This window comes from Lynx rufus, unplaced genomic scaffold (assembly GCF_022079265.1).
Source record: "Lynx rufus isolate CCGP_SWC_20201006 ecotype Redwood Valley unplaced genomic scaffold, mLynRuf1.p SCAF_1, whole genome shotgun sequence".
Lineage (NCBI taxonomy): Eukaryota > Metazoa > Chordata > Mammalia > Carnivora > Felidae > Lynx > Lynx rufus.
This window is the reverse complement of record NW_025814823.1, coordinates 165,877,371-165,949,459: the sequence shown is the minus strand read 5'-3', so window position 1 is coordinate 165,949,459 and position 72,089 is coordinate 165,877,371. Positions and strand designations below refer to the sequence as shown.

At 35.6% G+C, this 72,089-nt stretch overlaps 1 pseudogene; it reads left to right on the top strand.

Annotated features, from left to right (window-relative positions):
* Positions 1 to 55,988: 55,988 nt before the first annotated feature.
* Positions 55,989 to 60,688, top strand: LOC124509974 (protein BTG4-like; annotated as a pseudogene).
* Positions 60,689 to 72,089: the final 11,401 nt, after the last annotated feature.

Here is a 72,089-nt window from a genome sequence, read left to right as displayed (position 1 = left end):
GTCAGATTTTGTATTTGGGATTTTTCTTGTTTCTTGAGATAGGCCTGGATTGCAATGTATTTTCCTCTCAGGACTGCCTTCGCTGCATCCGAAAGAGTTTGAATTGTCATATTTTCATTTTCGTTTGTGTCCATATATTTTTTAATTTCTTCTCGAATTGCCTGGTTGACCCATTCATTCTTTAGTAGGGTGTTCTTTAACCTCCATGCTTTTGGAGGTTTTCCAGACTTTTTCCTGTGGTTGATTTCAAGCTTCATAGCATTGTGTTCTGAAACTATGCATGGTATGATCTCAATTCTTGTATTCTTATGAAGGGCTCTTTTGCGACCCAGTATGTGACCTATCTTGGAGAAAGTTCCATGTGCACTCGAGAAGAAAGTATATTCTGTTGCTTTGGGATGCAGAGTTCTAAATATATCTGTCAAGTCCATCTGATCCAATGTATCATTCAGGGCCGTTGTTTCTCTATTGATCCTGTGTCTAGATGATCTATCCATTGTTGTAAGTGGAGTGTCAAAGTCCCCTGCAATTACCACATGTTATCAATAAGGTTGCTTATGTTTGTAATTGTTTTATATATTTGGGGGCACCCGTATTCAGTTCATAGACATTTATAATTGTTAGTTCTTCCTGATGGATGGACCCTGTGATTATTATATAATGCCCTTCTTCATCTCTTGTTACAGCCTTTAATTTAAAGTCTAGTTTGTCTGATATAAGTATGGCTACTCCAGCTTTCTTTTGACTTCCAGTAGCATGATAGATAGTTCTCCATCCCCTTACTTTCAATCTGAAGGTGTCCTCAGGTCTAAAATGAGTCTCCTGTGGACAGCAAATAGATGGGTCTTGTTTCTTTATCCATTATTATACCCTGTGTCTTTTGATTGGAGCATTTAGTCCATTTACATTCAGTGTTATTTTTGAAAAATATGGGTTTAGAATCATTGTGATGTCTGTAGATTTCATGCTTGTAGTGATGTCTCTGCTACTTTGTCTCAAAGGATCCCCCTTAGGATCTCTTGTAGGGCTGGTTTAGTGGTGATGAATTGCTTCAGTTTTTGTTTGTTTGGGAAGACCTTTATCTCTCCTTGTATTCTGAATGACAGACTTGCTGGATAAAGGATTCCCGGCTGCATATTTTTTCTGTTCATCACATTGGAGATTTCCTGCCAAAACTTTCTGGCCTGGCACGTTTCAGTAGATAGGTCTGCTAACACCCTTATGAGTCTATCTTTGTATGTTAAGACCTGTTTATCCCTAGCTGCTTTCATAATTCTTTTTTATCCTTGTATTTTGCCAGTTTCACTATGATATGGTGTGCAGGAGATCAATTCAAGTTACGTCTGAAGGGAGTTCTCTGTGCCTCTTGGATTTCAATGCCTGTTTCCTTCCCCAGATCAGGGAAGTTATCAACTAAGATTTGTTCAAGTACACCTTCAGCCCCTTTTTGTCTCTCTCTTCCTCCTCTGGAATCCGTATTATATGGATATTATTGTGTTTCATCGCATCACTTAGTTCTCTAATATCCCCTCATACTCCTGAATTTTTTTATCTCTGTTTTTCTCAGCTTCCTCTTTTTCCATAATTTTATCTTCTAATTCACCTATTCTCTCCTCTGCCTCTTCAACCCGAGCTGTGGTCGCCTCCATTTTATTTTGAACCTCATTTATCGCATTTTTTAGCTCCTCCTGACTGATCCTTTTTGATCTCTGTAGCAATAGATTCTCGGCTGTCCTCTATACTTTTTTCAAGCCCAGAGATTAATTTTATGACTATTAATTTAAATTCATTTTCTGTTATATTGTTAAATCGTTTTTGATCAATATGTTAGCTGTTGCTATTTCCTGGAGTTTCTTTTGAGGAGAAATCTTCCGTTTCATCATTTTGGGTAGTCCCTGAGGTGACTCCAAACTGCAGGCACTTCCCCTGTGCTGTCTGGAGTAACTTGTGTTGGTGGGTGGGGCCGCAGTCAGACCTGATGTCTGCCCCAAGCCCACCGCTGGGGCCACAGTCAGACTGGTGTGTACCTTCTCTTCCCCTCTCCCAGGGGCAGGACTCACTGTGGAGTATTGTGGCCCCTGTCTGGGCTACTTGCACACTGCCAGGCTTGTGGTGATGCTTCTATGGGATCTGGCGTATTAGCTGGTGTGGATCCGCAAGGTGCACAGGGGAAGGAGGGGCAGGCTCAGCTAGCTATGCCTTGGGTGGTCCACTGTAGGAAGGGCCCTGTGGCTCTGGGAGGGAGGCAGACCCCTCCGAGGGATGGATCCACAGAAGCACAGCGTTGGGTGTTTGCGTGGTGCAAGCAAATTCCCTGACAGGAACTGGTTTCCTTTGGGATTTTGGCTGGGGGATGGGCAGGGAGATGGCGCTTCCCAGTGCCTTTGTTCCCTGCCAAGCTTAGTTCTGTCCTCTGGGGCTCAACAACTCTCCCTCCCGCTGCTCTCTGAGTATAGCTGTTGACTTATAATATTCCAGATGTTAAGTCCTGCAGGCTGTCAGAACACACTCTGTCTGGGCCCTCTGTTTTTGCAAGCCAGACTCGGGGGCTCTGCCTTGCTGGGCAGGCTGTCTCTCCACCGCCCTGGCTCCCTCCCACCAGTCCATGTAGCTCGCACCACCTCTCTGCCCTTCCTACCAACTTCTGTGGACCTCTCATCTATGCTTGGCTCTGGAGAGTCCGTTCTGCTAGTCTTCTGGCGTTTTTCTGGGTTATTTAGGCCGATGTGGGTAGAATCTAAGTGATCAGCAGGACGCGGTGAGCCCAGTGTCCTCCTATGCCACCATCTTCCCTGCTCCACCTATTAAGGTATTTTCAAATACATTTTTTGATTAGATATACTCATTTAACTCTACTAAGCAATATTCTTAAAGATATTTTTATGTTATGATTTTCTGACTAGCTGTTTGTTTACATTTTACATTACATTTACATTACATTACATTACATTACTTAACATTTTGTTTTTGACTTTTTAATTTATTTTTATTTAGCTCTTTCTTGGGGTAAAATTATAAGAAAAAATATAAAATAAAATAATATAATATAAAATATAAAAAAAGTATAATAAGACTTGTGGATAAGTTAATTATATTTATCTCTTGGTGAAAAGTCTCTTATTATCCTCATGTTATATTTTCAATAAGCAAGACACTTAAAAAATTATTGGTTAGTTCTGTAATGTCAGACGCAATTTAAACTGAGAACATAGAAAAAGTAATATGCTAATTGTAAGTTCATATTTTCCACTTCTATTTTAATATGCCATCTGTTGTTTTACTCGTTTACTCAAGAACACATAAACAATACCATGCATTTATACTTATTGAAGATGATATTTTATTTAGCTGGATATCTGAAGGATTTCACTCTAAGAAGTTCTTACTGATATAGTTTGGAGCTTTAATCTTCAGTAAAAATTGTCATTTTTTTCATTACTAAAAAGAAAAATCAAAAGAAAACCTAAAGACAAATCACAACTGTCTAAATTTTAAAGTATTTTTCTCTTTTCAACAGTCAGCATCAAAATTGTGAAGTAAATTGCTTTTGAATACTTCTGTACCAGATGTCAGCCATCTTGCTTATCACTGAACAAGCCACATTTGAACTAAACAGCTCAGTATCGCATTGAGGGATGTGGTTGCTGATTGAACACAGGTGTAATGGTTGATATACTGTCACACAGTCTGACGTTAACCTAAGATCTCTGTTGAAATAGTTATTACTGATGGCACGAAATGTAATTGCTAATTTTCTGCCTGAGTGGTTACATATTTTCTCTAAATCTTAAGAGTTATTCATCCTTTTCCCACTGCCCATTCCTCAGAGTTTAAGGCAGATGTGTCAGTGGTCCATGGACCAGTAATTGAACCTGTCACTTGCAATCTACTGATTTCATTCTTCAGAAATGTGACTACTGCTTTATTCACTCTCCTGCGTATTTTTCTTTAGGTATCAAATGTCTTACTTGAACCTAAGCTAACCAATATTCATTGTTTACCTTTAAGAGCCTCTTTGGTCACTGAGCAAAGGAATTGTGGGTGACTCAAATCTGATTACTTTTTAGTATTTCTGGTTTTAGATTCTTGGCTTTCAAATGAATTGGTTCTTTATAAGCCTAATTATAATAAATCAATCAACTGTACTGTGAGCATAAAAAGTGTAGAGGTATAGTGGAGAAAGGAGTGGGAGACTGGGATAGATTAGCTAATCCTATATGAATGAATAGCTTCTTAGAATGACTTAGCATAACTCAAGCTGCTGTGTGCTAGAATTTTCCAGAACTTTACTGAGTGCTAATGCTTAGTGCCTGATGATCAGCCAGTGCTTAGTGGTTTTAACAATAAATATTCTGTCATAAATTCAGTTCCAATAAATTTTCTACTTTCATTTTGGTTTCTACTAAAACAATTCAGTTACATCATGGTCCATAGTAAAAGAAAAGGAGAGACAGTATATGTTGAATTTGTGCTTAGAGAATTTTCCATAAAGATTATTTGATGCCACAACTAAAGGAGAAATGGCATATTTTAAGTTTTATTCCATTTGAGCTTTTCAAAGTTGTATATTTATAAGATTTCTAAGTCAAAAACCATAATTAATTTGTGTGACTTAAGTTTTCTTTATATGTGACTTCTGAGACATTTTAACCTGGCCTCCAAATATCCATTTTCAGGTTATAGAAACAAAGCATGTACAATGAATGGGTAAACTTTGAAAAAGGATGGGCATTATGAAATTGAGTCTGAGGAATGGAATTTGGTTAAAATGGAAATTGAGAAGTAGAAGTCATGAAGAGCTGGAAAAGATAAGTCACAGAGCAGGCAGGGATGAAATATAGTTTGGGGGGAAATGTTGTCTTGACCCAGTTTTTTGACCCTGGCTAGAGGCTAGTCAGTTCCCATTCTTGAGTAAGTAAGTCCTCACCCCAGCCCCTTTCCTTATCAGACACATACTCCAGGACCACCGTGTTAACCATAATTGCCCTTAAGACCAAGTATCAGACAAAGAGGTAAAGCACCTTCTTAAACCCCAGACATTTAAACTAGCCATTCCACAGGAAACCTCCCCAAACCCATTAATCCCACCTGATTTGCCCCCAACAGCTCTAGCTTCCTTTTACTCTGTCCTCAAGTACAACCCTCTGTGTGATGCTGCCTGGCACCATCTCTGTTTTGGAGTTTTACCTTTCATCTATCTGAATGTCATTGTGATGTGCCCTGTCATCAAAAGAATCTTTAAATCTTATAAACTAAGGGATGTCTAGGAATAATATGAGAGATAATAGATATTAAAGGTCAAGATGTCAAGAATCCATCAGTTAGAAAAAGAGCAAAGGAAAATAGTTTCCAAAGTTTGATTTCAAGTGGAAGGTTATGGTCTTACTTAGGTAGGCCATGCCACAAGATGTTATTTCTATGCCTAGTAAAGTACCTTGTGATTCTCATTGCCAAACATTTTTCTATCTCAATTTAGAAACTGCCAACATAATCTACTCATTTGCTGAAGGCCAAATATAGGTATTGTTTCTTTTTCTTAAGAGCATACTTAATATACAATAAAGTCAGCATGTACAAAGTGTATCATTTGACTAGTTTTCACATTTGAATATATCTTCAAAAGCATCACCACAAACAAGATAATAAACACATACATCACTCAAAAGACTCCTCACTGCCCTTCATAATCTCTCTTTCTCATCCCTTCCCAACCATCTCTCCCAGCTCTCATCCCTGTCTCAAGGCACCTGATCTGCATCTGTCACTACAAACTGCTTTGCATTTTCTAGAATTTTATGTAAATGGAATCATACAGTATAAGCTCCTTTATGTCAGACTTCTCTCACACAACATTATTATTTCATAATTCACCCACATTGCACACATCAATGATTTGTATATTGCTTTAATGAGTCTTATCACACTACGTGAACATAGCGCAATTTGTTTATCCATTCATCTGTTGGTGAATATTTGAGTTATTTAACGTTTTGGATTATTACAAAAAAAAAGCTGCTGTGAACACCTGTGTATCCATTTTTGTATGAACATAAATTTTCATTTTTTCATTTTCTTGGGTAAATAGCTGAGAGTGAGAAAGTTAGATCATATGGAAGCTGCATGTTTTTCAATGTTTATTTATTTTTGAGAGACAGAGAGACAGAACATGGCGGGGAGCGGAGGAAGGGGCAGAGAAAAAGGGAGACACAGAATCTGAAGCAGGCTCCAGGCTCTGAGCTGTCAGCACAGAGCCCAACGTGGGGCTCAAACTCATGAGTCGTGAGACCTTGACCTGAGATGAAGTCAGACGCTTAACCGACTGAGCTGCCCAGGCACCCCTGAAAGCACCCCTGAATTTTTTTTTTTGTATTTTTAAGAAGGTATCAAACTGTTTTCCAGAGTGGCTCTAATATTTTGCATTCCTACCATGAGTCTTATGAAAGGTCCTTTTCCTCCACATCCTTGCAAGCACTTGATATGGTCAGGCTTTTTAATATAAGCCAATTTTATAGGTGATTGGTGGTATCTCATCATAGTTTTATTCTGCATTTTTCTAATGGCTAATGATGTTTAGATTTTTCATGTCCAGATTTGTGATCCATACATATTCTTTGAAGTTATTAAATTATTTAACAACTGAATTAATTTATGCCCAATTTTGGTTGTTGAGTTGTTTGTTTTGTTATTATTGAATTTTGATTGTGTTGTATTTCAATATAAGTTCCTTACAAGTATATCATTTTCAAGTAGTTTGTCCTTTCATTCTCTCAATAATGTCTACTGAAGAGCAGCAATTTTAAATATTAATAAAGTCTATGGCAATGTTCTTGATTCCCCTAATATTTCTACTTACAAGTTTATCTCAAAAATATTTACTTTTTACATTGGATAACCACTATCCCTCTCCTAGAAGCTCTCATCTCTTTTCTTTACAATCACAATAATCTCTTAAATCTATGCTTTCAAGTTTTACCCACCACCTTTCCACAGTACTTTATCCGGCACCTTTAAAAATACCTGATTAAAACTTTTCTGTAGTTTCCCACTGGGTTTGTTAAAGCAACAAGTCTTTTACATAGTCTGTAATGAATGTCCTTCATGGTCTGGCCCCTGTGTGATTCTCATACCTCACTTTATATACCACATTCTCTCCTGATCATTATAGTTCATCAATATCATCTTCCTTTCTATTCATCTTACAGGTCATTTTCTACATTAGGGCCTATGCCCATGCATTTTTTCTCTGCCTGGGTTGTTTGTTTGACTATTTGACTTGTCTGCTATCCCTGACTATAGAATGGAACCTTCCAGGTGGCTTATGTTTAAATCCTATGCCTTGTTATTCCTCCCTTCCTAATTTCAGGAATAGGATAAAGTAAACATACCTAAACAGTTGCTGAATAAATATATAAATGAGTAAATACATTTTAATAATTCTATACATTCATTAATACTGACTTGAATTTAATATAATTTAATTTTCTGTTTACTATCAGTAATCACCTAGGATGAGGTTATCATTACCACCAATAATGGGTACTTATGGAATAGATGAGACAGTGAGAATTATCACAGTTTAAACTAGCAAAGATTGATGTAGAATATAGATGTCTAGACACATAAAGATTAGCGATAATGCAACTAAAATATGAATCAGATTCTGATCCAAATTCTGTCTTCACTCTAGGCTATTTAGAGATTTCCTAAGACTTAACACTGATTTAAGCAAAAGGTGAGTAGCCTAGTCAGTGTTCCTAGAGCAAACAGAAACACAAAAGCATCAAAAGAAAACTCTAAAATGGTTGTTGAAGGAATGCCATAACATGTAGTTTATGCCTGAATGCTGTAATGTGGTTAGATACATATGCAGCAGCTTGTAGCCTTGTGTCTAAATTTTCTGATAGGTATTTGTCAATTCTTACCCTTGATTATCGAGTTGAAAATTTCTACGATAAGCTATGGAAAAACCAAGTTTTAAGATCTGAAAGACTCCTTTATACCCTTTTACTATGCTTTGTTCATTCTTTACTTTTAATGAGATATGCCATTAGCTGAAGGCAAAGAAACACCCTGTTTCTATGTAATAGAGGTTCTCAATATATTGTTTTCCTGCTAAATCATTTTTTTCAGAATGTTAATTAAGCTACAGGGTAAATTTTCCTCTAAAAGTGTATTTTTGCTAACTTTGCAACACACACTCTTATGTTCATTAGTGTGATTATCCAGCATCCTCAGGGGTCCAGGTGATGCTATTCTATGACAAAGCATGGAGCTGATTAGGCATCAGGAGATCCTTTTCTTCCCCCTACTTTCCTAAAATATCTCAATGATAGTAATGATCTGCTTACATTATTTTGGAATCCTGCTTTGAATTTACTACTCTGACTAAAGTAACAGTAAATATTCTAATGATATTAAAATTGTCTTATTAAAATGATAGGAGTTGCTAGGATATTTAGAGGCTCCTTCTATTCTACAAGGTACCTTGTTTCTTATGAGCAACCCTGAATATTTCTTGTTGTAGCAAGAATCCATATTTTCTATAGATTTCAAAGCTTATATGAAAGGAAAAAGACAAGTATCAGTAATTGTTTATTTTATTTTGTCATTGTAAATTATTATTTTCCTGTTCACAGTGATGATGGGAAATGAACAACTATCCTTGGATATCACTTTCTATCCTATACTTTGAGTCCAAATATTAATAGGTCTTAAATGTACATGTGTGCATGCATAAAAGCATAAATTTCTCAATGTTAATTCAAAATTCATCCTTAATCGTAGTTGCTTCAACCAATATTGTGGTCTTTTTCACTGTAATTTAACAAACACACTATCAGATATTACAAAATGCTTGGGTGCTTTTCTTGAATTATCATTATATTAGTTTTAATTTATATGATAATTTTTGTATGTTCAAAACTTATACAATAATATATGCTGTTTACAACAATTCCAAACAGTGCAATGTGTATGAAGAAAAATATTCTTCCCTCCTTCATTAATTTTTCCAGCCATAGTGTTTAAATAATGCTATAAAGAATATGAGTTTTCATTCTTTTCCTAATGTTGTATAAATGTACAAGCAGTTAATTTAGCTTTCTATCTTCCTCTCTTTTAATTTTTAATAAAAATCGAGATTACTTGCTACTTATTTTTCAATACTTCGTCTTGGATAATTTTTCAGCCAGTACATATAAATCTCACTTTTCTTTATTTCGCATAGTTTAGGAATCATGATTTAGTGAATCATTTCTTCACTTGTGGACTTTCAGGATGTTGTTAGTATTTTAATTTTGCAAATAATGCTGCAATAAACTGACTTGTGAATGAAATTACCTAGTTAAAATGTTACAAAAATGTATTATGTTCTTCTGAATTACACTTTTGCTATTGTCCTGAGACAAATAGGTTTTCTGAAGTCTAATGTAAAAACAAAAGCAACTCTAGCACTGGTTAGTCTTTCAAAATAAATCATAATTACACATAACTAAACTAACTTCATCAGGAATACATACCACTTTTTAGACAGTCATCTTTTTTTGCATGGCTTTTGTTGAGAGAAAATGAAAGCCAGGGAAAAAAAGTTTTTAAGACACAGATATTAGAAATATAAAATATCCCATCAATTAGTTGGCAGTTCTCTTCTATAATGAAATAAATCCTGCAGAAGTAAGTTGGTTTTATCCACGACAACTTTAAATATCTCTGAAAAATTAAATTCCTGTAGAAAATTATTTTATAGTTGAATTGTTCATTTTATTATTTCTCATGTATCAGTCATCAGAGCTTATTTTGCATTAGTTTTGATTTAAGACTTTAGTTAATTTAATAATAATTCTATACAGAAACAATGTTTATTAACTAGGTAGTAGAGATGGTAAGTTCTCATTTTACCAGATGAGGGAAATTGAGGCTGTACATGATGAAATGAGTGTGCACGTATCAAGATTAGTTAGTCATAGAGCTCTGCCTTTAAAACAGGATTTTGGATTCCTTGCTCTTCTTTCCACTAAGTCATTTGGCTTTCAATGTTCTTTATCATAAGCAATGGTTGCTTAAATAACATTTTCTTTCATATGTGACATGCACATGGAAAACAAATCATCTAACCAACTAATGCCATCTTCCAATAAATACAGAAGCTATCCAAATGAGAGAGGTCAATATATTGTTTGAAACCAGAAGTTCATACAAGCTTATTTCTACCAAAAAACATACACCAAGATTACCTATTTAACCATCCACCATACTGAGTTCAGATTTTGGGGCCTTCACACTTCTGCATAATATTGACTCACTAAATAAATAAGGCAGTTCAGTGAAATGGGTTATGCAACATATTCTCCATTTGTACTTCCTAATCTCCAATCCCCATTCTTGACAATATTCTGTTCTCTCAACTTGCATTAATTGGATTTCCTTGATCTTGGGCATTAAGGTTTTCAGGAAAATAGGAATTGGAAAGAAAGTTGTTTGGATTCTTGTTTCTCCCTTTAGCTCCATCTCTCCATGTTTCCTCCCCAAATGCCTCACGCCTAAAATTAGTAAAGGTTTGCTATTCCTAGCTCCATACCTTATTGGTTTCTCTTAATCCTGACTAGAACTCTAAATAGTCCCTTCATTAAACTCTCTCAGATTCGGGGCGCCTGGGTGGCGCAGTCGGTTAAGCGTCCGACTTCAGCCAGGTCACGATCTCGCGGTCCGGGAGTTCGAGCCCCGCGTCAGGCTCTGGGCTGATGGCTCAGAGCCTGGAGCCTGTTTCCGATTCTGTGTCTCCCTCTCTCTCTGCTCCTCCCCCGTTCATGCTCTGTCTCTCTCTGTCCCAAAAATAAATAAACGTTGAAAAAAAAATTAAAAAAAAAAAAACTCTCTCAGATTCTCCTTTTGAATGTATCATCTATTTTCTTTCAAACCTTGGCAGACATAAGATTATTAAATTACTAGAAATACAGTGATTCTTCATTTTAGTTCCATGTATGTAAAAGGCTAATTTTTAGACCACTCAATCAATACAAATCAGGGATTGAAAGAGCTATGCTAAATATTTCCATAGTTTTTAAAAGCATCCTTATATTTCTTTTACGACTTTTGCTTTATATATTATTCCAAATATATGACAGGAATTATAGACTACAAGGAAATAGTGAAACACATTTCACTAGTTACCTACTTTAGAAGGTGGGTCTGTATGTATGCTGTTTAAACTAAACTCATGATTTATACAAGATTAAATTACTCAGAATACTACTGAAGTTTCTGTGTGCTTGTTAGGAGTTATTGCTGACATAATGATGACTGAAGAAGACATAAAAGTATCCTACTAACTATCTAGGACATATTTTTATCCAAGATGAGGAAACTAAAATCGAAACGAAGGTGAAGAAAAAGATTATAGCATCTGTGAGAAATGTTCTAACCTGGCATATCTAAGCTTTCACGTCTACCACTTCATATATCTTTAGAACATCCTTTTCATAATAACTCGGAAAGAATAAAGGTAACACATCCAAATGGAACAATCTACATTAAAATATGATTAATAGGCAAAAGTGATCCAAACAAGATGCACAGAGATTATAAATCCCCTTCCACACACAAATACACAGAAAATAACAAAGTATGGGGAAGGATCAAAAGAAAATACATAATATATACAACCATGACCAAAGATATTTCAAAATATATCTGTGTTCTAAACACATTAAACACAAATGGACTCTAAAAAAGTCAATATTTCACAAGAAATCAAGAATTGAAGAACAGTAAGGTAAAGAGTTTAAAAGTTAAATTGAATATTATAATAAGCCCTTTTGTTTGGAAGCACGGGCATGTAAAATAAATCCTGTTGAAAATGAAATTAGTGACAAGCAGGCAGCTTGAGAAAAAAAATCAAGCAAATCAAGTATGAAGAAGCAAAGACAAGTAATTCTTTTTTTTAATCTTTATTTATTTTTGAGGGAGAGAGAGAGAGAGAGAGACACAGTGTGAGCAGGGGAGGGACAGAGAGAGAGGGAGACAGATAATCTGAAGCAGGCTCCAGGCTCTGAGCTGTCAGCACAGAGCCTGACGCAGGACTCGAACTCACAAAGGGTGATATCATACTTTTTAACTGTATAAAACTCTGAGTGGTTTAAATATTTTAAAATAATTATATGTAACTGTCATTAATTTGAAAATTGGGTCTCTGCCTGTGACCATGTTAAAGCAAATGATATCATATTTGTCCTCCCATTGGAAACAACTGTAAAAAATGGACAGAATATATAAGGGACCTTTATCTTTGGCATCATTCAAGTCCTCTGTCACCTGTAACAAAAAGCATCTTTCCTCCAGTTTTAATCACATTGTTCGTCATCTGCCTTAGATCTCAGCAGCAACACTTTTAATATTTATATTTCTAGCAATCTTATATCATTATGATGTATCTGTTAGAAGCGTCCCCTTTTTTTCTTTCTGAGACTTCTCTATTAACATCTTATTAACATCCATATTTCTATAAACAGTCTTTTCAAGGCAATGTAGGCCTTTTCTATAATGCGCCTCAAAACTCTTCCAGTCACCACCATTACCTAAATCCAATACCACTTCCCATTTCTAGGTATTTGTTGTAGTACCCTACTTCCCACTACCAAAACCTGTATTACTTTCTTAGGGATGCCATAACAAAGTACCATAAACAGAGTGGCCTAATAAAACAGGAGTATATTCTCTAACCCAATTCTAGAAACTAGAAGATATCAAGGAATTGTCAGGGCCATGCTCTCTTGAAGTCTGTCGGAAAAAATATGTTACATATCTTTCTCGTAGCTTCTGCTGTTGCCAGAAATCCTTGACATTTCTTGGCTTGTAACTGCCTAACTTCAGTCTGTGCCTCTGTTGTCACATGGCATTCTCTATGACTTCACATTGTCTGCTATAAAGGCCATCAATGATATTGGGCTAAGGGTCCACCCTACTCCAGTATAACCTTATTTTAACTGAATACATGTGCAATGACCCTATTTCAAATAAAGCCACTTCCTGATATACTAGACATGAAGATTTCAACATATCTTGTTTGAGAATACAACGAAACCCTTAAAAAGTATTGATACACGTGACAACATGGATGAATTCCAAAACATGATATTAAGTGAAGAAAACCAGAATAAAAGTCATACGTATTTTATATTATGTTAAATATCCAAAACGGATAAGTCTGTAGAGATAGCAGACTGGTGATTGGCACAGACTGGGAATAGCGAGTAATGGCTTAATGGGTATCAGTGCTTTTTTTAGGGTGTTGTAAATACTTTGGAACTTGTATTAGTCTGCTCAGGATGCTGTAAAAGATGCCATAAACTGGGTGACTTAAACAACAGGACTGTATTTCTCACAATTCTGGAGGCTACACATCCATGATCAATTTGTCCACAGAGTTGGTCTAGTAAGAACATTCTCTTTGGCTTGCAGACGACGGCCTTATAGGTGTGCCCTCATATGACCTTTCTTTCTGTGCATGCACACACCTGGTGTCTCTTCCTTTTCTTATAAGGACACCAGTCCTACTGGATTACTAAGCTATACCCTTATGACCACATTTAACCTTGATTACTTCCTTAAGCACTCTATCTCCAAATATAGTTACAGTGATATTAGAGCTCCAACATTTGAATCTGGGGAGCAATTCAGTCCATGACAAAAGTAGATAGAGGTGGTGGTTGCACACGTTGTGAATATATTATATGCCATTTTGTTGTTCACTGTAACATGCTCCATTTTAAAAATAAAAAAGCACATTTATTTATTTTTTTTATCTACAATCATATTAAATTTATTTTTTTTATGAATTTTATTGACAAATTGGTTTCCATACAACACCCAGTGCTCATCCCAAAAGGTGCCCTCCTCAATACCCATTACCCACCCTCCCCTCCCTCCCACCCCCCCATCAACCCTCAGTTTGTTCTCAGTTTTTAACAGTCTTTTATGCTTTGGCTCTCTCCCACTCTAACCTCTTTTTTTTTTTTTTCCTTCCCCTCCCCCATGGGTTCCTGTTAAGTTTCTCAGGATCCACATAAGAGTGAAACCATATGGTATCTGTCTTTCTCTGTATGGCTTATTTCACTTAGCATCACACTCTCCAGTTCCATCCACGTTGCTACAAAAGGCCATATTTAATTTTTTCTCATTGCCACGTAGTATTCCATTGTGTATATAAACCACAATTTCTTTATCCATTCATCAGTTGATGGACATTTAGGCTCTTTCCATAATTTGGCTATTGTTGAGATTGCTGCTATGAACATTGTGGTACAAGTGCCCCTATGCATCAGTACTCCTGTATCCCTTGGGTAGATTCCTAGCAGTGCTATTGCTGGGTCATAGGGTAGGTCTATTTTTAATTTTCTGAGGAACCTCCACACTGCTTTCCAGAGCGGCTGCACCAATTTGCATTCCCACCAACAGTGCAAGAGGGTTCCCGTTTCTCCACATCCTCTCCAGCATCTATAGTCTCCTGATTTGTTCATTTTGGCCACTCTGACTGGCGTGAGGTGATACCTGAGTGTGGTTTTGATTTGTATTTCCCTGATAAGGAGCGACGCTGAACATCTTTTCATGTGCCTGTTGGCCATCTGGATGTCTTCTTTAGAGAAGTGTCTATTCATGTTTTCTGCCCATTTCTTCACTGGGTTATTTGTTTTTCGGGTGTGGAGTTTGGTGAGCTCTTTATAGCTTTGGATACTAGCCCTTTGTCTGATATGTCATTTGCAAATATCTTTTCCCATTCCGTTGGTTGCCTTTTAGTTTTGTTGGTTGTTTCCTTTGCTGTGCAGAAGCTTTTTATCTTCATAAGGTCCCAGTAATTCACTTTTGCTTTTAATTCCCTTGCCTTTGGGGATGTGTCGAGTAAGAGATTGCTACGGCTGAGGTCAGAGAGGTCTTTTCCTGCTTTCTCCTCTAAGGTTTTGATGGTTTCCTGTCTTACATTTAGGTCCTTTATCCATTTTGAGTTTATTTTTGTAAATGGTGTGAGAAAGTGGTCTAGTTTCAACCTTCTGCATGTTGCTGTCCAGTTCTCCCAGCACCATTTGTTAAAGAGGCTGTCTTTTTTCCATTGGATGTTCTTTCCTGCTTTGTCAAAGATGAGTTGGCCATACGTTTGTGGGTCTAGTTCTGGGGTTTCTATTCTATTCCATTGGTCTGTGTGTCTGTTTTTGTGCCAATACCATGCTGTCTTGATGATGACAGCTTTGTAGTAGAGGCTGAAGTCTGGGATTGTGATGCCTCCTGCTTTGGTCTTCTTCTTCAGAATTCCTTTGGCTATTCGGGGCCTTTTGTGGTTCCATACAAATTTTAGGATTGCTTGTTCTAGTTTCGAGAAGAATGCTGGTGCAATTTTGATTGGGATTGCATTGAATGTGTAGATAGCTTTGGGTAGTATTGACATTTTGACAATATTTATTTTTCCAATCCATGAGCAGGGAATGTCTTTCCATTTCTTTAAATCTTCTTCAATTACCTTCATAAGCTTTCTATAGTTTTCAGCATACAGATCCTTTACATCTTTGGTTAGATTTATTCCTAGGTATTTTATGCTTCTTGGTGCAATTGTGAATGGGATCGGTTTCTTTATTTGTCTTTCTGTTGCTTCATTGTTAGTGTATAAGAATGCAACTGATTTCTGTACATTGATTTTGTATCCTGCAACTTTGCTGAATTCATGTATCAGTTCTAGCAGACTTTTGGTGGAGTCTATCGGATTTTCCATGTATAATATCATGTCATCTGCAAAAAGCGAAAGCTTGACTTCATCTTTGCCAATTTTGATGCCTTTGATTTCCTTTTGTTGTCTGATTGCTGATGCTAGAACTTCCAGCACTATGTTAAACAACAGCGGTGAGAGTGGGCATCCCTGTCGTGTTCCTGATCTCAGGGAAAAAGCTCTCAGTTTTTCCCCGTTGAGGATGATGTTAGCTGTGGGATTTCATAAATGGCTTTTATAATCTTTAAGTATGTTCCTTCTATCCCGACTTTCTCAAGGGTTTTTATTAAGAAAGGGTGCTGGATTTTGTCAAAGGCCTTTTCTGCATCGATTGACAGGATCATATGGTTCTTCTCTTTTTTTTTGTTAATGTGATGTATCACGTTGATTGATTTGCGGATGTTGAACCAGCCCTGCATCCCAGGAATGAATCCCACTTGATCATGGTGAATAATTCTTTTTATATGCTGTTGAATTCGATTTGCTAGTATCTTATTGAGAATTTTTGCATCCATATTCATCAGGGATATTGGCCTGTAGTTCTCTTTTTTTACTGGGTCTCTGGTTTAGGAATCAAAGTAATACTGGCTTCATAGAATGAGTCTGGAAGTTTTCCTTCCCTTTCTATTTCTTGGAATAGCTTGAGAAGGATAGGTATTATCTCTGCTTTAAATGTCTGGTAGAACTCCCCTGGGAAGCCATCTGGTCCTGGACTCTTATTTGTTGGGAGATTTTTGATAACCGATTCAATTTCTTCGCTGGTTATGGGTCTGTTCAAGCTTTCTCTTTCCACCTGATTGAGTTTTGGAAGCGTGTGGGTGTTCAGGAATTTGTCCATTTCTTCCAGGTTGTCCAATTTGTTGGCATATAATTTTTCATAGTATTCCCTGATAATTGTTTGTATCTCTGAGGGATTGGTTGTAATAATTCCATTTTCATTCCTGATTTTATCTATTTGGGTCATCTCCCTTTTCTTTTTGAGAAGCCTGGCTAGCAGTTTGTCAATTTTGTTTATTTTTTCAAAAAACCAACTCTTGGTTTCGTTGATCTGCTCTACAGTTTTTTTAGGTTCTGTATTGTTTATTTCTGCTCTGATCTTTATTATTTCTCTTCTTCTGCTGGGTTTAGGCTGCCTTTGCTGTTCTGCTTCTATTTCCTTTAGGTGTGCTGTTAGATTTTGTATTTGGGATTTTTCTTGTTTCTTGAGATAGGCCTGGATTGCAATGTATTTTCCTCTCAGGACTGCCTTCGCTGCGTCCAAAGCATTTGGATTGTTGTATTTTCATTTTTATTTGTTTCCATATATTTTTTAATTTCTTCTCTAATTGCCTGGTTGACCCACACATTCGTTAGTAGGGTGTTCTTTAACCTCCATGCTTTTGGAGGTTTTCCAGACTTTTTCCTGTGGTTGATTTCAAGCTTCATAGCATTGTGGTCTGAAAGTATGCATGGTATAATTTCAATTCTTGTAAACTTATGAAGGGCTGTTTTGTGACCCAGTATATGATCTATCTTGGAGAATGTTCCATGTGCACTCGAGAAGAAAGTATATTCTGTTGCTTTGGGATGCAGAGTTCTAAATATATCTGTCAAGTCCATCTGATCCAGTGTCTCATTCAGGGCCCTTGTTTCTTTATTGACTGTGTGTCTAGATGATCTATCCATTTCTGTAAGTGGGGTGTTAAAGTCCCCAGCGATTACCACATTCTTATCAATAAGGTTGCTTCTGTTTATGAGTAATTGTTTTATATATTTGGGGGCTCCGGTATTCGGCGCATAGACATTTATAATTGTTAGCTCTTCCTGATTGTTAGACCCTGTAACTATTATATAATGTCCTTCTTCATCTCTTGTTACAGCCTTTAATTTAAAGTCTAGTTTGTCTGATATAAGTATGGCTACTCCAGCTTTCTTCTGGCTTCCAGTAGCATGATAAATAGTTCTCCATCCCCTCACTCTGAATCTAAAGGTGTCCTCAGGTCTAAAATGAGTCTCTTGTAGACAGCAAATAGATGGGTCTTGTTTTTTTTATCCATTCTGATACCCTATGTCTTTTGGTTGGCGCATTTAATCCATTTACATTCAGTGTTATTATAGAAAGATACGGGTTTAGAGTCATTGTGATGTCTGTATGTTTTATGCTTGTAGTGATGTCTCTGGTACTTTGTCTCACAGGGTCCCCCTTAGGATCTCTTGTAGGGCTGGTTTAGTGGTGACAAATTCCTTCAGTTTTTGTTTGTTTGGGAAGACCTTTATCTCTCCTTCTATTCTAAATGACAGACTTGCTGGATAAAGGATTCTTGGCTGCATATTTTTGCTGTCTAGCACCCTGAAAATCTCGTGCCAATTCTTTCTGGCCTGCCAAGTTTCAAAAGAGAGATCAGTCACGAGTCTTATAGGTCTCCCTTTATATGTGAGGGCACGTTTACCCCTTGCTGCTTTCAGAATTTTCTCTTTATCCTTGTATTTTGCCAGTTTCACTATGATATGTCGTGCAGAAGATCGATTCAAGTTATGTCTGAAGGGAGTTCTCTGTGCCTCTTGGATTTCAATGCCTTTTTCCTTCCCCAGTTCAGGGAAGTTCTCAGCTATAATTTCTTCAAGTACCCCTTCAGCACCTTTCCCTCTCTCTTCCTCCTCTGGGATACCAATTATGCGTATATTACTTCTTTTTAGTGTATCACTTAGTTCTCTAATTTTCCCCTCATACTCCTGGATTTTTTTATCTCTCTTTTTCTCAGCTTCCTCTTTTTCCATAACTTTATCTTCTAGTTCACCTATACTCACCTCTGCCTCTTCCATCCGAGCCGTGGTGGTCTCCATTTTGTTTTGCATTTCATTTAAAGCGTTTTTCAGCTCCTCGTGACTGTTCCTTAGTCCCTTGATCTCTGTAGCAAGAGATTCTCTGCTGTCCTGTATACTGTTTTCCAGCCCAGCAATTAATTTTATGACTATTATTCTAAATTCACTTTCTGTTATATTATTTAAATCCTTTTTGATCAGCTCATTAGCTGTTGTTATTTCCTGGAGATTCTTCTGAGGGGAATTCTTCCGCTTGGTCATTTTGGATAGTCCCTGGTGTGGTGATGACCTGCAGGGCACTTCCCCTGTTCTGTGGTGTATAACTGGAGTTGGTGGGCGGGGCCGCAGTCAGTCCTGTTGTCAGCCCCCAGCCCACCGCTGGGGCCACAGTCAGACTGGTGTGTGCCTTCTCTTCCCCTCTCCTAGGGGCGGGATTCACTGTGGGGTGGCGTGGCCCATCTGGGCTACTTGCACACTGCCAGGCTTGTGATGCTGGGGATCTGGCGTATTAGCTGGGGTGGGTAGGCAAGGTGCACGGCAGCAGGGGGGGCAGGCTTAGCTCGCTTCTCTTTAGGTGATCCACTTCAGGAGGGGCCCTGTGGCAGCCGGAGGGAGTCAGATCCGCTGCCGGAGGTTTGGCTCAGCAGAAGCACAGAGTTGGGTGTTTGCGCGGAGAGAGCAATTTTCCTGGCCGGAACCGGTTCCCTTTGGGATTTTGGCTGGGGGATTCGCGGGGGAGATGGCGCTGGTGAGCGCCTTTGTTCCCCTCCAAACTGAGCTCTGTCTTCCGGGGGCTCCGCAGCTCTCCCTCCCTTTGTCCTCCAGCCTTCCCGCTTTCCGGGCAGAGCTGTTAACTTATGACCTCCCAGACGCTAAGTCGCGCTTGCTGTTGGAACACAGTCCGTCAGGCCCCTCCGCTTTTGCAAGCCGGACTCAGGGGCTCTGCTTGGCTGGCAAGCCGCCCCTCCGCCCCGGCTCCCTCCCGCCAGTCCGTGGAGCGCGCACCGCTTTGCCGCCCTTCCTACCCTCTTCCGTGGGCCTCTCGTCTGCGCTTGGGTCTGGTGACTCCGTTCTGCTAATCCTCTGGCGGTTTTCTGGGTTATTTAGGCAGGTGTAGGTGGAATCTAAGTGATCAGCAGGACGCGCGGTGAGCCCAGCATCCTCCTACGCCGCCATCTTCCAACCTAAAAAGCACATTTAAAACATGTCCTCTTCCATGAAGAGTGAATATCTATAACTGTATTCACAAATGATGTTCCAAGTATAACAAGGATTTTCTTGTATACCTTCAACTTCATTAAAGTTAAATATAATGAATTTTATTCCTTAAAGTATTTAATAATAGCTTGTAAGTTGAATTTTATGTATCATATGAAGTTTCATTTTATTTTTTAAGTATTTTTAAAGTTTATTTGTTGTATGAGAGAGAGAGAATTAGTGGGGAGGGAGAGAAAGAATCCCAAGTAGGCTGTGCACTGTCAGCACAGAGACCAATGTGCAGCTTGAACTCATGAACTGGGAGATCATGACCTGAGGCAAAACCAAAAGTTGGACTTAACTGAGACACCAGGCGCCTCAGTGAAATTTTGTTTTAGAGACAATAAGAAAGCTTAACCTCAAATTAAAATATTGATATATAATTGCTAAATCTAATGTTTTCTTGTTTCAAAAACCATTTGAATTATTTGAGTGTAATTAGATCCTAATTATATAGGTAGCAAACTACCATTACCACCTTGATTTCATCAATTATTTATATTTAAATATGCATCAATTCTTTATGTTACAGTAGGGTAAATTATAAAATTTCACACAACCCAAGTTGCTAGTTGTCTCTTAATATTTGGTGAAGTTTATGATCACTATTGGAAAATGAATCCAATTTTAAATAGCAATCATTTTTTACTCAGCCTTTAACTATTATTAAGTAGGGAGTGACAAATATAATTGATAGCATGTAGGTAATTAACCATCTCTATCATTCAGGTGTGTTCCCTCTACCCTCTCTTATTTTCTATAAGAGTGGATCATGCATAGTTATTGTTCATAACTATTCTTATATTTGAATACTTATAGAACTCAAATACTATATAACTCAAAGGTAAAATAGGGCTAATATTCTTTCTGTTTAAATGAATTTTTTTTCCTAAATTGATAGTCTAATGGTGATGAAGATAATAAACTCTTTCCAAAATTGACAATCAAGCAAAATTGTTGAATTTATTAACAGCACTACTTAAAAAAACTGTTATTGTTCCATTCCTAGAAATATTGAGGGCATGGCAAATTTCAGCCTCCTTTCTTTGCCCAGAACATTAATTCAAACTTATGAGAAGATATGTAATTAACTGATTAACATTATAGAAAGCATCAAGTTTCTGGGTCATTGATGGGCACTGGACATTCCCATGGGAATTTTCAGTCTTCAAAAACAATTCTGGTTCATTCATAACAGCCAAAGATAAAATCAAGAGACACAGTCCCTGGATTCTAACCAGAGGCCTTTCTGTATGTGCTAAATCCCAGATGAGATGTGCAGCAGTTGGTCTGCCTTGAATGTGCCATTTCTAATACTTCCTTAAATGCCTGCAAGGTACAATCTCACTGTCAGTGCCCCAAACCAGTTCTGGCATACAGGAAACATCTAGTCTTAACGTGTGTAAAGGAATAAAAGACAGGAAAGAAGGAGGGGAAAGAAGGAGGAAAACAAGGGGGAAGCAAAAAGGGAAGAAGGAGGGAGAGGACAAGAAAAACAAAGGCAGGAAAGGTGACAACTGTCAGACCAGTCTGTTAGATTTACTCCTGGAGTTTCTGACTGGTCCTTTGTTATCTTTTAGTCTGTTTTCTCCCATACCTCAGCTGCTGAACTATGAAAACTGTTTCCATAATTAGGGTAGTACTTGCAGCAACAGAGAACAAATTAATCCTGCAACACTTATCTGATGTTTAAGGAAGTTTAGTTGGGGTAAGAAAAGAGGATAATAACCAAATCACTTTGACTCACATCACTACATATTTTGATTTAAAAAGTGGTAATTATCTGTTCAGTTCTTTTGCATGCATACACTCATTTTTTTCACATTTCTTTATAATCTTAGCTAGGACATTTGTTTTAGTTTGTATATTTGAGATTCTCAAAGTCCCACATGACTGGATCACAAACAAGATGAAGATCCAACCTCCATGTGTGAGACCTCTAGACTCAACCTTAAGTAATACACACGGGTCTGGGTACCTGAGTCCATTTTCGTAATTTTCCACTGAAGTAAAGAGCAAAGTACTTATCTGAAGCAAGCAGAACTTCGTCAACAAAAAAGGCAGAGCAGTGTTGGGCAGCTACTCTGGGATTCACCCTGGACAGCATGTTTTATCTTGGCCTCCCTGCTTAATTTCATCCTTTTTGAATTTTCTCATAAAAAAATATTTCACTGTACTTACAAAGAGAAGATCTGTGGTCACAGATCTTCCATGCTTTAAGAAATCATGGGGATTATCTGCTCCATAGTTTCACAAATCAAGTACTATGAAATTGTATTATTTGATATTGTTAAATTATATGAATCACAAACACAACTGTCAGACAATATCATAAGTGAGTATGTCTGGAGAAATACCATATAATCAAGATTACTGAGAAGTCTGGGGGACATGAAAGTTTATTCTCCTTATTCTCTATATTCTCTTTCTAAAACAAGTGGCTAGTATTCAACCCTATGTGATTGTTGTCATGATGGATTTGTACTGAATATTGCCAGTCAACATTTTTTAAGAAAAAATGAATATTTTAAAAGTTTGTGGAATTTCATAATTCTCAAATATTAGCAAATCATTAGAAAGCACATCTCTGAGGCAGATCCCACCAATTGATTATCACGTTGTGATCTCTATTTATTAAATGCCCAAACAAAAAAATGATCCCACGATTAAATATACTCTGGAAATTTTAGCATAGATAATATAAAAATGATTTCTTTGTTCTAAGACTTCTGAGTCTATAATATTTAAATGGAATTGTGAATGCTATAGGAGAATAAGATTTGTGGAAGAATTCAGGAGGCTAACATTTGTGAGCTTATTTTAGAACCACCAAGTTTTGTTCAACATTTATTGTTTGGCTACTATATTAAAACCATTCATATTTTTCAATTTGACAGACATATTTTTAAAAGTTCCTGAGGAGCCTGCAGTCAAATAGAGGGAACATATTGTCTAATGGGAGACTTTTAATATAATGTAACAAATGTGACAAAAGAGTTATGTACCTTTCTAGGAAAATAGCGTTTTATTTTTTTGAGTTTATTTTTTTATTTTGAGAGAGAGAGAGAGAGAGGGAGAGAGAAAATCCTAAGGCTCTGCACCATGAGTGCATAGCCTGACATGGGGCTTGATCTCATGAACTGTAAATTAATGACTTGAGCAGAAATCAAGAGGTGGATGCTTAACCAGCTGAGCCACTCAGGCAATCCATAAGATAACATATTATTTTCTGTAGCTGGCTACCTTCTTGTAAGTATTAATCTATAAGTACCTAATGGCCTAATCCTATTGAACATTCAACTTATATAAAGATTTCTCCATATTTTGTTTTCAAGCTCATCAAGTATTATTTTCATGAAGTTTCTTTTCCAAGAGAGATAACCAGATTAACCAGTTTACTTAGCAGTTATAAATTATAAATTAATAAGTGGCTAAACTGGTTTTAAACATTAGTTTTTTGTGACTGTGGTGGCATATGTTAGCATAGCTAATTCTAATCAAATCTGTAATAATGACAAAATTAAATTTATGGGGAAATTCTGGGAACCAAAGCCTAAATTTAACACTATTAATTGATCACAGTAAATACCACTTTATAGGAAGCTACCTGTCTACCTTGACACTCAGCAATACCCAGATTTTTATGAGCTACTTGTATTAGTCACTTTTGAAATACACTTTACAACAATGTACTAGGAAAAAGTACAAATAGGAATTTAGGATATTCTGAATTCATAATAGTTATTTATCATCAGCATATATGAAAATGTATAAATTCTTGTAAGATTTGTAGTGATACCACATGTTAGAACTTACAAATAATAAATTGAAAATGATTGGAAAATGAAAAAAAACACATAACACATTTTGTTTTATTTTTAAAGTTTATTTATTTATTTTAAAAAAGAGAGAGAGCGAGAGAGAGCAAGGGAGAGGCGGAGAGAAGGAGATGGAAATCCCAAGCAGGCTACACATTATCAGCCTCAGCAGAACCCCAGCAGGGCTCAAAATCACAAACCATGAGATCATGACCTATTCTGATATCAAGAGTTGGATTTTTTTTAATTTTATTTATTTTTTATTTTATTTATTTATTTATTTATTTATTTATTTATTTATTTAACATATGAAATTTATTGTCATATTGGTTTCCATACAACACCCAGTGCTCATCTCAAAAGGTGCCCACCTCAATACCCATCACCCACCCTCCCCTCCCTCCTACCCCCCATCAACCCTCAGTTTGTTCTCAGTTTTTAAGAGTCTCTTATGCTTTGGCTCTCTCCCACTCTAACCTCTTTTTTTTTTCCTTCCCCTCCCCCATGGGTTTCTGTTAAGTTTCTCAGGATCCACATAAGAGTGAACACATATGGTATCTGTCTTTCTCTGTATGGCTTATTTCACTTAGCATCACACTCTGCAGTTCCATCCAAGTTGCTACAAAGGGCCATATTTCATTCTTTCTCATTGCCACTTAGTACTCCATTGTTTATATAAACCACAATTTCTTTATCCATTCATCAGTTGATGGACATTTAAGCTCTTTCCATAATTTGGCTATTATTGAGAGTGCTGCTATAAACATTGGGGTACAAGTGCCCCTATGCATCACTACTCCTGTATCCCTTGGATAAATTCCTAGCAGTGCTACTGCTGGGTCATAGGTAGGTCTATTTTTAATTTTCTGAGGAACTTCCACACTGTTTTCCAGAGTGGCTGCACCAATTTGCATTCCCACCAACAGTGCAAGAGGGTTCCCGTTTCTCCACATCCTCTCCAGCATCTATAGTCTCCTGATTTGTTCATTTTGGCCACTCTGACTGGCGTGAGGTGATATCTGAGTGTGGTTGTGATTTGTATTTCCCTGATGAGGAGAGACGTTGAGCATCTTTTCATGTGTCTGTTGGCCATCCAGATGTCTTCTTTAGAGAAATGTCTATTCATGTTTTCTGCCCATTTCTTCACTGGGTTATTTGTTTTTCATGTGTGGAGTTTGGTGAGCTCTTTATAGATTTTGGATACTAGCCCTTTGTCTGATATGTCATTTGCAAATATCTTTTCCCATTCCATTGGTTGCCTTTTAGTTTTGTTGGTTGTTTCCTTTGCTGTGCAGAAGCTTTTTATCTTCATGAGGTCCCAGTAGTTCATTTTTGCTCTTAATTCCCTTGCCTTTGGGGATGTGTCAAGTAAGAAATTGCTGAGGCTGAGGTCAGAAAGCTTTTTTCCTGCTTTCTGCTCTAGGGTTTTGATGGTTTCCTGTCTCACATTCAGGTCCTTTATCCATTTTGAGTTTGTTTTTGTGAATGGTGTGAGCAAGTGGTCTAGTTTCAATCTTCTGCATGTTGCTGTCCAGTTCTCCCAGCACCATTTGTTAAAGAGGCTGTCTTTTTTCCATTGGATGTTCTTTCCTGCTTTGTCAAAGATGAGTTGGCCATACGTTTGTGGGTCTAGTTCTGGGGTTTCTATTCTATTCCATTGGTCTGTGTGTCTGTTTTTGTGCCAATACCATGCTGTCTTGATGATGACAGCTTTGTAGTAGAGGCTAAAGTCTGGGATTGTGATGCCTCCTGCTTTGGTCTTCTTCACAATTCCTTTGCCTATTCGGGGCCTTTTGTGATTCCATATGAATTTTAGGATTGCTTGTTCTAGTTTCGAGAAGAATGCTGGTGCAATTTTGATTGGGATTGCATTGAATGTGTAGATAGCTTTGAGTATTATTGACATTTTGACAATATTTATTCTTCCAACCCATGAGCATGGAATGTTTTTACATTTCTTTATATCTTCTTCTATTTCCTTCCTAAGCTTTCTATAGTTTTCAGCATACAAATCTTTTACATCTTTGGTTAGATTTATCCCTAGGTATTTTATGCTTCCTGGTGCAATTGTGAATGGGATCAGTTTCTTTATTTGTCTTTCCGTTGCTTCATTTTTAGTGTATAAGAATGCAACTGATTTCTGTACATTGATTTTGTATCCTGCAGCTTTGCTGAATTCATGTATCAGTTCTAGCAGACTTTTGGTGGAGTCTATCAGGTTTTCCATGTATAGTATCATGTCATCTGCAAAAAGTGAAAGCTTAACTTCATCTTTGCCAATTTTGATGCCTTTGATTTCCTTTTGTTGTCTGATTGCTGATGCTAGCACTTCCAACACTACGTTAAACAACAGCGGTGAGAGTGGACATCCCTGTCGTGTTCCTGATCTTAGGGGGATAGCTTTCAGTTTTTCCTTATTGAGGATGATGTTAGCTGTGGGCTTTTCATAAATGGCTTTTATGATGTTTAAGTATGTTCCTTCTATCCCGACTTTCTTGAGGGCTTTTATTAAGAAAGGATGCTGAATTTTGTTAAATGCTTTTTCTGCATCGATTGACAGGATCATATGGTTCTTATCTTTTCTTTTATTAATGTGATGTATCATGTTGATTGATTTGCAAATGTGGAACCAGCCCTGCAGCCCAGGAATGAATCCCACTTGATCATGGTGAATAATTCTTTTTATATGCTGTTGAATTCGATTTGCTAATATCTTATAGAGAATTTTTGCATCCATATTCATCAGGGATATTGGTCTGTAAGTCTCTTTTTTGGCTGGGCCTCTGTCTGGTTTAGGAATCAAAGTAATACTGGCTTCATAGAATGAGTCTGGAAATTTTCCTTCCCTTTCTATTTTTGGGAACAGCTTGAGAAGGATAGGTATTATCTCTGCTTTAAATGTCTGGTATAATTCCCCAGGGAAGCCATCTGGTCCTGGACTCTTATTTGTTGGGAGATTTTTGATGACTGATTCAATTTCTTTGCTGGTTATGGGTCTGTTCAAGCTTTCTATTTCTTCCTGTTTGGGTTTTGGAAGCGTGTGTGTGCTTAGGAATTTGTCCATTTCTTCCAGGTTGTCCAGTTTGTTGGCATATAATTTTTCATAGTATTCCCTGATAATTGCTTGTATCTCTGAGGGATTGGTTGTAATCATTCCATTTTCATTCATGTTTTTATCTATTTGGGTCCTCTCCCTTTTCTTTTTGAGAAGCCTGGCTAGAGGTTTGTCAATTTTGTTTATTTTTTCAAAAAACCAACTCTTGGTTTCGTTGATCTGCTCTACAGTTTTTTTAGGTTCTATATTGTTTATTTCTGCTCTGATCTTTATTATTTCTCTTCTTCTGCTGGGTTTAGGCTGCCTTTGCTGTTCTGCTTCTATTTCCTTTAGGTGTGCTGTTAGATTTTGTATTTGGGATTTTTCTTGTTTCTTGAGATAGGCCTGGATTGCAATGTATTTTCCTCTCAGGACTGCCTTCGCTGCATCCCAGAGCATTTGGATTGTTGTATTTTCATTTCGTTTGTTTCCATATATTTTTTAATTTCTTCTCTAATTGCCTGGTTGACCCATTCATTCTTTAGTAGGGTGTTCTTTAACCTCCATGCTTTTGGAGGTTTTCTAGACTTTTTCCTGTGGTTGATTTCAAGCTTCATAGCATTGTGGTCTGAAAGTATGCACGGTATGATTTCAATTCTTGTATTCTTATGAAGGGCTGTTTTGTGACCCAGTATGTGATCTGTCTTGGAGAATAATCCAAGTGCACTCGAGAAGAAAGTATATTCTGTTGCTTTGGGATGCAGAGTTCTAAATATATCTGGCAAGTCCATCTGATCCCATGTATCATTCAGGGCCCTTGTTTCTTTATTGACCGTGTGTCTAGATGATGTATCCATTTCTGTAAGTGGAGTGTCAAAGTCCCCTGCAATTACCACATTCTTATCAATAAGGTTGCTTATGTTTGTAATTGTTATTTTATATTTGGGGACTCCTGTATTCGGCGCATAGACATTTATAATTGTTAGCTCTTCCTGATGGATAGACCCTGTGATTATTATATAATGCCCTTCTTCATCTCTTGGTACAGCTTTTAATTTAAAGTCTAGTTTGTCTGATATAAGTATGGCTACCCCAGCTTTCTTTTGACTTCCAGTGGCATGATAAATAGTTCTCCATCCCCTCACTCTCAATCTGAAGGTGTCCTCAGGTCTAAAATGAGTCTCTTGTAGACAGCAAATAGATGGGTCTTGTTTTTTTATCCATTGTGATACCCTATGTCTTTTGGTTGGCATATTTAGTCCATTTACATTCAGTGTTATTATAGAAAGATATGGGTTTAGAATCATTGTGATGTCTGTAGGTTTCATGCTTGTAGCGATGTCTCTGGTAGTTTGTCTCACAGGATCCCCCTTAGGATCTCTTGTAGGGCTGGTTTAGTGGTGACGAATTCCTTCAGTTTTTGTTTGTGTGGGAAGACCTTTATCTCTCCTTCTATTCTAAATGACAGACTTGCTGTATAAAGGATTCTCAGCTGCATATTTTTTTTCTGTTCCTCACATTGAAGATCTCCTGCCATTCCTTTTTGGCCTGCCAAGTTTCAGTAGAGAGATTAGTCACTAATCTTATCGGTCTCCCTTTATATATTAGAGCACGTTTATCTCTAGCTGCTTTCAGAATTTTCTCTTTATCCTTGTATTTTGCCAGTTGCACTATGAGATGTCGTGCAGAAGATCAATTCAATTTACGTCTGACGGGAGTTCTCTGTGCCTCTTGGATTTCAATGCCTTTTTCCTTCCCCAGATCCGGGAAGTTCTCAGCTATGATTTCTTCAAGTACACCTTCAGCACCCTTCCCTCTCTCTTCCTCCTCTAGAATACCAATTATGTGTAGATTATTTCTCTTTAGTGCATCATTTAGTTCTCTAATTTTCCCCTCATACTCCTGGATTTTTTTATCTCTCTTTTTCTCAGCTTCTTCTTTTTCCATAATTTTATCTTCTACTTCACCTATTCTCTCCTCTGCCTCTTCAGTCCGATCTGTGGTTGTCTCCATTTTTTTTGCAGCTCATTGATTGCATTTTTTAGCTCCTCCTGGCTGTTCCTTAGTCCCTTGATCTCTGTAGCAATAGATTCTCTGCTGTCCTTTATACTGTTTTCAAGCCCAGCGATTAATTTTATGACTATTATTCTAAGTTCACTTTCTGTTATATTGTTTAAATCATTTTTTGATCAGTTCATCAACTGTTGTTATTTCCTGGACGTTTTTCTGAGGGGAATTCTTCCGTTTCGTCATTTTGGATAGTCCCTGGAGTGGTGCGGGACTGCGGGGCACTTCCCCTGTGCTGTCTTGAATAACTTGTGTTGGTGGGCAGGGCCGTAGTCAGACCTGATGTCTGCCCCCAGCCCACTGCTGGGGCCAGAGTCAGACTGATGTGTGCCTTCTCTTCCCCTCTCCTAAGGGGCAGTATTCACTGTGGGGTGATGTGGCCTGTCTGGGCTACTTCCACACTGCCAGGCTTGTGGTGCTGGGGATCTGGCATATTACCTGGGGTGGATCGGCCAGGTGTCAGGGGCCGGAAGGTCAGGCTCAGCTCGCTTTTCCTTTAGCGATCCGCTTCAGGAGGGGCCCTGCAGCACAGAGAAGGAGTCATACACCCCCGGAGGGATGGATCCTCAGAAGCACAGTGTTTGGTGTTTGCCCAGTGCAAGCCAGTTCCCTGGCAGGAACAGGTTCCCTTTGGGATTTGGGCTGGGGAATGAGCAAAGGAGAGGGCGCTGGTGAGCGCCTTTGTTCCCCGCCAAGTTGTTCTTTGTTGTCTGGGGCTCAACAACTCTCCCTGCTGTTGTCCTCCAGCCCTCCCGCTCTCTGAGCAGAGCTGTTAATTCATAACCTTCCAGATGTTATGTCCCGGTTGGTGTCTGAACACACTCCGTCTGGCCCCTCCGCTTTTGCCAGCCAGACTCGGGGGCTCTGCTTTGCTGCGGGCCGCCACTCCGCCCTGGCTCCCTCCCCCCAGCCTATGTAGGGGGCACTGCCTCTCAGCCCTTCCTATCCTCTTCCCTGGGCCTCTCATCTGCACTTGGCTCCAGAGAATCTGCTCTGCTAGTCTTCCGGCGATTTTCTCAAGAGGTGGATTTTTAACCAACTGAGCACCCAGGTGCCCCCCCTCCCCCATTTTTTTAAGTTTATTTAACACATTTTATTTTATTGATCATTTAAGTAACTGTTTTTACACAAGACTAAGATGTTCTCAACAGAAATAAAAAAGAAAAATGTTTAACAGAAAATGCTATATTGGCTTTCCAGGTTGGCTGTATGAAAGTGGAAATAATTTTATTTAAATATAAATATGTTATATTACATAAATATATTACAAATTATATATATAATATACATATAATTTATATATAATTTATATATTAAATGTATAATATAGATATATATATGCCAAATTTCTTTTAACTATATTTTCCCAGGAAAAATTTCAGAAGTACTTAAGATGGGGGGTGCCTGAGTGGCTCAGTCAATTAAGTGTCCAACTGTTGATTTCAGCTCAGTTCAAGATCACGGTTTGTGGGCTTGAGCCCCACATCGGGCTCCATGCTGACATTGCAGAGCCTGCTTGGGATTCTGTCTCTTCCTCTCTCTGCCCCTCCTCTGTGGGCTTGCTCTCTCTCTCTCTTTCTCTCTGTCTCTCCACCTCAAAAATAAATAAATAAAGCTTTAAAAAAGAAATATTGCAAATGGTTTTAAATATTATGACTGAATTAACAATGACTTTAAATGTTATGACTGAACATATTTTTGCATAAAGAGGTGTAGTGTGATTGATATAGAGAAATGAAAAATTACATATGTGTCTCCTGCAAGTCCACCTTTCAGTGTCATCCTTAATGAATTACAAGTATTGCAGCTTAATCTTAATGTGTTTTGTGTGAGGTTATTAGATTTTATGGACTTCTAAATTTTCATTAATTTGATCAAATATATAACTAAACTATATTCATTTGCAAATAACTTGTTAAAATGGGTATTATATGGCAAGGTGGATATTAGAAATTAAGAAAGCAAAACAAAAAAATAAATTTAAGAGTAACAAATAAAGAAAAAATAATAAAAATTAAAAAAAATAAAACTGATGCTTCTTCAATGAAGACACACAGAAATTCGATGAATAGTCTGTGGACCAGAAATTTTTCCACTATTATTCTAGAGTATATTAAAATATAAAATTGGCAACAGGTTAGGTCTAAGGGAAGCAGTGACTCCTAGTTAAGGATCTTGTGAACCATGTTCAATGTTTGAGCAAATTGGGAGCTTTGGAAGTCTTTTAAGCAGGAAGAACTAAGAAGATCCCTACTTTCAGTGCATTGAATGAAATTGAAGATGCCAACTTGAGCCACATTGATCATATATTCAATTAGTTCACTAATTCAGTTCTGAAGCTCAGGAATTTTGTGAAGTACAATGTTATATTGCACTGGTGTGCAAACTACTACCTGTAAGGAAAATTTGGTCTGGCAGTTGTTTTGTAAATAAACTTTCATTTGAACACTGCTCAGCCATTTGTTTATGTATTGTCCATGGCTGCTTTCATACTACAAGAGTAGAGCTGAGTAAGTGAGACAGAGATCAGATGGCTCACAAATGTAAAATATTTATTATCTGGCTCTTTATATAAGATGTTTGTTGACTCTTGCTATGGTTGATAACTACAGCCATATATATAATTGATGAGGTTAATAGGGAGAATGTGTGAGATCTAAAAAGCACTTAGAATTGGTCTACAAAATGTTTCTAATTTAGTAGCAAAGAAAAAGGAAACTAGAAGATAGAATGAAAAAGGGGTCAGATATCTAGTAAGAAAATTAGGAGCATGTGGTATTATAGAAGGCAAGGTTCTATAGTGACTTATGGAAGAAGATTGGTCAATGATGCCAAACTCTGACAGAATTCAAATAAGGCGTAAACTGAGAACTAGTATAAAGTGCCTGGTGCCTTGGATAAGAGTAATTTCTATGGACTAAGAACCTAAGAAGAGAGTAGTGTATGAAGAATAAAAGAAGGGTTGGAAAACAAAAGATAAAGCCTGTAAAAATATCTTTATTTGAGGACTATGTAGGATGAGAGAAAGTTTTTGTAGAATTTCTTTTTATGCCAGAAACTAATGACAAAAAAAAAAAAATACTATGAAAGAGAAGAGAGAGAGGAATTGAAGATTTAATAAAGTTTGATAAAGCCTTTCAAATATGTGAAGGAATAGTATCCAGACAAAGTAAAGAAACACTACTTCTATTATAACAGAAAGGAAAGAAATATTGGGTGGAAATGTAGGCTATGGTTTGTGCAAGGCATTTGATAGTATCTTCTCTGACACTTTTTTTTCTCAGTATTAGAAGGAAGTGTTAAGAAGGAAATTTATCATTAAGATTGAGGAATGAGGTGGAAGGATTGAAATCTACAAGTGTGAGAAAATGTTTTCATATACTGATGCATAGAATGTGAACAAGAACAAACCATGAAAATAAAGACAAATTAATTAGCAGCCCTGAATACTCATTTAGAGTTGAAGATCCTGGATTCATAAAGACTTTGGTATGCTTGCTTCTACAATTCCTTCATTAGTTTTCCACAACCTGGTTATAGGCACGGTTATGGCAGAGTTGGATTAATCTATTGTCATTTAGCCATGACGCAGATTAAATCTCCAATGTCACATGGTCTGGTTTGAAATAGATATAATTGGGGAAAATCTCAAACTTTTAAGTTAAAAGTCAAAAAGAAAGAAACAAGGCATATTTCTCCTGATCATCCCATCAACCCAAATGTTCTGGGACTAGTAACCAGACAGACTGAGCAGGAGTCACTCCCAAATTTTCTCTCGTAATGATTTTACCACAAGCAGTCCTGACTAGAACATTTGTTAGGGCTTGACCAAGAGTACTAAGGGAGGCCTATATATATGTCAGATATTTAAAACTTTTAACTCAATCTAATAATTTTTTAGTGAAATACATGCTATTCTATTACTGTGGCAAAATACTTTTTTAATAGCAAATTGAAAATTATGTGCAAAATATTGTATGTATGACTCAAGTCCCCAGGATGTCAAAGCTGTCTGATAAAGTCAATGAATATGAAAAAAATATATATTTTCTGATAAAATCCACAACTCAAGAGTGTCAAGATAAATCCTGTTTTCATCAGTAATTTTTCCTGATCTTAAATGATTTTTAAACATATTAACAAATTTTATTAGGGAAATCTTTCAAAGATACTTGAGATTATTTCCAGTTTTTAAAAATGAAATCATACTATCTCCATGAAGAGTTATCTCTATTTTCTTCAGTTTTTATCTAGAATTCCATGTCTGCATATTTAATTTCTATTTATTTCTATATTCCATTTCTATATATTTATTTCTGTCATTTCAATGTGTAATTGTTTTCACTTATCATAAGGATTAGAAAATAAAATGTAACCAAATTAAATGTGCACAACCTTTGAGTATATTTTTGATAATGCAAATTATGTAAATGTAAAAATAAAAAAATAAAACTACTTTCACATATTTTCATGTAGTTCTTTTTTTCTAAATTATTCAAAATTATTTTGCTAAAAAGTGAGGCAGTTTTTTTAACAAATATAAAAAAATTCAAATAAAGATGATTAGATGTAGTTGAACTATTTAATTTTTGAAAATTGAATTACATTTTATTTCATATTTTTATTATTTATAGCTGTTCACAATATGCAATTTCTTATTCTTCTAGTTGATAATATAAAGAATCAGTATCATGCTTCATACATGTTTGACTAGACCTACACATAAACAAATCTTAGAAAAATATGAATTGCTTAACATTGCAAAATATTTATCACCTGTCATGTACAAGTGTTGCATATACTATCCAACTCATAAGTAACTGGAATCAAGAGAAGCAAGCAAATGAATATTCAACTGCAAAATAGTATTTCACTATACAAGAATCTATTGTTCTCAGGCTATCTGAAAGGAGGATTTGACAATGTAATTGACATATCTTTTATCTCAACTAAGCAATCCTGCTTCTCAAATATTCTCTATACTCTGGAAGAATACCCTGAATCAGCCTCCAACATTAGCATCACAATCACATTTAGACACTGTCTCCTTTTGTTCTGAAGATATAAAAAAGGAAATGAGAGAGATGTTTCCCTGGGCCTTGATGGTGAAAGAAGGTGTGATTTCTGTTCTGGGCTAAACACTGGAACCAAGATCCAAAGTGGAAGAGACACAAGTATGTTCTTTAATAAGCTCAGTGTGTGTGCACCTGTGTTCCGTGCTTATAAGAAGAAGAAAGAGAGGAGGCAGACAATTGAAGGCTATGCTTAAACCATGAAGATAACCTTGGGTTTATGGGCCAGGCTGTAGATGACAGAAAATTAGCCGCTCAGCACTTAGGATCTTGAGCCCAGTGAGAAGTTCTAGTTACTTCCTCTTGATGGCACAGCAGAAGGCAGCAGTTATGCTGTGGCCAACAGAGCAAACTGGCTTGCTCTCGGCGAATAAGTGCTGCAGGATGTGAGCCAGGTGAGCCAGGGTTCAGGACAACTAGAAATCAAGAGGGCACGGAACCCACACTGTTGATAGACTCGAGCTTGGCGAGTCTGGCATAGGCCTTAAGGCGCAAGTCCTATGCCCAGCACTGATTGCTCTTGCCCACATGCACAAAGTCCATGGCCTTCCACCTCCACAGGGGTGAAAGAGGTTGAGAGAGGAGCTGGAAGTCTTGGGAGCCACTCCAACGCCATTATATTCTGCCTGCAGTTGATGAGAAAATCAGTGAAGAAATGAAAATGATGATGAAAAAAGCAGAGACAGAAACTGTGTACTTTGACCTTCATGTCGGGAGAAGGAGAATCCCCAGCAAAAGCCATCCCCTTGTCCAAGTATTAAAAAGCAAGTTTCCTGGTCACTTTCAGACAGTCTTGCTCTTCCCACAACAGCCAAGTAGGACTTTATCCTGTAAGGGGCACAAGAAGAAACAAGAAGAGAACACATGTTAAAAGGCAAAGGAGACAAGAAGTTGAGTGTGATGGTGAGAGATTCAAAGAACTGTGGAGGGAGCTGATGGTAGGGTGAGTGGAGGCAGACCCAAAGCTTCAATAAAGTAGGTGGAGAAATGCATTTGGGGTTCCTGTGAGAGAGTTGAAGGACTAATGAACATGCAGGGTGAGAAATCTTGAGTATGTCAGCCGAAGAGCATGCTCTTTGTTTCTGTCAGCCCCTTTCTATCTTGAGTTCTTTCTTGACTCAAGTTATGGGTAAGGCTAAGACTTGGAGAGATAAATGGATCAGAAGGCTGAAGATGTAGAGCAGTAACTTGTAACGGAATGGAAATGAATCTAGAGTAGGAGAGTGAAGCTGGAGGGTCTACATCCTGGGTAGTGACCAAGGATAGCAAGTTTATGATCTATGCTGACTTTAACTGACTACAAGTCTTTGGTAGTTTATGCTCAGTAGAACTTACATCTCAAAGACCAAAGGCAGAGGACTCAGAGCAAGGAAATATAGACTGGGAGATACACAGGTTACATTGGAACCATCAATTCATTAATTAAAAATGCTCTTTGTAGGCCTCATTTGCAACATTGAGACGAGAAAATGCAAATTAAAAAAAATCTCTATGGACACTACACCCTTGATAGCAAAGTACTCTCTTATACATTGAGATTTGAAATTTTTTTCCTCTAGATTCTCTGTGCTTTAGGCCAAGATATTCCAACCAGACTTGAGACCCAAATTAGAGAAAATTACCAGGAGACACTGACTTATTTACATTTAGTTTCCTAGACAAATGCATTTTAATTCTACAATACTCAGATGTAACCAGGATTTATTCTGTTCTGTGTGCTTCTGGTGCTTTGAGGCAAAATTAAGCATTAAAAAAACAAAGTTTGCTAAATTTTTTTTTTTCTGGTTAAGGCCATTAGATCATTGCCATGATTACTGAAGGATAGTAAAATTGAAGCTATGTTGTTTTGAGCCACATTATTTTAGTATAAATTTTGTATGCAACCTACTTATAGGCTTTAGATATATAGAATCTTTAAGAAAATTATATCTCTATGGTATTAATTTCAGCCTGATTTGCTCTCTCAAATGATGTTTTTAATGAAAATGAATCAAAGGGTCAGGTTGCCTAGAGTTTTTCTTAATCAGTGGCCATAGGGTCAGTAGTTACTTTTGTAATTGGTCATCAGCAACAAAATAAAATTCTATGAATATATTTAGAACAGCAAAAGAAAAGAATAGTAAAACATGCTAACAGGAGAATGGTTTATTATAATGCAAACCATTTATTTTAGATTCAAACATATAGCCTGTGTTCTTCCCAGTTTTGACCTGGGTGGGTAACTGCAATTTATGTTTATTTTAAGATCATTTTTTTCTATGAAATTCTGATATTAATTGTATTATATATTTGGTGATGTATCTATATAATATTAACTCTTGTATTATTCATCATACTGGTGCCATATTAAGAAACAATGAGCTAATTGACAGCGCAGAACCAAGATAAAAAAATATTAGTAGAACTAATTTTTTGTGATCCTGTTCTATTATCCTATATTACACATCACTCTCTAGATTCTCTGTGGATCAACAGACATTATGTCCAATCACTTGAAATCATTCCATTTTGCAGGTCAGAGATGCAAAAGTACCCACAGACATCTTATCACTCATCTGAACAACACAAGCACTGAAGAATAAGCAATCAAATAATGTTTTAAAACATTCTGATTTTTAAAAACTTGATATTTGGACACAAAATGAATATTTAAAAATATGTGTTTTAAAAATAATTGTATGTTTGTATTTTAGACTATATCTGTAATTCAGTGGTAAAATCCAGAAAAACTGAGTGGAAACACATTTTTTTCAAATGAACATAGACCTTCAGTCAAGAGGGCACCTGGATGGCTCAGTCTGTTAAGTGTTTGACTTCAGCTGAGGTCATTATCTCACAGTTTGTGGGTTTAAGCCCCGTGTCAGTGTCTGTACTGACAGCTCAGAGCCTGGAGCCTGCTTTGGGTTCTGTGTTTCCCTCTCTTTCTGCCCTTCCCCCATTCATGCTCTGTCTTTCTCTCTCTCTCTCTCTCTCAAAAATAAACATTAAAAAGACAGAAAGTTATTATAAATGATATCTAAGTTAAAGTTTAAAAAAACTTTTTGTAAAACAAATGTGTAGCACAGTAGGATAATATGATTCTTAAACACACACACACACACACACACACAACTAACTGATATGGTTTTGCTCTTTACTGCAATGGTTGGTTGTACTTTTCAGACTCATTCAGAGGAATTGAGTTTCTTAGTCCAAGATAGATGGATGGACAGAATTGATCTTCAAGAAATACCATGGCTAGTAGGTATTGCATTCTGGAAGTATTTCCATGAGTATTGTTAATAGTCACTACTCCAAATGCCCTGCGTGTCTCTCCCTTGCCGAGTTTTCCCAAGACTCACTGGAACTCCCCATATTCCATCAAATAGAGGAGTCTTACAGAGCTCTGGCACGGTGGACTACACAGGTTATGTGTCATATTGTGGTCTGCATTCCTCTGGTCAGTCTCAATTTCCTATTGTTATAAACATCCCCACTGTGAGATTGGGGACTGAATGGTAAGTGGTATGGTGTGTGTTGAAAAGGGATAAAGTGAATCTCTGGTTGGGAAATAATAGTTTAACTTTTCTGAGACTAAGATGAGAAGTTTGGATTTGGGAAATTTGAACCTTATTCTCGTGGTACAACTGTGTTTTGTTTAAGAAGTCTGGATATATGGCAAAATACTTCCCAGTCCAAACTTAGTTTGAGGGAATGGAGCTATGTTTTTTCAAAACGGACCATGGAATCTTAGACAAGGAATCACAGTAGCTAACAAGAAAAACTATATACCAGAACGACATTCCCTATATTTTTTTTAGTCTTGACAAGTTTTTGGAATTCAAATATTAACTGATATTGAACATATTTCCACTGTGTGAGTGAGAAACCAGGGTAGATTTAATTTTATATGGGAAATACTATCCATTTTTTACATCCAGCGCTATTGGACAAATTTATATTTATTGGATTGTTCTGATTTAAAAAGTAGCATGTTTTTCACTAAAAATTTGTAAAACACCATAATTATGACTAGAACAACAACAACAACAAAATAGACTGCTGTGTTACTTTCTTGCAAGGAGTAAAGTGTTATTATTAACCCTTATTAGAATTCCCAGTTGTGCCCCCAATAAGACATGTGATTAGTTATTTAGTACACACCCACATCTGCCATTTAATTTTTCTAAATCTTCATTTTGATTCTTGGAGTGATCACATTTTTCTTTTCTTTGATATTTTACTTATAAGTAGAAGAGGATACTACTCATGTGTAATCAGTTGGCATTTCAATGTGAAGTGAATGTACACATGTGGGTGTGTATATATTGTATATATGTATACATATATATGTATATATATGTGTGCATATATATAATGTATATACCTATATTGTATGAATTGATACATTCAAATTTCTGATACCTTGTTTTATGATTTTTCCTGTTCATATTTCCATTTTTTTCTCTATTTTTCTGTCTCATTCTCTCATATGTTTCCTCTCAACATTTTTAGGGATTAGGAAGTATAAATCCTGTGGATTTTTTTGTGTGAAATAATGCCTTAGCATATCTTTAGTTGTCAATATCGACAATAAAAGTGTGTCCAAACTACATGTATGCAAAGCCACCTTTATATTTTATTCCCTACCAATCTTATCTAATCAGTTTCTCAGTTTTATTTATATCATTAAATAAAATAAATGATATGTTATCACTAAAATCATTTAAATACATTCCCTTTGTAATTGTATTTATAAAACATTTTTTTGTGTTTTTTGTACTTTATTAAGATTAACAGACTTTAATATTCATGATTATTTCACTGTTTCCATAACTGTTATATATCATTAATTTCATTAACTTTTCTACACTTTTATATACTAAACTACATAAATACTTGTCCTTGTAAATTCAATAAATATAAAAACAAAATGTTCTATAAATTAAAATCACTCACAATGTTTTCACTGGAAAATCAATGCTATTTTTTTTGAGGGCTTACTAAATGTCAGGCACTGTTTTATTTACTTTTATTAACATTCATTACCATACATAGTTGCAGATTTTTTCTTCTTATGATGAGAACTTTCCAGATCTACTCTCTTAGCTACTTTCATATATACAATACAGTGTTATTAACTATAACCACTATGCTGCACAATATAGTCACATGACTTATTTATTTTATAATTGGAAGTTTGTACTTTTTGATCCCTTTCATCCATTGACCCAATCCCCACACTCTGCCTCTGGCAGTCACCAATCTTCTGTTTGAAGTTTTATTTATTTTTATTTTATTTTTTAAAATTTATTGGTTTATTTTGAAAGAGAGAGCATGAGCGGGGAGGGGCAGAAAGAGAGGGAAAGAGAGGATCCCAAGCAGTCTCTGTGCTGTCAGCATAGAGCCTGATACAGGGCTGATCATAAGATCATGACCTGAGGCAAAACCAAGAATCGGATGCTAAACTGACTGAGCCACCCAGGAGCCCTCTTCTTTTTTCTTAAAGTTTTGTATTTCTTTTCTGTTTGTATCTATGAGTTTGTTTTGTTTTTAAGATTCCACATGTAAGTGAGATTATATGGCATTTGTCTTTCTTTGTCTGAGTTATTTCACTTACTATAAGGCCCTCAAGGTCCATCCATGTTGTCACAGATGACAAGACATTATTTTTCTCTATGGCTGAATAATATTCCATTATACACACATCCAAACATAAACATACACATATTCTTTATCCATCCATCCATCAATGGAAACTTAGGCTGTTTCCATATCTTGGCAATTATAAGTAATGGTGCAGTAAACAAAGGGCATTATTTTCAAAATAATACATTTTTTCTTCAGATAAATACTCTGAAGTGCAAACTGCTGGATCACATGATAATCTTATTTTTAATTTTTTGAGGAAACTTTATACTGTTTTCCTTAGTGGTTACAGCAATTTACATTCCCACCAACAATGCACAAGGGTCCCTTTTCTCCACATCTTCTCCTATACTTGTTCTTTCTTGTCTTTTTGACAATAGCCATTCTAACAGGTGATATCTCATTGTGGTTTTGCATTTCCCTGGAAGTTAGTGATATTCAGCATTTTTTCTTATATCTGTTGGCCATCTGTATGTCTTCTTTTGGAAAATGTCTGTTCAGATCTTCTATTTGTAATCAGATTGTTTTTGTTTGTTTGTTAGTTTGTTTTGCTATCCAGTTGTATGAATTCTTTATATATTTTTGATACATATTAACCCCTTATCAGATATATGATTTGCAAATATTTTCTTCCATTCAGTAGGTTGCCTTCTCATTTTGTTGATGGTTTAACTTTTTGGCTTGATGTAGCCTCACTTGTTTAATTTTGCTTTTGCTGCCTTGGCTTTTGGTGTCAGATTGAAAAAATCGCCACCAAAACTGATGTCAAGGAGATTATCCCCTATGGTTTGTTTTGTTTGTTTGCTTGTGTGTTTTTCTTAGGAGTTTATGCTTTCAGGTCTTACATTCAAGTCTTTAATCCATTTTGAGTTCATTGTTGTGTATGGCATAAGACAGGGTCCAGTTTCCTTATTTTACAAGTAGCTGTCCAGTTTTCGCAACATATTTTATTGAAGAGAGTGTCTTTCCCTATTCTTGGCTCCATACATAATGTGGCCATATATGTGTAGGTTTACTTCTGGGCTTTCTCTTCTGTTTTGTTGATCTATGTGTCTGTTTTACTGCCAATACCATACTTTTTTTGAGCAATGTTATCATTCTTGTGCTTAAATATTTTATTCAAAGGTTTGCATTTTAAAGAATTTAGTATCCTAACTGAAATACTGTTGTCTCTCTTCCTCCTCTTGTCCACACTGGAAGTTATTGAACCAAGAAAAGTATACCTAGATCAAGATTCTTGATATACCATTTCTGATTGCTTTTTAGAAGCTTATAATAGGCTAGAATCCTAGCAACCACATATAAGAGTATGTGTTTTATCATGCCTTCTCTAACAAAGAGTATTTTCCTAAGAACAACAACAGAGCATCCGTAAAAATATTTATCTTCATATTGTTTTATTTCTAAATGATTCTTATACTAGCAGGTTGAATATTTCATGTTTGTTAGCAATTTACATTTCTGTTCAGATTATCATCTAACCATGATCTTTGCCTGTTTTTCTATGTCAAAATCTTTTATTGTTTTTAGTTTAAAAATACTAGTTAATGGGGTGCCTGGGTGGCTCAGTCGGTTAAGCATCCGACTTCGGCTCAGGTCATGATCTCACAGTTCGTGGGTTCGAGACCCACGTTGGGCTCTGTTCTGACAGCTGAGAGCCTGGAGCCTGCTTTGAATTCTGTGTCTCCCTCTCTCTGTTCCTCCCCCGCTCATGCTCTGTCTCTCTCATATTCAAAAATAAATAAAAACATTAAAAATATACTAGTTAAGAATACACTTTGTTCTATTTTTTAAAAAAATTTTAAGTGTTTATTTATTCTTGAGAGAGTGTGTGAGCGGGGGAGGGTCAGAGAGAGAGAGAGAGAGAGCGGGAGACACAGAATCTGAAGCAGGCTGATCTCAGCTGTAGTCAAAGTTGGGCACTTAACGACTGAACCAACCAGGCCCCCCTATTTTTTTAAGTTTATTTATTTTGAGAAAGAGAGAGAAAGCAAGAGAGAGTATATGCATGAGTGGAGAAGGGGCAGAGAGAGAGGGAGAAAGAGAGAGAAAGAATCTCCAGCAAATTCCACACTATCAGTGCAAAGCTGTATGTGGGGCTTGAGGTGGGGCTCGAACCCAGGAACTACATACAGACTATGACCCAACACGGGGTTTGATGTGGGGCTCACACCAGCAAACTGTGAGATTATGACCCCAGGCAAAATCAAGAGTGGGTTTCTCAACCAACTGAGCATTCCAGGAAACTCTAAAACACTTTGTTCTATTTAAGACAAGTACATATGACTTTTAAAATTCAATCTCTTGCACATTATGGGAGATGATGCACTTTCTTACATTCTATGAAGAATTTAAAATATAGATGGAAACAAAAATCCTTCTTTCTCCTTCTCCCTCCTTTCTTTAGAAGGTAGAAAGTCCACAAAAAATCAGGAAGGTATGTATTGAAATTCGTGGCTTTCAAAGGTATCTGAATTTCCATCACTTTATGTCCTGTAATAAGCATCTCAATAGGAAGTGAAAGAATCTATAACACACAATCTTACTTAAAATTTGATTTACTTAAACATGTGGGAAAGATATGTGAAAGGGAAACTCTGAACTATATTAGAGATTAAATATGATATCAAATGATGGAAAACTAAAAAAAATTTTAATGTATTTTCACCATTTAATTATTTTTCTGATGATTCAAACTGGATATATTTTAAAAACTTAAATCTTAATTACTAAGAAGTTTAATTAAAATATGAAGCTATACTTGTGAATTATTATTTTAAATAAAATGACTATAACAAAATACATTTAACTGCTCTTATTTCTGTAAAGCCAAAATTATTCAGTTCCACAAGTTACATGTATCTGTACATTGATACACTTTAAAATAATCAGTTAAATTAAATTAACTTACTGGGTTTATAATTTTGTAATTTAACTTGTAATAATACATTTATAACAAATATAAAGTTTTTCCCAAAACCATAAGTTTTTTTTTAATTTTGTGAAGATACTACTTTGTGTTAAAATATGATGCTATCACATTTATTTTTAATTCACATTTTATGAATCTTAATATGTTTCCAAATTTCTCCATATATTGCATATAGCACTACTGAGAGGCAGTGATACACAGTGACTTCATTCATTTAATAAATACTTATTAGAAAGCTTTTATTGTATGTGATAGTATCTTTTTTTCAATTCTATGTATTGAAATAATGGTGGATCTTAAAATTCAGTAATGTCAAATTTAAAATTTATGGTGTTAATGTACATTATCTATACGTATACATGTATACTAATTTCAATTATTATGAAAATTAGTCTATGGCATTATGTTCATATTATAAGTAACTAAGATCCACTGAGGAAAATAGAACATTTATTATTTAAAACTCAGGAGACCCATCTCCAGACTTCCCACTCAGTTACTGTGAGCCCAGTTTCTTACTTATCATATAGACACTGTAGTTACTTAATCTTTGGAGCTACATTTTTTTCTCATTTAAAATATGGAAGTTCATGGGTGACTCAGTCAGTTAAGCATCCAACTCTTGGTTTCAGCTCAGGTCATGATCTCACAGTTCATGGGATTGAGCCCTACAACAGGCTCGATCAACATAATATCCCTCTCCCTCTCTCTGCCCTCCTCTGTTCTCTCTCTCTCTCCCTCTCTCTCTCTCTCTCTCTCTCTCTCTGTCTCTCTCAAAATAAAGAAGTAAATGTTTAAAAAAATAGAATATGGAAGTTCAGATTAAGTGATCTCCATATTATCTGAACTTGATAGTTTTTGTCTGCATGAATCATTTGGAGTCAGAGTCAGCAGAGCCACTGAAGGAGGAGAAAGAGGAGAGACAGTAGGAATCTGGTGAATATCTTATTCTTTTTTAGTGTATTTGATCATATAAAGGGTACATTTTTTAGTTTTAGTTTGAGATGAAAATCAATGTCTTCCACCTCTGCAGATGTTTACAGACACAAAAATCACAGAGCATAGATAAAATATGATTCTCTACCTGCCTTCTGAAGTAGGAAAGAGCAAAAAGGAGAAAAACAGGGAGTCTTGGAGAAGGAAAAGCAAAGGCTATGTTGCCATTTCAAGCAGGACTATTTCTTCAGTGATTCAGAGAAATTCACCAGGAATGTCTAAAAAAATGGACCTTCTGACTTTTCATTAGGTAATAGTCCACTTCTGCAGTTCACCACAGCTACTCATAATATACACACAATTTTACATGCTACATTTTAAAATGATTACTCAAGCCTTTCTTCCTTTTATGTTAGGCTGAGGTCTTCAAGGCAATGAATTAGTTGCAAAAGTTTACACTCTTGTTTTTCCCTGTGAAGCTAGCAAATCATCTGAGGACTTTGGCTGGGTTGATGCTTTTAAGCATTAAAAAGATGAGACAGAAAAAGTAAAGTGACTTGGACAATATTGCAGAAATAATATCAGAACTTTATTCAAACCTAGGCCTTTCTAACCAAAGAACCTATATTCTTAACACTGTATTCACCTGGGTTCAGTGACAGGTATCCATCATAACAGCAATTAATTTTATCATTATTTTCATGATCATGATGATTATTAGATATGCCAGAAATGCCTAAGGTTGCATGAATCCCTGAGTCGTAGTAGTCTCTAACTCCTAGACCCCGTTCCCCACCTATCTCTATGCATTTATCTCTTACTTTACACTAGGATTTTCATTAATTGAATTACAGAAGAAAATATTCTTTTCATCCTTTGACTTATTCCCTGGAATTTCTATTTTTATTACTTTTTATTCTTAACATGGTAAATGTATTGTTGCCCAACTAGTGACTTATCAAAAGCTTTACCCTTAGTACTTTCATTAAGACGTAGCCATAGGTTTATTTCTTGCTTTTTTGAGAAGTGAAATTTTATGTGTTTTCAGTCTTGTTAGTTTTTCTACTTAACGGAATTGTATAGCACTTATTGAGTAACAATTTGGTTTTTCTTTTAGATACATCACATTCTTACATGATTAAAACATGACCGTTTGTTAAGTTCTCATACTATTTTCTGGATGATATGTATGTTATTATTTTTAAAAATTTGTTTTTACATTTATTTATTTTTGAGAGACAGAGAGCGCATGCGAAGGGCAGAGAGAGAAGGAGACACAGAATTCGAAGCAGGCCCCAGGCTCTGAGCTGTCAGCACAGAGCCTGACGCGGGGCTCTAACTCACAAACTGTGAGATCATGACCTGAGCCGAAGTCAGACGCTTAACCGACTGAGCCACCCAGGTACCCCATTATATATATGTTATTCTGAATAATTTAATTGACAGGTAAAATCACCTCCACCATGAACTCAAATTGTCTAAATTTGAATTTTTACTCTGGTTACGTATCAGGAAACTTACATCATCTGCTAACCATGTTTAAGGCCCTAGTTACCTCATCTATAAAATGGTGATAATAACAGGGTGCCTGGGTGGCTCCATTAGTTAAGCGTCTGACTTCTGCTGAGGTCATGATCTCGCGGTTTGTGAGTTCTAGCCCTGTGTTGGCCGCCCTGGAGCCTGCTTCAGATTGTGTGTCTCCCTCTCTTTCTCTGTGTCCCTCTCCTGCTCGCCTCTGTCTCTCTCTTTCAAAAATAAACATATAAATAAATAAATAAATAAATAAATAAATAAATAAATAAAATGATAATATTGATAATAGTGATACCTCTCTTAACAGTGGCCTAAAGATAAACATGATAATGTCAAAAATGAGTTTGGGGTCATTTTTGGCTGATGCATAATGTTTGGTAAATTTTGGCTTTTTATTAATAAATGATTAAAAAAATGGAGACATTTTATAATTAAATGAATGTTTATTTAAGCTGTCATATGTGAGGGCAATTTCATAAAGTATTATTTAGTAGTGGGAAAATAAAGAATATCCTTTAGCTTTTATATGTGCCATGATGGCAGTGAGATATCTTTATAAGTGACTTTTTTCTTGCAGCAGTTTGGGTGAAGCTTTTATTGACTCTAATTTGCTGTGAAAGATTCATGTGGTTTTTTAAAGTTCCTGTGAGCAACTTTGCAACTGAAATTGAAAATTCGACTGACCATATGTCATTTCAGATTTAGTTCCAGAGGACGATAAGATAATCAGGATGAATAAGGGGTTGGCTACTGAAATGACAATAAACAAATGTGAAAATGTAACAAAAGTAAAGAGCTGCATTAAAGTGCATGATTAGAATTTGCATCAAAATTTGAGCCTCTCCTGAAAAGAACACTAATTTCATTAGTTCACTTAGTTAACCTAAAGATATTTTTAGAGATAAAAATTTCAGGCTCCAAATTGACCTAAACATTTGTGGCAAAAAAGAGAACTCTGACTCAAGGCAAGATTGTACCTTTAACCTCACCAACTTTTTTTGTATAGGGTACCATTGGTCTCAAACTATACATTGAAAAAATACTGATACAGTTTTTACTGCATCTAACACATTCTGCCTTGTATTATCAGTTATTTTTGTATGTGGATTATTTTTTCAGTTATCTAACATAGTATTTTAACTATATTAATTTTTATGTTGTAAATATTTTATATTTTCCTGATGTGTATACAACTGTGAAAATAGGAGTGAAATAATAAATAAGCTCTACTTTTGGAGGAAAAAGAATATGACTCAAAATAAATGTTATCATTGTTTGATAGAATATCTCTATATGCAAATTCCTGTCTAAAACATTGGACTGTTTAACCTATTTATATTTGTGTTTACATTGGTCATCTCATAATACATTTTTCATTTAACATACATGTCCCAAAATTATGTTTTTTTCCCTTTCTTTGGAATCACTCAGTTAGTTTCTTTTTCTGTTTCCCTCTATGTTTTTCAATTTGTTTTAGCAGTTAACTTAGAGATTATATATGCATACTTGCAATATGACAGTAATACAAATTTTGAGAGTAATAAAAATGTATTAATCTGTGTTTTTATCTGCTGAAGAAAGTACTTTATATTTTCTTTCAACACTTTAAAAATACCAAGCCACTGCAGTCTCTTCAGCAAGTGGTGCTGGGAAAACTGGACAGCGACATGCAGAAGAATGAACCTGGACCACTTTCTTACACCATACACAAAAATAAACTCAAAATGGATGAAAGACGTCAATGTAAGACAGGAAGCCATCAAAATCCTTGAGTAGAAAGCAGGCAAAAACCTCTATGATCCTGGCCTCAGCAACTGCTTTCTCAACACATCTCTAGAGGCAAGGGAAACAAAAGCAAAAATGAACTACTGGGACCTCATCAAAATAAAAATCTTCACAGCGAAGGAAACAATCAGCAAAACCAAAAGGCAACTGACAGAATGGGAGAAGGTATTTGAAAACAACATATCAGATAAAGGGTTAGTTTCCAAAATCTATAAGGAACTTATCAAACTCAACACCCAAAGAACAAATAATCCAGTGAAGAAATGGGGCAAAAGACATGAATAGACACTTCTCCAAAGAAGACATCCAGATGGCCAACCGACACATGAAAAATGCTCAACATCACTCATCATCAGGGAAATACAAATCAAAACCACAATGAGATACCACCTTATACCTGTCAGAATGCTAACATTAACAAGTCAGGCAACAACAGATGTTGGCAAGGATGTGGAGAAAGAGCATTTCTTTTGCATTGTTGGTGGGAATGAAAGCTGGTGCAGCCACTCTGGAAAACAGTATGGAGGTTCCTCAGAAAATTAAAACTAGAACTATCCTATGACCCAGCAATTGCACTACTAGGTATTTATCCAACGGATGCAGGTATGCTGTTTCAAAGGGGCACATGCAGTCCAATGTTTATAGCAGCACTATCAACAATAGCCAAAGTATGGAAAGAGCCCAAATGTCCATCGATGGATGATTGGATAAAGAAGATATGGTATATATATACAATAGAGTATTACTCGTCAATCAAAAAGAATGAAATCTTGCCATTTGCAACTATGGGGATGGAACTGGAGGACATCATGCTAAGTGAAATTAGAGAAAGACAAGTATCATATGACTTCACTCATATGAGGACTTTAAGAGACTAAACAGATGAACATAAAGGAAGGGAAACAAAAATAATATAAAAACATGGAGGGGGACAAAACATAAGAGACTCTTAAATATGTAGAACAAACTGAGGGTTACTGGAGGGGTTGTGGGAGGGGGGATGGGCTAAATGGGTAAGGGGCATTAAGAATATACTCCTGAAGTCATTATTGCACTATATGCTAACTAACTTGGTTGTAAATTAAAAAATAAAATAAAATTAGAGACTTTGTCTTAAAAAAATACCAAGCCACTGTTTTTTGGTTTCTTCCATAGTGCTTCTCCAATGAATCCCTTTTCTGACTGCCTTCAAGACTTTCTGTTTGTCTTTGGTTTTTGGCAATTATTCAAAAGTGACAATGCATGATGTTACAAAGATGAATACATCCATTCCAAGTGAAAGTTGAAAAAAACAAAATTCAAGTTGAGTCCATGAATTTGAATGTAAAGGAATACAAAATGTTTGGTGATATTCTTTCATATCCCATATTATGACTATCTTTATAAAACTACCTGCATGTCAATCCTTTTGTGTCTACTAACAAAAAATACCCCCAGTTATCTAAAAGGATTATCCTTATCCAATTCTCCTCCGATTCTCATTACATAATGTTTGGAGCCAAAGTTTTCTATACTTCTATACTTCTAACAAAACAATATATTATAACAGATTGATTTTAGAAGTAGATATAATAATCTACCTATCTTCTAGTAAATCAAGTATGAAAGGAATTTACAAAAATGTGAAGCAATTAATTATAGCATGAATTATATTTCATTTTGGAAAAGATAATTATTTTTTGTAAATATATGTATGTTACACTAACAAAATGGATATATTATTGGTATTTTAAATATGAATTAAATGAATATTGAGAATATTTTTGTCTTATTTTCTAATACATTAAACACAAAGAAAGCATTTTGATGACTTGAGTATTTTAATAATGTAAAACATTCTTGTAAAAAAATATGCTTTGGATGTGCCTACATGTGGTTGTCTTTATATTTATCTTGTTTGGGATCTAGAATTTCTTGAATATTGGATCCACACAGCTTCTTGGTATTGGGAAACTCCTCATACATTAACTCTTTTGGTATTGTGCTGAATCCCCTTTCATCTTTTTCTGTGATTCCAGTTAAACAAATGTTAGACCTTTAACTCTTTTCTACACATCTCCTGTTTCTTTTCTATATATTTTACTCCTTTCTGTCTCCGTGCTTCAGCTTGTATTTGTCTATTGACTTTCCCTCCATTTCAGTAATCCTATTATTGGTGGTCTATTCAATTGTCATATCATATATTTTTATATATCATATATTTTATATATAAAATATCATATATAAAATATCATATATAATATGATGTATAATATATCATATATTTTTGAACTTTCATTTGAATTATTTTTTATGCAGACTTTCCTCATTTTAGACAGTATTTATAACTAGAAACTCTTGCATATTGGAACTGTGTCTTTGCTTTGCACGGCTCTCTGGTTGCTGGAACCATGCAAAGCAAGAACATGGTCTCAACGTGCACATGTTTTAGCATCTACGGTGCCATGCCAAGTGAGGACTTCAAGTATTCAAATTATCTACTAATACTTCTTTACACTTCTTTATTTTCTTGAAGTATTCATTATGTTTATTTAGAATTCCTTCCTTATTAACTCTACTAATTACAAGAGTAATACTCAGAATGCTAGCATCTGATTAGATAAGGAGTTGTTTCATAATGTAAATTTACTACATCCCTCCTTAATTCAATTGATTTTATAAACATCATTTATATTTATATAAATGTATTTATATTATTCTAGGTGTCTAAAGAAGGAAAAAATACAGAATTAATAGCTATAATTTCTTCTGGGATAATTTTTAATAGAATAATTTAAATAATGTTAATTATGGAAAGGCTAAAGAGAACCTTTACTTTTAATTCAATGTTCTTCTTTTTATAAATTACAGAATACAGTTTGCCTCAGCAAAAATTATGTTCCTGAAAGGGGAAGATGTATGAAAACATTTAAAAAAACCTTAAGTATAATACAAAGCTTGAGAAATGAGTATATATATATATTATGAGGGTGAAGGGAAAAAAATATGGATTCCAACAGGTGTGATTCAAACATATAGTAATCATTAGAGTAGGCCTTGAAGATATTGGATTCTGTATCACCCCTTCATTTTTCGTATCCTACTTTCTATCCCCTTTCTATTTCAATCTTGTACCACTTCATATGATCATCAAAGCCCTGTTCTGAGTGAAGGTGGAAAGAAAATAGGAACACTCAGACCACACAATGTTAGAACAACTGACATCTCAATCTCTGATTGAGATCATTCTCAAATAAGCCAATGTTACTTCTTCCAGTGAACGAATTATTCTATCTCCTACAGAATATAGAATTCAGCTACAAATCCTATTTTTCCTGAAAATAGTAAAGCTTTTAATGGTCTCTTTTCTGAAAATGGTGTTATTTGGCATCCTCATCCTAGCAAATTTATAGTCTAAGTTTGGTTTGTCATTCTGACTACTTTAAAATATTTTTTAATGTTTATTTATTTTTGAGAGAGAGAGAGACAGAGAGACAGAGCATGAGCAGGGGAGGAGCAGAGAGAGGGAGACACAGAAGCAGGCTCCTGGCTCTTAGCGCCCCTTTCAATCTGACTACTTTAGATACAACATGGTAAAAATATATAAACATACACTGATGTTCAAGTACTTAATTCCCAAACTATTTTCTTTATCATAGAAGCAGAATAGTACGAGATAGAATAATATACAATAATGAACAGAAAGAGAGCAAATTTTGTGTTACTTTAATTTCTTTTCTGACATTTTTAATTTGAGTCAATTATAACTTCATATGAAGTTTCCAGGAACTGTATTCCCTGGCTGAAAATCAGTACTCCAAAGAAACTCTTTCTTTTTAAAAAATTCTTACCATTAAAGAGCAATTGTGTATGATTGGTATCAACATGGGTTTTTTTTCCACATCTACAAAGCAACTACTGTCAACCTTTCAACATTTACTGAAAATAACCCTTCATCAGAGCTCCTAGATTCATACACAATACTATTTCACCATTAAGTTTGAAGACTTGATTCATGTGCCTGTGAAACTCTGAAATTTCCTACTATTTTCCAACCTTTTAGTGATTTAGGAGAAAGTGAAGAAAGTAGACTAGCAACTAAAAAGTCACACTCAAAATGAACACTTTTCTCTCTTTTTCTTTTAAGAGGTGAGGAGAATTCCACATTTAAAAAAAAAGTGAGAAGCCTTTCTCCTTAGCTTCGTAAAGGTAGCAGACAACCCATAGATTCTCCAATAAAAGCATTTTATAGGATTTCCAGGAAAAAGGATATTGCTGGGATGATTTTAAAATGATTTTAAGAAAATGAAACTGTACAAGTATGTGTAGTTTTTCCTTCCCAGCTCTGTCTAGAATATTGCTCTTTAAGATATATTAAAGTGTGTTTGAAGATAGACTCATCTTTACCTTATGGTACATGCTTTTTGCATTTGCCCAACAAAGTTTGAACTCAGGCTTGATAAACCCTATTAAAATAGGTTGCATATATGTTCAATTGTGTGGAAAATAATATTGGGAAGAGGAGAGAAAAGTATATACAGCAAACAAGTCTCAACATTTAAGTCTCTAAAATTAAAAGAACTTTTTTTAAAATGTGTATTTATTTTTGAGACAGAGAGAGACAGAGCATGAGCAGGGGAGGGGCAGAGACAGAGGAAGACATAGAATCTGAAACAGGCTCCAGGCTCTGAGCTGTCAGCATGGAGCCCTTTGTGGGGCTTGAACTCATGAACCTTCGAGATCGTGGCCTGAGCTGAAATCAGACGCATAACCTACTGAGCCACTCAGGCGCCCCAAAAGATCTTTAAATGTAAAGGTCTACAAAGAAAAAAAAATCTTAATTCAAGTCTAACATCATTATTCACTAGCCTCTCTTAGTAAACTAAATTAAGATACTCTAAACTTATTTTCTAGAAATGGGAATTAATATAATACATTTATTCTAGGGATCTTTAATTAAATGGATCTACTTAGTGATAAAACCATATGAGAAATCACAGGTTTATATTTGAATTTGGCAAGTTAAAATCATATTCTTTGTTTCTGAGGAATTAATTTCTTAGATTGCAAAGACAATAGTATAGAATTCTCAAGTAATACGCCTGTTATATTATCAGTTGTAAGAGGTAAAATACCCATGATAGCTTTGGAGGAAACCCATGTTTTGCCCTGATCCCTCTACTGTCTCTATTCTAAATTTGAAGAGAATGATTTCTTCTTGGTGACCTAATGTGATCTTTATTTTGTTCTATTTCTACAGCTCTGGTGTAGTTAACTGCTGTTGTGATATACAATGAATTATACTGATGTGAATACTTTTTTAAAAGATATAACACAATGGATATTATGCAAACATTAGTAAGTTAAATGTAAATTATGTTGTTAGAACCTACAGCCCTTCCTGAAGTCAAGGCTGCTCCCTTCCTGAGAAGCGAGGTTTCTTTACCAAGTTTTATTTTTTATTGGTCTCTGTTGTTCTTGATGAAGCAAAGCATTTGACCCCCTTGGAAAAATTCATTATGTTTGCAAGTAAGCACAATGTCAAGTAAACATTTACCATACCAAGTATTTGACTTTCTCTAAATCTTGAGATTTTCTCATAGAAATGTTTATAAATTTTCCTCAGGACTCCCCATACATTTTTCTCGTGTCATTACTCAGCTTAATTTTTAGTTTAAAATTGGTTTAAATTTCTTCTCCCTTGGGGCGCCTGGGTGGCTCGGCCGGTTGAGTGACCAACTTCGGCTCAGGTCATGATCTCATGGTTTGTGAGTTCAAGCCCCACCTTAGGCTCTGTGCTGATGGCTCAGAGCCTGGAGCCTGCTTCTGATTCTGTGTCTCCCTCTCTTTCTGCCCCTCCCCCACTCATGCTCTGTCTCTCTGTGTCTCAGAAACAAATAAACATTAAAAAAAATTTCTTCTCCCTCATAAAGTGTCTGAGACAAAGACTTCCATTTGTTTAATAGCTGTCTCACAATATTTCTTAGGTTTGATCACGTGTGCATGTGTACAAGATCTTTGGATGTATATAGAATAACATTTTGGCAAGACAGAATATGGAAAATACAATTTCCATTTTGTCACAAGATGTGGTTTCATCATATGGTATTACATTAAAAAACATAAAACATAATCTTTTCGATCTCAAAATGTATATATTTCAAATTGATAAACAAATTCAGTTCCTTTTTCATGTTCAGAAATGGTTTACAGGAAAGACACTTATTTTGTTAATACTGTATATTTCATGACCAAAATTTTATTCTATACATTTAAGACATACACCCAGAGCTTTATACTCCCAACAAATCTGGACCAGAAAATAGAAACACTTGATGCTAATTAACTATGTAAAGAGGATTAAAGTGCTAAGAAATAACCTTTGCCTTAATCAGTGGTAAATTTATTTAAAATGTTAAGAAAATGGAAGGAAGATGATAAAATCATTTTTGCTAAAAGGAGTATTAAGAAAAATGTTTTTGATTCTCTAAATTCTATAGGCAATACTCTCACTGGTGGTCATTTAATTATTGGAGAGGAAGCTGTGAAAATGGCCCCCAGCAGGAGTGCAGATTTATCATTATGCATATAGAGTAGAAAACTGAGCTTAGGCTTTTAAGATATACTCCTGCATGGAAAAAAAAAACAAAAAAACAACAAAAAAAAAAACCCTGATAAGCTGTGTGAGTGTGGTTTAGATTGCTCTGGTACATGGTCAAAAGCTAAGCAGAAACATTACTGATTGCCAGCACTAGAAACATGTGTTGTCCAGAGGAGAAGGAGGCAAACAGCTGTAGATACTGCCACGTGAAAGGAAATTTCTTGAGTATTTTTTTAAGTGATAAAAATCACATTGGATAATTCCCCATATTTATTGTTGAGAAGTCCAAAAGATTCATCGGTAAACACTCTTCATTTCCACAGGAACCTTACATTGCCACAGGGCATGTCACACTGACATATTGTTTCTGTGGAAGCCAGCCGCATAGACTGAGCTGACTACAGAAACAGCAAGTATTCGAGTATAACCTTAGTCCATCTGGACTTACGAGATAGTTTTAAGTTTCATTCCGCTGTTATTAGTATGATGACAACCATCCCAGTCTATTTTCAGAAGCTTGTCTGTCCAGTTTCTCATGAATTTTATCAGGGAAAAAGTGCTGATAGTGTTCGAAATTACCAAAGGATATTATTATGGAGAAGATTGTGGATACCAAAGGTGACAACTTTTACCATGCCTGTTGAGCTAAACTTCATTATCTTCTACCAGTGGAATGCAATGTGCTCCACCATGCACTGCAGCTCATTTACACATATTTATATATTTTTCAAAAATATTCGTATTGCTCTTAGGATACTGCCACCTCCCCAAACCTCACAATGATTTAGTTTCCCGTACTTTCCCTATAATCTATCATGATTTTGACCATGAGTTTGATTAACACCAAAATCCTTGCACCTGATAATATCTCATGATCTAAGCATCACAAAAAATATTTCTGCCCAGCAAAAAGAAAGAGTGGTTTTTTCGTAATCACTAAGCAATAGTTTAGAATTTATTCTTTGACATAGATTCAATAACTGAGTTTGAATTTTGAAAAACTAATTGAATATTAACGACCTAGTTTTTTTCACATGTAAAATCAGAAAACTTTCTGTGTCGGTTAAAAGACTTTAACTGGTAGGACACCTGGGAGGCTCAGTCAATGGAGCATCCAACTCTTGACTTCGGCTCAGGTCATGATCACACAGTTCGTGAGTTCAAGCCCCTCACTAGGCTCTGTGCTGACAGATGGGAGCCTGTTTAGTATTCTCTGTATGCCTCTATCTCTGCCCCTCCCTGCTTGTGTTTCTCTCTCTCTCTCTCTCTCTCTCTCCACTCCCCTATCTCAAAATAAATAAATAAATAAACATTTAAAAAAGACTTTAACTGATGTTGAACTGGATGAAACTAAAGGAAACTTTCCTGGAAAGAGGATAAATAACTTGTTTCTAGAGAGAAATTGTCATGACCATGTAAATTAATAGCATCACTTTCTGACAATATTGCTCTACTTCACTTATTAACAATACAACCAACTATGATGCTCTGTTTTAACATATTTTGAAATAATTTAACAAAATTTTCTAAGATTTAATACTCAGTCCTTAGAATGTCAAGATGTAATAAATGCACATTTAAAATTTTTTACAGTTTGAAAATCATGCAGAAGTATCAAGCCACTTCTAGAATAGGGAAAAAATTCACTTTAGTATGATAAGTGCAATACTGTGATTTGAGGCTAAACTTGGATTATATGGATAGGAAACATAATTACCTTAGTAATATTACTGTCTAAACTGTAAAACAAAAGCAAACACTGGAATGTTATAACATTCTACCAGCATTATATAAAATTTTGGTACTCATTTGTGATATTTTAGTAGACATTCTAATGTTCTGTTATTGAATTGCTTTAATAGCATCACAGTCTGTGTCCTATTACTGACTTCCATGAACAGCATGAAACAATTGGGTTTTCGTAATACAGTTGTAGAAGAAAGTGGTTTATCATATAAATTGGTATCCATAGGAGTAAATAATTCTGATGAGATTTGCCTCATTTATTTTAAGAAATAAAAAAGTATCACTAGATTTCACAAAGCATAATTAAAATCCTAATTGAAAATGCTGTGTGCTACATGTGTACCGTCATCTCCCTTTTTTGAGTTCTGCCAGTATTTTAAATACATCTTGAAAGCACACAATAAGGGTAAGACAATGCCTTTGTGATTTATACCTAGTGTTATAGATTAAATGTTTGGAAAATTTCCCTCTTTGTATTATAAAAATGATTGATTGTCAGTGAATTTAGAGTTGGTTTATTATGAAAATTGATAAAGACATTAGCAAAAAAATTGACAGAGATATTAGAGTACATAATTAAGCTTTTCTACATGGTTTTATAGGTAGAATTAACTCTACCTATTAACTCTTTCTGGAACTATTCATCTTGTTAATCTTACAATACACACACTAGTTTCTGATTGTCTGAATTAATGCAACTTCATATGAACCAAAGATTAGCTTAAACAGTGAAATCATCATGCTTATTAAAGTTTTTGTTTTTAAACCTTAGTGTTCTGGGGCGCCTGGGTGGCTCGGTCGGTTAAGCGGCTGACTTCGGCTCAGGTCATGATCTCGCGGTCCGTGAGTTCGAACCCCATGTCGGGCTCTGTGCTGACAGCTCAGAGCCTGGAGCCTGTTTCAATTCTGTGTCTCCCTCTCTCTGACCCTCCCCCGTTCATGCTCTGTCTCTCTGTCTCAAAAATAAATAAACATTAAAAAAAATTAAAAAAAAAACAAAAAACCTTAGTGTTCTGTCAGCAAAAATAAAGAAAATAAATCTAAGCTATAATGGTTTTAGGCAAAGAAACTAAACCAGTCAAAAGTGGTAAACTCTTTTAAAGTATATAAAATTACTCGGCACTTAATAAAAAAACATAATACTGCTAGTTCCTTTTTATAACCATATTCAATAATGTGACTTTAGACTCTACTTATTATAATGCTAGAGCAGAGCATTGCAATTTAATATTAGAATTATAAATCAAATGGAAATGTTTTGCCTATAGCCCAAAAAGAAAAACGGATTTGTTTGACTTGTAAAAGAATCTCTTCAATTTGCTATCTACCAAATATGTGATATTTTATTACAAATGCCATCACAATACAGGGAACAGAAAGTTATCAGTCCAATAACTAAGGAGATATTTTATCCTTATTTAAAGTAATTACATTAATCAGGACATACTTTACAAAATGTGTATTCATCTTTCAGGTTAACAATAAGGAATAGAAAAAAACTCAGAATATAAAGTACGTAAGTACTCACAAGGATCATCTATGACCTTATTACTGTTTTTCACCATATTTTATTTGTTTTATTTTGTTTTCATAACAAGATATGAAATGGTCATACATTTGTATTCTCTAAGCTGATGCTAAATCATATTTTTACCCTGAAAAACTTCATCACAAAACAATGGTTTTTGTTAGACCAGTTGTGGACTTGAAGTTTTGAGAAAACCTAGATGAATTTTTATGTGTGTATGTATATATGTACATATATATATATATATATATATCTTTTGTAATTTATAAATGAACCTTTGTATGTATCAAGTACGGACCTAACAGAAACCATATTACTAGTTGTTAGTATTTTAACATTCTGATATATTACTAAAATGGTAAAAACACAGACAGAAATCTTAATGTTTTATCTTCAAAATGTTTCACTTTACCATTTGAATTCATTCTAAGATGGCTTATTTGAAAGCAAATATTAAAGCTCACTGGAGTATGGCTAATATCTTCAGCTGCTCTTCATTCCTTCCTTGCGTCCCCTGAAAGTAGGGATGTAGGAAATGAGCTGAATCTGATATAGTCCAGCTGAACCTGAATTTTCCTTTTCCAAGTCTTATGGAGAACAACAGCAGAGAGGTTTTTTTTTTTTTTCTTTAAACTTAAGGACTTAAGACAACTTTGAAAAGCTAATAAATGATCAGGTAAAATGGGTTATTTTGAATAAACATGAAAGAAAGTACATCAAGACGACTCATCATAATTGATAGTTGAATAAATAACATTCAAGACATTGTTTTTATTTATTTTTTTAATTTTTTTTTTTACTGTTCTTATTTATTTTTGAGACAGAGAAACAGAGCATGAGCAGGGGAGGGGCAGAGAGAGAGGGAGACACAGAATCTGAAGCAGGCTCCAGGCTCTGAGCTGTCAGCACAGAGCCTGATGTGGGGCTCAGACTCACGGAGTGTGAGATCATGACCTGAGCTGAAGTTGGACACTCAACCGACTGAGCCACCCAGATGCCCCACAAGACATTGTTTTTAAGTGTTTATTTATTTTTCAAAGGGAGGGAGGGATGGAAGGAGGAAGGGGGAGAGAGAGAGAGAGAGGAGAGAGAGAGAGAGACAGTGAGAGAGAATCCCAAGCAGGCTCCTGTCAGCACAGAGCCTGATGTGGGGCTCAAACTCATGATCTCAGACTGTGAGATCGTGACCTGAACAGAAACCGAGGGTCAGATGCTCAACTGACTGAGCCCCCCAGGTGCCCCTCAAGACATTTTTGTTAAAATCGTTTGTCAAATATCTCATTTTAAGATCTGATGAAAGATACCTCCAAGCCTCTTGAAGGTTTAATTTTTACTTTTTTAGTGAATAACCTTATACCTCTCCCTTTATAACATTCAAAATAAAATGCATTAAGTATACAGGGCACTATTTTTTACTTTATTTATCATAATATTTCTTTGAAATGTGATGATTGGACTTATTCAAAGAAGAGAAATGGAGCTCTTTTTTGTGGTGCCTTGGAGGTGGGTCGAGTGCTTCAAGGATAAAGCTGAATAACTTTTTTCCAGATACTTGCTGCCAGAAACTCATGGAAGTGTATGATAAGTGCAGACTTTGTGCCTTTTATGAGAAGCGTGTGGCCATGGAAGTTGCTGATGATACTCTAGGAGAAGAATGGACAGGTTATATGGTTGGAATCAGCAGTGCAAATGACAGACAAGTCTTCCCCATGAAGTAGGGTGTCTTCATCCATAGTTGTGTGCCTGGTGTTAGACAGGGACATTCCTGTTACAGACCAAGGACCAGAGAACAAAACTCAATAGTGTTTGGGTTTGCATTGTGCATGCTGTCTGAAAGTTCTGATGTGAAAAAAGGGGAGAAGGATATGATACTTACTGATACTCCTGTTGATTCCTCTCCTGTGGCCCGAAAGAGTTGGCACAATCCACAAGATTTTAAATCTTGTAAAGATTATGTTCATCAGTATGTTATGAAAAAGCCTATAAGCAAAGAAGGTAAGAAACCTATGACCAAAGTGCTTGTTAGTCCATGTGTCTTTCAATAAATATGGACATGTTACTCTGAAGAAATAGCATACTAAGGAAAATAAGAAAAAAGCTGTAGAATATGATAAACTTGTGGCCAGGAAAATGAAAGGGTCACAGAAAAACGCCAAGAATAGATTGCTGGAAGACAGAAGCTGCCTTCTCTGGGAAATTTTACCTTTAAGACTGAATCTAGTCAAAAATGAGATTTTCTAAGAGTAACAAATAAGATGAAATAGCAAAAAATAAAGTAAGGTAAAAGGCAATTAAAGCTATTCTATATATGGTAAACAGAATAATATCCCTTATCCCAAAGATCTCTCCAGGACCTGTGAATATATTTAGTTTCATGACAAAAGGGACTTAAGATTGCAGATAGAATTAAAGTTGCTACTCAGCTGACCTTAATATAGGTAGATTACCCAGGGTAATCCAATGAATCTAATTGAATTGCAAGAGTACCCATAAGTAGGAGCAGGAGGGAGAAGGGTGAGACAAAGGACGACGTGATTACTTTAGAGGAGCCTAGAGAGGTGTGACATTGCTGTTACTGAAGATGGGGGGAAGGCGGCTGTGAATGTGGGCATCATCTAGAAGCTAGAAAGGGCAAGGTAACAGATGATGTCCTGGAGAGCCCAGAGACCAGTGCACCACTGCTGACATCTCTACTTTCTTTTGGTTGAGTGAGACCCCAGTTGGACTTCTGAACTACAGACTGTAAGTTCGATACTTTTTTGTTGTTTTAAACTACTAAGTTTGGGGAAATTTGTTAAAGCATCAATAGGTAAGTAGTGAAACATATCCTACTTTTTTGTATCCTAGAAAAAAATGGACAAAACACTGTAAAACTATATATATATATATATATATATATAGTTATATATAATGTGAATTGACAAAAACCTTAGTTGAGTCAATGTGACAATACTGTTGACAATTTAAAATATGCCCTTTGTGTCCCTCATTCAGTTTCTGAGGGTTTATCCCAAAGTTACATTTACACATACAGAAAATGATATATATATATACAAAAATACTAATTTGAGAATTTTTTAACTAAAAATATTTGAAAGAAGTAAATATAAATCAAGAGAAAATAGCTTTATGTGCCTTGGTGTTTGTGAACATAGTGCTTTTATAGACTCTCCAATAGTTACAGTTTCAAAGAAAGTATCTTGGCACTTGAAGATAGGTGAGGGTTAATTACTTTGAAAAGCATACATTTTTGAAAACTTGTGTATTGTAACATGTGTATTAACCTATTAGAAAAGTGTTTTTAAAAATAATAGTGTAAATTTCAGGGCTAATGGATGGTGATTGTTTTTCAAGGGATACAGAAGTATGGGTGACAGTCAAAAACTTCATAGTTGGCCTTCCAACTGTGGCCTATGTTTTGTTGAAGATAAAGTTAGGTTTTGCCTACATACTATTAAATTTTACTTAAATCATAAGAGATGAAATTGTAACAACACCTTTCTTTGTCACCGGATTAGTGGGAAGACAAACATGAGAAATGGAGTAAATAGCAAATAGATTTTGCAGAACAGCTGATGATGATCTTGTTTGAAGCATAAGAAACCACTGGCACTCTGATTGCCCTTCCAATGGGCAAGTCTACAGGTGTATCAGGATAAACAATAATTAGAACAGAAGTCCCATCCTAGAAAAAGGGCTTGTACTGAAAGTGAATTTGAATTTTTCACTTGAGAATTCCAAAGTCACTAGATTAGTGGGGTGAGGCATGAGAAGTTAGTAAATAGCAAATAGACTTTGCAGAACAGCTGATGATGATGTTGTTTGAAACATACAGAAACCACTGGTACTCTTCTCTTAAAATGGACAAGTCCCAGGTGTATCAGGATAAGCAATGATTAGAACAGAAGTCCCATCCTAGAAAGGGCTTGTTCTGAATGTAAATTTCAGTAAATTTGCATTTTTCACTTGGGAGTTCCAAAGGAAATGACTATATGGGTAGATCTCTTTGACTTGTGCTGTAAGTATGGTGAGAAAAATCCTCTATTTTGGGAATGGAATCTCTCCCAACAAAATAGTTATGATGTTAACAGAGCTACATTAGACTACTTTGGCACTTAGCCCAATGAAGAAAGTTGTAACAAAGAACCTCAAGTAATGCCTAAGTCAGCAATCATTTAACTCAGCTATTTATCAGGGTGAAAACTTCAAACAGCCAAGTTAATCTTGGTTCCAAATTGCCCACAAAAATAATGTGGTGGGTAGCTGTATGCGCCTCCTAAAAGAAGAAATCTAAGAGTCCTATACCTGTGTCTATACACAGGGTAGACAGGGACCGGTGGGTCTAGACAAATTGATAATATACAGTGGCTGGGCACTTGGTGGGGTAGACCTTGGAGGAACAGCTCTATTTTCTCTAAAATGAAAATGAGTCTAAGTTTGAGAGGCCCAGGAAACAGAAAATAAATCACAGTAGTGAGTAGGGTGCAAGACGGTGAATCATCTCCTAAAGATCAAAAATATGTTCTTAATTATACTTGGAAATTCTATGTAATTTTATATGAAATTTTATTTAATACAAATGAACATACCCAATAAGTTAATAAAATGAAGATACCTGTTATAAGAGTCTGTGAATTATGAAATGTGTCGGTTTAAATGTAGTTTATTTTTTTAAGGTGTAATACACAATAAAGTGCTTCAAAATGTTTAGAAAATGCATAAACATCTCTTTACACTCCAATTAGGAAGGATTGAGACTCATGAATATAAATAAATCTATGTTAAAATAGTTTTAAAGCCTTTAAAATTCTTGCCATATGATTACAAATGCTGTGATTAAATACTGTTCTGAAAAAAATACAACAATCTATATAAAATTTTATGTATTATATATGAACTTATCTATAAGCTTGATTCTAGCAAAATTTAGCTCTTAAAAATTAAAGGGGAAATTTGTTAAAGCACTAAAATTTCCGCATAAAGAGTTAGAGTTACGAGAGCTGACCCCCTTCAGCCTCTATGCTTTCAGAGAAAGCAATTTTAAGTGTGTCACAAGGTCAACTGTGGACTATGAAGTAGTAAATCCACATTTTTTCCAGTTTAGTTTCATTGCAGAATTACATGCTTTCATTGGAGAAAAGGAGATGAAAAGGAGAAATAGCATCTGCTCAGCTTTAGGCCCTGATAAAGGGAAATTAGTTCCATCAATATATGTAAATGCCAGTTTCCTACCCCTGGACCTAAATCTTTGAGCAAGAAGGAGGTATAAATATCAACTGGGACAAACTTGTTTTTGCATTATAGGTTTTGCATCATTCTTAATGGTTTACTCACAACCAACCAACTACAGACAAAACAGGAACTTGAATACATGGTTGTTTTTTTTTTTATTTCCTAATAGACTAAGCATCTCTTTTTTGCGTCTTAGCATCAAATTTGCTTGAATATGTTGGTATTCTATTACACGTTTCTGATTGTCTACCAATTTCAGAACCTCAGATACAAAGAATGGACGTCTAACCTAAGTCCTCACTGGAGAAATTTTCTTTGGTGAAATTTTACCTCTGTGTTGACTTAGTGAATTAGTAGTCTATTTGAACTTAATCATGTTAACAGTATCTTGAAGGAACTTCTCATGAGTACAGGTTCTGAAATTGCTATACTTTATTACTAGTACTGAAGTAACTAACCAAGTTTCTTTTGCCTGAGGTCACCCAAAAACATGAGGCCTCTGAGAAGGTAATTTTGGGGAGTAAGGAATAGTTCTTAGGAATCATTTAAAAGGAAAATCATAAAATTATGAGGTAGGGTGGTGGTTGGGGGCAGTACTATGATAGATGAGCAGTGAGTGGATAAACAGATGGGAAATGAGTGAATGAAAAGACTGACAGAATGTTGTTGGCCCTTACCTCAACTTGAACCACAAATTATTAATAAAATATGAGGAATTTTCTTTTATCATGGATTAAATATTCTTGTATCATAACAAATGATAAACTCCAAAGATTGACTCTACAAACCACAACCATTTTTAATATTTGAGATGACCTTAAAATTTTGATCAGGACAGACAATAATTGGAATACCTTATGGAACCTTCTAAAAGAGACCTTATTTTATCTGCTTGAAGGTCTGTCTTTTCTAGAGGAAAAGCAATAATCTTCTTGTAAGAATGTACTCTTCCTCTGCTGATATTAAAGGCAAGGCAAAATGCAGAATCAGGAGAATGCTAACATAAGGAATTACAGGAATTTGATTTTTATCAAATATAAGGGAATATGTGTATATATGCTCTTAAGGTTGCTCACAGAAAACTAACATATCTTTAGTTCTAGCTGGTGGTTTTGTTGTTTTGTTTTTGAGGTTCTTGTACTGATTTCTTGATTAAACTTGGAGGCACAGTATCAGATGTTATCCTGGTAGTTTGTTGGGTTGGCAAGAACAAAGGTAGTCTAGAATTGGTCCATTTAATAAAAAATGAATTGATGTAAAGCATTTTGCTCAATGTGGAATATGGAAGTCAGTAAGTTTGGGGAACAGAAATTACTATAGCCTTTGAAATGGCCCGGAAGAAATTCTCCTCAACTTTGCTGTAAGAAATAGATGAGTGTGATAAAGGCCTAAATAATGTAATGTAAATATAACAACTGAAATTGAAATACACAGTATTCAAGTCAATACAACATAGATGATTGTGGAGTCTCAATTTAGTATGTTTAATATTGTACATATATAATAGGCTGGTTATCTTGTACACAAATCAATTTCTCCACCCCTTTCTATTTTAAGGAAATATCTGTATCATTAATATGGTTATCATTTATATATATTTTTTTATAATTTCTATTTTTCTGACCTAACTATATATACCTCAACACTACAGGATAGTTTGTATGTGTGTAAGCTTTGAATAAGTGGAATTGCACAGCATGTATAATTTTGCGTCTAGCTTCTTTAACTCAAATTTAGATTATTGATACCTGTTTTTTAACATGTAGCTTGAAAACTTCCCTTAGTGCATGATATTCTATTGTAAGAGTGGATACAATATTACTGTTGACTATTCGGGTTGTTTCAATGTTTGGGTTAATATAAATGATGTGACTACAGCGATAATTTAGACAGTTCCTCTATTCCTCGCCAGCAGCCAGCACCGAGTATCCTCAGACTTTGGAATTTTAGCATTCTTAATAGATGGGAAGCTGTATTTCATTTGTAAATGAACTAGCATTTCCCCATTTACTGAGGGATAGGTTCATTTGGACATGTTATTACAACGTTAACTGACTTTGTTATTGCAGTAAGTGTTATGGATACCAGCATGGTATCACATCTGTTGGTTGCAAATATCTTCCCCTACTCCAAGGTGAATATTTTTAGTCAATTAGTCTTACTTGGTGGTGAATGGAATTTCTTAATTTGAATAATGTCACATTTCTCTTTTTCCCTAACCTGATAGGAATTGTGATATGAAGCCTGATAGCCTGTTTAACAATCTGTTTCTATTCCAAGTTCATGAACAGAATCTCATCTAACTTCTAGAAGTTTGATAAGTTTATCTTACAAATTTAGTTCTATGTTCTATTTGGGATTGGACTTTTGTGCATGGTGTAGGTGGTAGATGATATATAGTATATAGGTAGTACACTTTTCTCCCCCCATATGAACCTCTGAATGATTAGCATTTATTTAAATGACAATGGAGAAGGCCACTTTGACACCCCCCCCCCCCCCCGTGAAGGCCAATATATGCAGAAATGTACTTTGGTGATTTTAGTTTGTTCCATTGGTCTACGTGTCAGTGTCCATATCCATGTTAAAATCCTGCCTCCTTGACTTAATTTCTGTAGATATAATGATCTATACTGTTGGGTTTAAAAAAATACACCCATGTTTCTATTCAAGAGTGTTTTGGCTATTTTTGGTTCTTTGTTAATTTATATAATTGGAAAGGATGAGCTTGTCAGTGTACATGCAAATACATATGTACAAAACAATGAATTTGGATTTTCAATAAATTGTATCGGATCTATATTAAATGTATAATGCTTCCCATCTCTTTATTCCTGACTTTCCTAATACTGGAAAATGTTGAGCCTCTTAAGTTAGTTGTGTCTTTCTCAGTTTACTACAGTAGTGTTCTAGATGTTGTTAAAAGCAATATAAAGTTTTTGTATATTTATTCCTAAGTATTGGGCATTTTTATACAGGTTTTTGTAAGTTATATTCAGTGACTATATATTTCCAGTGTACATTTGGTGTTTTTTAGATTATGACCATTTTATTTTAAGATTTATATGGAAACTTAAGCACATGTAATGAAATGACGTATTACACACATTGAGTTTTCCTGAAAGACTGCATGATAAATCTTTCCATTGATTTAGGTATTTAAAAATATTCTTAGCAATGTCTTAGAGATTTTAGGGACTAGGTTACCCATATTGTCTAACAAATTTATTGTGTACTATATCATATTTACCGATGCTATTTTAAATCCTTTTTTAATTTTCAGCTTTTAACTTTTGAACATGTAAAATGGAATTAGCCTTTCTATAATTTTTTTTAATGTTTACTTATTTGTGAGAGAGAGAGAGCACATGAGCAGGGAAGGGGCAGAGAGAGAGGGAGACACAGAATCTGAAGCAAGCTCCAGGCTCTGAGCTGTCAGCACAGAGCCCAACACTGGGCTTGAACTCAAAAACCGCCAGACCATGACCCGAGTTGAAGTCAGACGCTTAACCAACTGAGCCACACAGGTGCCCTTGGAATTAGCATTTCTACGTTGATTTTATCCTGCGATATTGTTGAATCAACTCTTTTAAAATTTGGTAGATTCTTTAGAATTATCTATGTAGGTAATTATGTTTTCCGATAAAAAAAAGACAGTGTTACTTCTTCTTTTGTAATTTGTACTTATTTTTCTCCCCAAATCGCACTATTTGAGACCTCTGGTTGATATGGTGAGTAGAAGAAATGAAGGTGGATGCTTTTGCGTTTTTCAGGGTCTTTGGGTGAAAGCAGTGATTTATCATTAAGTTTGATATCAGGTACTATAGATTTTTGCAAAGCCTAGTATGTTTACTGTCAGACCCCTTTACAGAAAGAAGTTTGAGTCCTAGTTTATACGATAATCTATAGATTTCATAAGTAATATGGACAAGTTATGTATATATTGTCACACGTATTGTTATACTAGAAAATACCATTTGTTTGCTAAGAGGTCAATATTCTTACAAGGAGATTTGAGTAGGTTACCTTTTTTTTTTTTTTTAATTTACTTTGCGTGAGAGAGCACTAAAAGGGAGGGGCAGAGAGAAAGGCAAAGAGAGAGAATTCCCAAGAACCTCTGCATTGTTAGTGTGGAGACCGAGGTAGGGTTCGAACTCTTCAACTGTGAGATCATGATCCGAGCTGAAACCGAGTCGGAAGCTCAACTGATTGAGACACCCAGGCACCCCTGAGTAGCTTACCTTCTTTATTTCTTGGGAACAGAATCTCTGGACCATGATCAGAGGCAATGGATAGATTACAAACTTGTGTAGTAACTACATCTTTTCTGTAAACGTGACTATACTAATTTATTAATTAGAATAATTTATTTATGGATTATATTAACTTACATAAGCATACAAATGATGAGTATTTCTAACTCTTGTATTTTGTTTCCATTTCTCACCTTATTGTACTGCTTAGGACCTCCAGTAGAGTATTGAATAGAAGTGTAGTAAAAGAAAAATTTTATTCGCCAAAAAACAGCCCAAACAGTTCATTAATTTTTAGTGAAAGAAACAAATTTTTGTGTTGTCTCATAAATCTAGAAAATCGGACTGGAAATGTCTTATATTTATCATATTTGGTTTAATTTGTTATTCTGCATTTAAAATACTAGGAGGGAAAATTAGGACATGCTTTTCAGCCTTTCTCTTTTTAATGAGTTATTATTGAGTTATTATGTATAATATTATAGTTAAGAAAGTCAACTTAAATACTGTTAGCATTTTACAAAATTCATTAGGATTCTATTTAAATGATTGTTCTCTGCAAATAAAAATGGTCTGACATGAGGCACCTGGGTGACTCAGTCAGTTAAGCATCTGACTTCAGCTCAGGTCATGATTTCACAGCTGGTGAGTTCGAGCCCTGTGTCGGTCTCTGTGGTGACAGCTCAGTGCCTGCAGCTTGCTTTGGATTCTGTGTCTCCCTTTCTCTCGCCCCTCCCCTGCTCACATTCTGTCTCTCTCATTTTCTCTCAAAAATAAACATTTAAAAATGGTCTGACTTTATAGATTACAAAATTTATACTTTTTGACCATTTCTTTTTTCTCCTTTCCTCTTTCTTTTTGGCTTTATTGCATTCCTTAGAATCATCAGAAAAATACTAGATAGAAGTGATAGGGGTTGAAACCTTTGTTCCCAATTTCAGTGGTATGGAAATGTAGTTACAATTTTAATATTAAGATTGGGTTTTAGTCCTTTATTAATATTGGTAATTTCTGCTACATTGATTTTTCTTACCCTTGGCTTTTTTTCCCACATTTTTTTACTCTGTACATATTCATGACTTTATAGTTGAGGGTTGATAATATTGTACACTGGGTATCACTTTATATTCATATTTGGGCGCTATGTCTTTAACTGAAATGTTTATACCTCTTAATTTTCATGCAGTTTATAAAAGTTATGTTTATATCACTCTTCATTTTCTATTTGTCTCATTGAGTTATGAAATACACCTTTGTGTATATGTGTATACATGTGGTTGCTCTAGGGTTCTCATGATACAACTTCAAATTTTAATAATCTACCTTAAAATATTGTTCCACCTCATATATACATTAGTAAATTACAACTAAATCATTACTTCATTTCTTCATGTATTGGTGCAGATGCTATATTTTCACTTCATATTTTCATACTTAGGAATCCCACCTTTCAAGTAGATTGTATAAAAACCAGCTTGATCATTTCAGTTTATTTTAATGCTCTTTTTGTGTGGTTCTATGCTTACCTTTATTCTAGAGCTAATTGAATTATAATTATAAAGCAGAATATTTAGGTTTCTGCTCATTATATTGTTCATTCATCACTTGGGCAGGTAAAAACTAATAATTCCCAGCCCTATTTTAACTCTTGTAATTATTAAACCTAAAATTACCAAGTAATGACTTCGTTTTCTCAACTTTGTCTTATCTACCCTTGGTTGGTTTCACCCTATGTTGCAGATTCGTATTCAGCTAAAGACTGTCTATTTCTTTATGTAGTTCCCTCAGCTTGGTTATTTTGCCATGAGTTCTACCCATTTTGACTTTTTTTTTCCCTGAAATCCATTTTCTGTATTTTCTTTCAAGACAGATCTGTGATCTGTTGTGGATTTCCTTCTATTGGGCCCTGAGAATTGTTTCATGTTTAAAAAGTCCATATAATGCTAGGACTCAACAAATTGGTCTCTTTTCTCAGGCATCAGTTGTATGTTACCTATTGTCTAAGTAAAAAATTATTTTGTGTTCTATATTCTCTCCATATTTCTATTGGTTTATGGTGGGAGGGTAATAGCGGATCATTCCATTTCTTCATTGCTAGAAATGTAAATCTCATGCACTGCTGAAAAATGTGTTACATAGGTTCCAAGATGTCTCAGTCTCCTCAGGCTGCCATAACAAAACACCACAGAATAGGTAGCTTTAAAAAAATTTGATGATTTCCAGGGAAGATGATGGAGTGGGAGGATCCTAAACTCACCTCATCTGACAGATACAGCTAGATAACATTCATATTAGTGTAAATAACCCTGAAAACGACTAGAAGACAAGCACAACAGACTTTCCATAGCTAAATGTAGAGAAAGGGCCACATAGAAAACAGTAAGGAGGGCGGAGATGCAATTAGGAGCAAAGCTGACCTGTGAGTGGGAGGGAGGGCCACTGTAGGCATAGAGAAGGAAAGCAGCAAACCCCACACCACATCAGGAATGAGAAACCTGTCCTGGGAAGAGGAATCTCCAAAACATATGGTTTTAAAAAACAGAGGGGCTTAACTTGTCCAGTTCTTAAATCAGTGGGGCTTAACACGTGGAACTTTAAAAAGCAGAAGCTAGGCTCTGGCATAGCTATAGGGCAAGAGGAAACTGAGTCCTTACCCTTATAGAGATAGTGCAACCAACAGCCCCACTGACATACAGCTTAGAAGCAACAGTTTGAAAAATACTGGGGTATACAGGAGGGAGAGAGATCTGTTTACTGACTTATAATCTGTGCCTGAAAGGCAGAGACCTTTGGGAGACTTCACCAAGAATGAAAGAGCTGTGGCACAATTTCCCTCCTCTGCTTACCAGCTTAGATACACAGACACCTGTAGGAACTAGTGTTCCAAACCAGCACTGCAAGTATGGCATCATGTAAGCAGCCCTAACGGGGGCCAGCAGCACTCCAAAGTGATTCTGGTCTGGAAAGCGAGGAAGATAACCACACATATCAGACTGTGGCCCTGTTGGTGGGCTGCGGGCAGATACCCTGTCTGACTGTAGGCTGTACCCACTAACAAAAGCCTCCAGGACATAACCCAGGGAGATAGGCCTGGAGTTCTGTGTGACCTCAGCTCTGGAAAATGCTTGGTCTGACCCAACTCCAGCCCAAGGCAGCCCCAGACCAGCCCATTAACAACACAAGGACCAAAACCTGCCCACAACAGGCAGAGAGAGTCCTTGTAGACAACTGGAGTGAAGGCAAAGGTGTCTGAGCCACAAAAGTAGAGCATAGGCAACACACCTAGGAGAGAGCCCTGAAGTGCCAGGAGAACAGGGGACATTAAAGTATGGGAGACAACAGGATTTCTTCTCGATAAGTCACCTATTTGTAAGGGCAGGAGATGTAACTGGCTTTCCTAACATATAGAAACAGACATCGAAAATTAGACAAAATAAGGCACAGGAATATGCCCCAAATGAACCGGGCAAAATCACAGAAGAGTTCTAAACAAAACAGACAATAAGCCTGATGGAGAATTTAAAGTAATGGTTGTGAAGATACTCACTGGACTTGGGAGTCTCATTGAGCAACTCGACTCTTTTCTCAACAAAAAGCTAGGACACCTAAAGAACAGATCAGAGAGGAAGAAAATAACTGAAATTAAAAATATTCTAGAGGGAATAAATAGAGGAAGCAGAAGAATGGATCAGCAACCCAGAGTACAGAATAATGGTAAGCTATCAAGCTGAACAGGAAAAAGAAAAACAAATTAACAGTGGAGATTTATATTCTCACAATTTTGTGTGGAAGTCCAATATCAAGGTGCCAGTGGGCTTAGCTTTGGTGAGGGCTGCCTCCTCAATGTCCTCACATGGCTTTTTCTCTATGTACCTCCAAGCGCTCTTTCTCTTAGAAGGCCCCCACTCTTCTGAGTTCAATTAACTTTAATTACCTCTTTGAGAGCCCTATCTAAGTATGGTCAGATTTGGGTATTAGAACTTCAACATAAGACTTCGGCGTGGACACATTTCAGGCCATAACACAAACATAGAAGAATATTGTAATTATATTTTCCATGTAGTTAAATAGTAATTTATATAATTATGATAGCAAATTTTGAACTTTTTCAGGAATTTTCTCATACCTCAGTGTATGGTCCTTTTCTCATCTCTTCTGACTGGGCACAAAAAATTTTATTCAGCAGATAAGTTTAATTTTTTAACTTCATGAGAGTCAGGAGGGGCTAAAGTTACCAAAGCACAAATAGCCCAGAAGATGAATCAAGTATCCAAAATTTCTATCTTCTTCCTGATCTTTGTGTGGTAGATCTTCACTAATGTTGTTAGGTTTCTGATTCCTTAAAATGTAAGTCTCCTACCTTTTCTAATTGTCCTCAGTGGAACAATTGGTCCAAATGACCTGGTGATACTTTATAAAAGCATCAAAAAATCTTAATAAGGCTTTTTTTCTTGATTGTGGAGCCTTATGATATGAAATTGAAATGGAGTCTCACCTTAATTCCTATAAAAGGAAGCAGAAATACATAATATCCTCTATGATTTGCCCTGAAATATGTGTCTAATTATTTGAGTAACTCTGCATTAAGGAATGAGGAATGCTCTAAATATTCTAGGGCTTTAGTCTCTATGAAGTAACATTGACTTCTAAAAAAAATGCATAATACTCCAGTCATTTTAATTCATCAGTTTGAAGACCTAAGAGATAGGTACTTCAATGAATCTTGCCTTCTGTTTGCCCCTAGTTTTCTGTTGTAACCTTGAATTTATCTTTTTCCCCTCTTCTTCATGCTTACATCATTTCTATTCCATAAACTGTTGATTCACAAAAAATTATGGTGCTATAAAACACCATATATAAAACATTTTATTATACTCATGGATTTTTTAAAGCTCTGCATTTACATACAGCATGAAGGATAGCTTTTCTACATTGTTTGGCAATTCAACTGGCAATAATCAATAGCCAGCATTTTGTACTCATATCAGGCTGCTAAAAATGTTCTTGTATGAAAATTGGGCTCTCATTTATCCCAGAGAAGGTGGGGCAAATATGTATTAACAAATGATAGCCATGAAAAGTTACGGCCTTTGTGATCATGCAGTGATATTCAGAAGGCTAATCTAGTGATGTGTTTACTCAAACCCTTTGCTTTAAATTCTATTTAACTCTTATGTTTTCAAGTTTTATTTCACAGATTTGTTGTATTTTCTTTTAAGGGAAAGAGGTACATTATCCTATAAACCCTATCACACTGTATTGTGAAAAAGGAATATCACTGATGGTCCACTGGTTCTGTTATTTCACTATTGCCAGGAAGACATTCAACTGACTATTTTGAAACTAATTTGAACATTCTTAATGTTGTTTTGAAAACTGAATGCTAAATATCTTAAACTCTTAGAGTAACTTAGTTGCTATGCAAAGAAGGATTTTGTTATTACAGAACATTTGATAGTTTACCAGGAGTTTATATTACTTTGTTATAATTTATCTGAATGCATTAAGTTTTGTTGGTGTGTTTTTGTTTTAATGATAAGTGTATGCATCAATCTAAATTTTTCTGAGAAAAATTATTTGCCATATTCAGTGACAAATATTTGTGTTTCTTTTTTGCATTTTGAAACACAAAACAATTTTTTTTATAAACCTGTTTCTGCTCATGGATACTGTATTCTATATTTTGCACAAGCAAGCTTTTGCTAGATTTTTAAACTTTCATAGGCAAATTTCATTTTTGTTTCAAATTAAATTATTAAAATAGATTAAAATTATTAAAAAGAAAAAATAAAGTATTAAAATGTTAATCTACCTATAATATAAATCTAGGTACTTTTCAGAGAATAGGACTTCATATTTTCTATGTTACACTTCTCAAAATGTCAAGTTCCTGGGTCAAGATAACTCTTCAAAGATACTGGAGGAACCATAAGGTTTCCATTAGAAGTTGATTCACAATACAACTGAGAAAAACCATATCCTTGATTAGGATTCTTCTGATATGACCGAGTAGATAGAAGAAATTTGATGAAGATCTGTAGGTTTGATTACCTGCAATGAGAGAGTATTTCACTTTGTATCTGTTAACACACATACAAGTTTGCCATTGTTGAAAACTTTAATTATGTTTTCAGTTTC